General features: G+C 31.2%; 4 protein-coding genes across 4 annotated transcripts; 3 read left to right on the forward strand and 1 right to left on the reverse strand.

Moving 5' to 3' along the window:
* Window positions 1–12,740: 12,740 nt before the first annotated feature.
* LOC115719462 (vacuolar fusion protein MON1 homolog) lies at window positions 12,741–19,285 on the forward strand. Its single transcript, XM_030648523.2, has 14 exons — window positions 12,741–13,428; window positions 14,011–14,090; window positions 14,198–14,269; window positions 14,351–14,390; window positions 15,385–15,486; window positions 15,704–15,825; window positions 15,986–16,118; window positions 16,206–16,297; window positions 16,828–16,909; window positions 17,041–17,105; window positions 17,317–17,619; window positions 17,717–17,808; window positions 17,947–18,011; window positions 18,914–19,285. The coding sequence occupies exons 1-14, from the start codon at window positions 12,961–12,963 to the stop codon at window positions 19,007–19,009; spliced, it is 1,812 nt and encodes a 603-aa protein (XP_030504383.2). The 5' UTR covers window positions 12,741–12,960; the 3' UTR covers window positions 19,010–19,285.
* Window positions 19,286–32,778: 13,493 nt separating this feature from the next.
* Window positions 32,779–35,850, forward strand: LOC115719354 (double-stranded RNA-binding protein 2). The gene is made up of 3 exons (XM_030648354.2): window positions 32,779–33,405; window positions 34,249–34,468; window positions 34,569–35,850. Exons 1-3 carry the CDS (start codon window positions 33,160–33,162, stop codon window positions 35,354–35,356), a joined length of 1,254 nt encoding a protein of 417 aa, XP_030504214.2. The 5' UTR covers window positions 32,779–33,159; the 3' UTR covers window positions 35,357–35,850.
* A 10,212-nt stretch (window positions 35,851–46,062) lies between these two features.
* Window positions 46,063–50,422, forward strand: LOC133034581 (uncharacterized). The gene is made up of 6 exons (XM_061109693.1): window positions 46,063–46,366; window positions 47,669–48,535; window positions 48,626–49,119; window positions 49,182–49,542; window positions 49,657–50,180; window positions 50,284–50,422. Exons 1-6 carry the CDS (start codon window positions 46,355–46,357, stop codon window positions 50,420–50,422), a joined length of 2,397 nt encoding a protein of 798 aa, XP_060965676.1. The 5' UTR covers window positions 46,063–46,354.
* A 264-nt stretch (window positions 50,423–50,686) lies between these two features.
* Window positions 50,687–51,445, reverse strand: LOC133034582 (uncharacterized). Its single transcript, XM_061109694.1, has 2 exons — window positions 51,374–51,445; window positions 50,687–51,121 (listed from the first exon to the last, which is right to left on the reverse strand). Exons 1-2 carry the CDS (start codon window positions 51,443–51,445, stop codon window positions 50,687–50,689), a joined length of 507 nt encoding a protein of 168 aa, XP_060965677.1.
* Window positions 51,446–63,950: the final 12,505 nt, after the last annotated feature.

The raw sequence follows: 63,950 nt of genomic DNA on the forward strand, positions 1-63,950 counted from the left end.
AGCGGCTGTGTTATCGCAAAACAGAGTTGAAGGCATGGTGATGGTGATGTTGAAATCTTTGAGAATGGAATGTAACCATGTTAGCTCACAAGAGGTGTTGGCCATGGCTCGGTATTCAGCTTCAGCGGAGGATCTCGACACGGTTTGCTGCTTTTTGGACTTCCAAGATATGAGGGATTTGCCAAGGAATATGCAATAGCCAGTTATGGACCTTCGAGTATCGAGGCAGGCGCCCCAATCCGCATCCGTGAAGGCTTGTAATGTAAGATTGTTGTTGGAAGATGCATGGAAGTAGAGTCCTTGACCTGGGGTTCCTTTAATGTATTGAAGTATACGGATGGCAGCATTCATATGAGGTTGTCGAGGAGCTTGGAGATATTGACTAAGTTTGTTTACGGCGAAGCTGATGTCGGGCCTGGTGATGGTGAGATAAAGTAATTTGCCAATGAGGCTACGGTATTGTGTTGGATTGTCCAAGAGTGGACCATTGTCTTGGCTGAGTTTAGTGTTGGGTTCCATTGGAGTGGAAACGGGTTTTGTGCCAAGCGTTCCAGTTTCTTGTAAGAGTTGAACTGTGAATGGTCTTTGTGTAACTGAGATGCCATTGTTGTTTCGGGCAATCTCAAGGCCGAGAAAGAAATGGAGGCTGCCTAACTCTTTAAGTTTGAATTGAGCATCAAGTGTTGAAATGAAGTTGTTTAAGGCAGTCATGTTGTTTGTTGCAACTATTATGTCATCTACATAGATGAGTAGTGCAAGGAAGGTGCCAGATTGATGTTTGATGAACAATGAGTGATCATTTTGAGATTGTTTGAAGCCTTGATTAATAAGGGTATTGCTGAGTTTAGCATACCATTGACGAGATGCTTGTTTAAGGCCATACAAGCTCTTTTGTAATTTGCAAACAACATTTTTGGGAATCACTCCTTTGGGAGTGTATCCTTGAGGGAGTTTCATATAGACTTCCTCATGTAAATCTCCATGAAGGAAGGCATTGTTTATGTCCATGTGATGGAGATGCCAATTTTTGATGGCTGCTAAAGCAAAGAGCAATTTTAAGGTATTGAATTTAGCTACAGGAGCATAGGTGTCAAAGAAATCTATCCCTTGTTGCTGGTTGTAGCCTTTGGCTACTAACCGTGCTTTGAATCTTTCTGTTGTGTCGTCTGGGTTATATTTGATGCGATATACCCATTTGTTTCCGATTACATGTTGACCAGGTGGGAGAGGAACTACAATCCAAGTGTGATTTTTCTCTAATGCATCTATTTCCACATCCATAGCAGTGTTCCATATTTTGTGTTTTGATGCTTCAGCATAGGATGTAGGTTCTGTGCATTGAGCTGTGGCCAGTAATGCAGCAGTAAAAAGTTTGGAGAATTTTGTATATGAGAGATAGTTGGCAAGAGGGTATGTAGTGGAATTACAAGAGTAATCTTGTAGATATGTTGGCTTTTTAATTTTTCTCCCTGTTTTTGTTTTTGGTGGGGTTTTGGATTGTGGTTGGGGTGGAATATATGGGTTGTTTTCTGTAACAGGTCGTGGTACTGTAGTGATGTTTTCTACAGTTTGCTTTGGTTCTTGAGTAGGAAAAGTGGTTGTGTCAACAGAATGTGGTGAGGGATTAGGAAAAAAATTGCTGATGTTGTGATTATTTTGGTTGTTTTGTAAGGGAAAAATGCTTTCATAGAAGACAACATCCCTTGAATGAAAGATTTGTTTGCTTTGTAAGTCAAGCAAGGTGTATGCTTTCATATATTCAGGGTAACCTATGAAGATACTTACTCTGGCACGAGGAGCAAGTTTGTGAGAGATATTGATATGGGAAGCATAGGTTAGACATCCATAGTTTCGGAGGTGATCATACTTAGGTGGCTTATGATAAAGAAGTTCGAATGGTGTTTTATCTTTGAGAATGATTGATGGAATTCTATTTATTAGATAAACAGCCGTATGAACTAGTTGAGTCCAGTAAACTAAGGGGAGGTTAGACTGAAAAGCTAAAGCACGAGCCACATTAAGTATGTGTTGATGTTTTCGTTCAACCACTGAATTTTGTTGTGGTCTACCCACGCAAGCATTAAAATTGATTATTCCTTTGCTGGTATAGAATTGAGTGAGTTTCAATTCTTTAGCATTGTCAGTTCGGATTGATTTTATATTAGTTTTGAACTGAACATTGACATAATTGATGAAGTTGTGTATGATTTGTGGAGCATCAGATTTGGCTCGAAGAAAGTATGTCCAAGTATATCGTGAATGGTCATCTACGATTGTTAGGAAATATTTATATCCTTCAATTGATGTTGTGGGATAAGGTCCCCAAATGTCCATATGAATGAGATCAAATATGTCATTTGAAAAATTGTTATTGGACTGAAATGGCAATTTCTTTTGCTTAGCTAATTGACATACAGGACAATGAAAAGAATGAGTAATATCATTGTGAAAATTCAATTGTTTATTGAGTTTATTTGTAACAAGTACAGATGGATGACCAAGGCGTGTGTGCCATTGGTTTGTATTGATATTGATATTACAAGAAATTGATTTAAAAGGTGTTGCAGAAGGTGAATTTTGCTGCAAATAGTAGAGATTGCCATGTTGATTAGTTGTCCCAATCTTCAAAATCTGAGAATGCTCCTGGATGTAACAGTTGTTAGCATTGAATTTTATGACATAAGGACTGTTATTTAAGAGATAACTAACAGATAAAAGATTGTATCTAAATTGGGGAACAAAGAGAACATTTGTTAAAGTAATGTATTTATTGATTACAACAGTACCAGTATTCTCGATTTTTACTTGGGAGCCATTTGGTAATGTGACATATTTGGTATTAAAATGAGGTGTTATGGAAGAAAAACATTGTAAGTTGCAACAAACGTGGTGTGTAGCACCACTGTCAATAATCCAATTGAAAGGAGATCGGGTATTGAATTTACCAGAGAATTGGTTTGCAATTGGTGCATCTGAAGTGGAGGCATCTGGTGTGGGATTTAGTTGCTGAGTGAGCATGGAAATCAATTGTTGACATTGTGCGGAAGTGAGTTGATTCGTAGAGTAATCAGTAGTGGAGACTTGAGATGTTTGAGGTTGGTTTCGACTGGTAGAACCAGTTTCTTGTTTCCTGTTGTTGTTATCAGCAGGTTTTCTAGTGCCATAACCATGTGGGAAACCATGTAAGAAGTAGCACTTATCTTTGTAGTGCCCTGGTTTTTGGCAGTGAGTACAGTGTGGGCGAGGCCTTTTGTTTCTTGATGTTTGGTTTGCAGCAGGGGATGGATCAGGTACTAGGGCTGAACATCGGGTGGGTTTACCGGGTTTCGGGTTGGCGGGTTTCGGGTTTAAAAAAATGAACCCAAACCCGGACCCGAATGTGCACAATTTGGTGGGTTGGCGGGTTGGCGGGTTTCGGGTTGGCGGGTTTGGGTTGGTCGGGTTTACTGGGTTGGCGGGTTGACCCGGTCAACTCGGTCAACTCTTTAAAAAAATTAATTTTTTATTTATTTTTAATTTTTTTATTTATTAAATTAAGCATATATAAATATAACAATTTGTTTATATACTATTGAAGAAAAGATGCATTAATCAATCCAACCAACAAACAAACAACCTGTTCATCAAATCAAATCAAAGTTCATATTCATGTTCATGAATCATGATAAAAGTGAAAACTAAAATATTTTAAAATACATCCATATCCAATATCCATATCTAAAGTCCATAAAATCTATAAAGTCCATAAAATGAAAATCTAAAGTCCATAAAGTCCATAGTAATGTCTCAATACTAAAAAATGCTTATAAATCCAAAGTCCATATAATGACTTGAAAGTTGTTGGGTGACTTGGCTTCGACTCCTCTCTTTTTCCATCAGGACATCATCTGTATTTCAAAATGGAAACACACGACAAGATTTAGCTAGCTTGAACAATGAAATCAACTTAAATATGTAGAAGATATGGGCAAATGATCAATCAATACTTATTAGTTATTATTTACTACTACTTACTAAGATCTAAGTGAAGTTAGTTGACTGCATTGATGAAGTGGCAGTCGCTGAAGAAGTAGTGGCGGCGGTGTTAGTGGGAGTACTATCTGTAATTTTAATAACAAAACTATTAGTATAAAATTTAATGACTTAATTTAATTTAATAATTATAATCTATATAAAATATAAAGTTAAAAATACTAGATAGTAGATATGATAGAGTATAATCATACCAATGGCAAGGTCTTCCATTGTCGGTAGACTTTCTTCTTCCTCCTCATATTCACGAACAACTATAGGTTGATGTGATTGGCTCCACCAATTTTTCAGACATATCAAAGCTTCCACAGTTGTTGGATTCAATGAGCTCCTAAAAGGATCTAAAATACGCCCTCCAGTGGAGAAAGCCGCCTCAGAAGCAACAGTGGTAACTGGAACAGCTAAGACATCACGAGCAATTTTTGCCAAGGTTGGATATTTGGATGAATTTAGACACCACCATTTTAGTATATCAAAGCGGTCAGGTTGACCCACTTTTATAGGTTCAACGTCATCAGAGATGAAATACTTATCTAATTCATCTTTTGACACTTCACCATATTGCTCGATCCTCTCTTGCAGAAACTCAACATGCATGTCATCCGAAAGAAATGAATAAGAATCTGATGAGAATGTATTAGTATTATCAACACTAGTAATCTCTTCTTCACCTTGACTCGCTGGAACTGATGATGGTTGTTGTAATTGCTCATACCCACCATACGCCTCAAACAAAGTTCTCAAACTTGTTTCAATCTTGTTCACCATCAAATTTGACGTGATTGGGTCATGCAATTTACGGAAGCAATGGTGGAGATACTTCAACTTGTATCTTGGGTCAAGTACTAAGGCAATCAAGAGTGCCTCGTTACATTTATCAATGCTTCCCCAGTACTTATCATACTTCTCCTTCATGCTCTTAGCCATGCTCACTAATAATAGGTCTTCATTTTCTGCAAGTGACAACTTATACAACTGTTGTTGTATTCCACTAATCGTAATGAAGTACTTATTTGAAGTGACATATGTTGAGCCACTAAACTTCATAGTGATTTCGTGGAAAGCTCCCAAGAATCGCACAAAGACCTTTGCATTCTCCCAATCTGATTCAATAGGCGGCCCGTCCCTCTTGTTTCCATCTTTGTCAAACTCCTCAAAATAGGCCTTGTAGTTCAAATCTTTCAACCAACTATTGAAGGCATCCTTGAATTTCAAAGCAGTATTAAGCATGAGAAAAGTAGAATTCCACCTTGTTGGGACATCTAATTTCAAGAGACCTTTGCATTCAATTTTAGCCTTCTCAACATGCTCTTTAAATATTTTCAACCTGGCAGGAGAAGACCTCACATATCTCACGGCATTTCTTATAGCTGAAATTGAATGACTCTTTTCCTTTAGACCTTCCACAACAATCAAGTTGATGATGTGAGCACAACATCTCATGTGTAAAAATTTCCCATTTAATATGAGACCATCTGTCATTTGACCATACTTCTGTCGCAAGCTCCGAATAGCAACATCATTCGAAGAAGCATTGTCAACTGTGATTGCAAATAATTTAGTAATGCCCCATGCATCTAAAGACTCATGAATTTGTGCCGCGATTGTGTCTCCTCTGTGATCTTCAACTATACAAAATGTGATAATTCTTTTCTGATAGTTGAAATCATCATCAATCCAATGTGCCGTTATCACCATATAATTGAGATTTTGAATTGATGTCCATGTGTCAGTAGTGATGGACACCCTTTGACTCTTCAAAATATCCTTCAATTTCTCTTTTTCTTCACAAAAACACTTGAGAACATCCCTTGCAATGGTGATTCTAGAAGGGATTTCAAATCTTGGTTGCAAGGTCCGAACAAATTCTTTGAAACCTTCCCCTCGACATGTCGGTAGGGCAACTCATCAGTCACAATATACTTTGCCAAGGCAACTCTACATGCTTCTTTGTTGAAAGCAACCGCAACTAAACTTTTTTCTCCTTCTTTAAGCGGCTCGAAACTTAGCACCTTCTGCTTATCCTCATCATTTCTAAAAGGGCTTTGCTTACAAGTTTTTCGAAAGTGGTTGTTTAAGTGACTCGTCCCGTTGCTAGTAGCACAATTGAACTCATTACCACAATAAATGCACATACACTTAGGAGCTTCATTGGGATCCTTAGGATTAACTTTTGGCAACTTTTCAAAGTGCTTCCAAACATGTGACGATTTTCTATTACTTTTTCCACTTCCACTACCACTAGGTTTAGCCTTAGGAGGCAAAGGAGGCTTTTTTCTATTTGTTGTTGCTTTCTTTGTTGTTTTCCTTTTCCTTGATTGATTCTCCTCCTCATTGGCAGATGGTGATGATCCAGATTCATTAACATTATCTTCTACTATATCAACCATTTTTTCAAACCTGTTAAAATCAAACAAATAACAAAACGGTATATATTTAAAATATATAAATGGTAATCTAATTATCCAACCCATCAACGCAGTTAATCACAGAACCTACTTCTCTATGGATGAATATTTAAAATATTCAAACTCTTCTAACATGCATATTCTACAATCACCGCAGTATAATTAATCACAGAACCTACTTCTCTATGAATGAATATTTAAGATATTCAAACTCCTCTAACAATTTATGAACAATTTTAATTTTTTAATACACTAACCTTGAAATGCAAAGTTTGGCAGCAAAAGAAACTTAGTGAAAGTGAGCGTGAGCGTCGAGCCTTCGAGCAAACCGGACTAATTCACTGTCATGTCACACATATTATACATTATACATATTAAAAAGATTAAAATTAATAAAAAAAACAATAAATTAAAATAAAAGGACATTTTTTAGGCATTTTTTTACCCTCTAATTTTATAATTTATATCATTCACTTAAAATGTGAGTTAATTACAATAAATTATAACTCACATACAAAAATGAGTGTGAAATTTAGGTACAGAATAAAATTAACTAAAGATTTAGGTACACCACGTGTTTAATTTCACTCATCGATTATCAATTAGTTAATTTTAGTTAAGAAAATATTATATATTGCTATATAACTATGAAATTTAAAGCTGACAATTTCTTTTTTTCTTTTTCTAGAAGACAATTTCTTTTAGTAACATTGAATTTTTGGTTTTATGGTAGCAAATGAAATATGTGATAGATTTGCAAGCAGTGGGTTCCATGCGAACATGATCTCATATTTGACCCAAGAGTTAAATTTGCCATTAGTGAAGGCCTCAAACACCCTCACTAACTTTGGCGGCACCGCCAACTTCATGCCACTCATTATTATATATATATATATAATAATATAATTATATAACTAAACTGAAATGAATTTGGATTTCAAAAAAAAAAGAAAAAACTGAAATGAATAGTGAATATATATTTATATATAACCTGAGATGAGACTCTGAGAGAGATTACCAGAGTTACAGCCGCTGTGCCAGGCGACGACGGAGTGGTGCGGCGGTGGGCGACTCGAACGGACGGACTCGTGGAGGAGTCACCGATCGTCGTCGATCCCTCCCCTGCGTCTTCGACTCGTCGTCGGTGGGTGGCGTGGGTGGTGAAGATCGTCGCTGGCTGGTGGTGGAGTGGAGTGGGTGAAAGTGATGGCTGGCTGGTGGTGGCGTGTTGGTGAGTGGTGGTGTGGGAAAATGGTGGCTGTGATATTTTCTTTGTAGGGTTTGTCACTTTGTCTATGTATGTAATGATAATAATATATAATATATTAATATTTACTTTTTAGGATTTATTTATTTATTTAATTATTAATTTAATATATATATATATAAAAAGTTAAAAACAGTAATAAAAAAAATAAAAAAAAATATATAATATATTTATAAAGTGGGTTCACGGGTGGGTTCACGGGTTGAACCCGAAACCCGGTACCCCTAAAATCTCAACCCGCCAACCCACCCGAAGGGTACCGGGTTCAACCCAACCCACCCGAAATTTTAAAAAAAAAAATTTTTTGCGGGTTCACCGGTTCGGGTTCGGGCGGGTTGCTCGGGTTCGGGTCGAACCCGCTCAAAATGTTCAGCCCTATCAGGTACAGAATTGGGGGCAGAGTTCGATGTTGCAGCAGCAATGGTGGGAATAGTGCGAGTGCCCAAAGATCGTTGTCTTTCTTGATGAATTATCATAGAAAAAATTTTATTAAGAGAAGGACAAGGATCAATGAGAAGTACCTGATCACGAACTTCATGATACGATTCATTGAGTCCTTTGAGAAACTGAAGGACTTGATCATGATTTTGGTGGTGTTGTGCTTGTGCAGCAGCAGCACAGGTGCATGGTAATCTTGGCCTTAACTGGTTGATTTCATCCCAAATTGCAGTGAGTTTGGTGAAGTAAGTGCTGACAGAATCATCACCTTGATGAAGGTATGTGAGATTTTCATTCAGCTCAAAGATTCTTGGACCATTTCCTTGGTTGAACCGGTTATTTAGAACATTCCACATTTCAGCAGCGGTATCAAGATACATGATGCTGCTCTTGATTTCTGGGGAAACTGAATGGAGAATCCAGGACATAACCATTTGGTTACAACGAACCCAAGAACTGTGTAATGGATCTTGAGCAGGAGGTTGAGGAAGTGATCCATCAAGGAAGGGAGTTTTGTTCCTGGCACCGATTGAGAGTCGAAAATCGCGTTTCCATGGCTGAAAATTCTTGTCAGTGAGGATTGGAGTTGCAAGTGCAAGACCAGGGTGGTCTGCTGTGCTGAGAAAATATGGGGATCGAATATCTTCATATGCAGGCCGATTGTTGAGTTCTTGATTTGAACTTGGAGCTGGGATGTCAACTCGATTGGGATCAGTTGCAGGTTGTTGTTGTGGTGGCGGAGCTGTGGAGGCATCGATCACAGGATCAGGATCTTGATCTGTGGTAGTAGCCGAAGATGTTGCACGAGTTCGCACCATTGTTGATTGAATCTTCAGGTTGAAGCTTGAAGATGAGGGTTGTTATTCATCTGATACCATATTAGAATAGAAAGCAGAGAAAAGGAATTCTGTTTTATTGATTGTTGGAACTTAATGGTTACAAAATGAGAGAATGCCTTTTATATACAAGTTGATAAAACACAGCAGGACTAACTAACAAACCGACTGAAGTATACTAACAAACTAACTTAACCGACTTAAGGGTAATCTGGGAAAGTCTAATAGTCTTTGCTCTCATTAGGAGATTTTTCATCCCATTCTTGATGGAAAATAAGCGGGGATGAAGATTAAAATCTTTCACGGGAATGGAGACGGAAGAGCATGTCCTTCCAATTTTCTGCCTCGTGCGGCACTCCTAGTAATTGTAATAATTTTTATAATCTTGTAAACTTTAGTTACAAATTTGTAAATCTTAAAAAGAAAGATGGTGTTGTTATAAAATTGTGAGTTTGTATTTTTATTTTTATTTTCTTTGAAATTTTAGACTTTTTTTTTTTTTTTTTTTTAAATTCCTCATTTTTTGGCTATTAAAGTGCAAAATAGGTTTTAAAACATTTTTCTGTAATTCATTAGGAAAAATTTGTATTGTTTCAATTGAACACCTCTTTGTCAATAAGTTTGGTCAAAATTTGAAAAATATTACTGTCATTAGTATGTATAGTTTCTAATTTTGTTTGCCTTAAAAAATAAAAATAAAAGGTTTATTTGTCAATATCCATTATGCAAATGAAGCTTGAATCAAATCATTCTAAGAAAAGTTAATGATTTATACCAATTGATCCTTTTTATTTTACTTAAATAGTCATTTATATATTTGTATATTGGAAAATATTGTATTATACTCATTGTTTTATAGTCAACTCTTGTTTTATTTATCAATTATGTAGTACAATGCTAAAAAAATTTAAAATGACAACTTAAATTTTGTATTTTGTAAATTAGATCAACTTAATAGATTGAGCATGATTTTAGTCATAACATTTGTCCATTAACAAATACCCTCTAAAATATAAACAATTTAAAATTATTAAATAGTTTTTGAAATATAAAGTAAAATGCAATATTTTTAAATTATTTTTAATATTAAAAAACAATAAAATTACTTTCTCCATTTTCTCTTCATCTTTCTTTTCAATCCATTTTTATTTATCTTCATCCACGATGACAATATTATTATTACGCTGTTGGGTCAAGTTTAAAGGTATAACAAGACTTCAAATTAATAGAGAAAATTCAAAACTCCAACTTCAACACACATAAGATTGTCGTCGCTACAAAAGATTTACTCCATTCAAAGTAGATCTGGACACAAGTAAATTAGACTTGTGTCTCCGACCCTCAATTAAAAACGTCCTATTTTTTTAAAAATAGAATATCATTTATTCTACTACACAAAAAGGCATCTACTTTTGAAAAATATAATTTCTTTTATAACTTTTTCAATTGTATAAAGATGATAGAGTTTGAAGTTACAACATTCTTAATTAATACTAATAACTTACCCTAATTTCAACACCGAAAAATAATAAAAGGCACAAGTGATATTTAACACTATTCAATATGTTATATAATTATTAATGTAATTAAGTATCGAGTCACATAATTTAATATAATAATTTTTTATAAAATATCGTTAACCAATCATAAAACACTATTTATTTTAAATAATGCTGGACACTACTAATACGATATGGCAATGCCATTCAACATCCTATGTAACATATTCTCAAACATAATAACATGATAAAAGAAAAAGAAGAAGTATATGCCATAGGCTTCAATTCATTGAGTATTTATTGTCTAAAGCCATTCTTTTATTGTCATCACATGTTTGTTGCTTAGCTTAACCTAACCACCCTCTTACTCTAACTCTAACCCTAACCCTAACACTAAGACTCTAACCATGATTGATTAAATAACCCTTTTTAGCTCACGGGATTCATATAAAATATTGTTACATTTATTAAATCGAATAAGTTTTAAGTGCTATTGTTCAATGTCGACATCATAAATAAATAGAAAGTTGGATACTTTATTTTAATTTTTTTTTTTATTATTATTTCTTATTTTTTAAGATAAGAAAGTTGGATACTTGAAACATTATGAGTTGTACTAAATTAAATCTCTTACTATGTATCGTTTGTTTTATGTCATTTGTTCCAAAAAGTCATATGTTAAGAAATAAATGCTAATAATAATGTGATATTTGCAAATACCACTTAAGTAACTTGTTACTTATTTTTTCCTAAGTTTCAAATGGACACTTAAATTAAATAATGTATTATTGTAGATCCTAACCAGGGGCGGACCCACATTGTAGCGAGGGGGGGCAGTCGCCCCCCCTGAAAAAAAAATCGAGAAAAAAATGTATGTGTATTTTATTAAGTTACAACATATATTTGTATTAAAAGATGATAATTATAGACATAATAGTAACCTTGGTGTAATGGTTAAGGTAGTTGGTAAATAGGTTAGAGGGTAAAGGTTCAAATCCCACTAACTACACTTTATATATTTTTTTTAAATTTATTTATGCCCCCCCTCACTTTAAATTCTGGGTCCGCCACTGATCCTAACCATATATATTTATTGCCCAGTTCGATCTTACGTATAAAATATATTATATAATAAAATAATAATAATATTTTCGTATACTATATGTTATTGCAACATGAAATCAACTTTATTTTTTCATCAAACTATAAGTAAAATAATTGTAAATATAAAAAAGAAAATATGTTAATTTAAATTATACACATGGCAATGATGTGTCATTGTCACGTCAATGGCACATCATTTTTCCCATGTTTTTTATTTTATTTTATTTATTTTCCCCACAAAATAACATTTTTATACCTCAAAAACCATAAAATTTAAAATTCCAAAAAAAATCAGTTTGTTGAGAAAAAGTGATATTTTTGCAAACTTATACCTTAAAAACCATAAAATTAAAAAATCCAAAAAATGTAATTTGTTAATAAAATGTGGGTTTTCATTACATCACAATAAATGGATTTGAACCCAATTGATCTAATTCAATTATTTATTGGATATTGAATTTTATCTTCCGTTCAAATCTAATTAAATTGAGTCATCCGATCCTACCCGATCTAATAGATGTATTATATTGGATCGATTTAAACCATTGAGTGCATTGACTGGTTTTCTATTGGATTGAAATGGATCTATCCAATCTATTTAGCTACCATTTAAGTTAATTTCATCAAATATATATATATATATATATATATAAATATATAAAAAACCATAAGTTAAAACTTAACAATCTAACATACATAATAAACATTAGTTAGTTCAACCTAATTCTCATGATCTCATAATAAAACCACTAAGAAGTAAAATTTATTCAATACACATCTGAGAATTAATATTTTAGATCTAAGATTTTTTTTTCTTTAATCTCATGTATTAAATGTATATTAAATCAATTAATATATATTTTAAAATTAAATATATAAAATTATAAATGTATTTTAAAAACATATAAATATAATTAGAAAACCATTAGATGATAATTAGATCGGTTTGATCGGTCATCCATTCGATCGGATGTCCCATCCAACAACATCCGATTAGATTTTTAAAATTTACATCTCCGATTCTATTGGATCAGTTAGGATTGGATCGGTCGTTGGATTATATGACTTTTTACCCACTCCCTAAGAAAAAGTGATATTTTTGCAAATTTATACTTTAAAATCCGTAAAAATGAAAAATTCCCAACAAAAAATTGTTATTGTGTAAAGTCCATAACGAAACCCACAACAGTTTCGGAACCGGTATCGGAATCAACCCATTCTCACCTACTGGTCAGACCTCACCGACTCAGATCCACAGACTGGCAGAGCCACCACACCACAATATCCTTCTTCTTCTTCTTCTCGAATTTTCAAACCCTAATTACCTCTTCCAAGACTTCTCCGCCAAACGCTGTTTTTTTGTTTTTGTTTTTTCAATGTCATCAAATTCCGCTTCTTCAACCTCCGGCGATGATGACTTCGTCGACTCGAATTCAGTCGAGGATCGATTGGCGACCGTAGCATTGGCGGACACCGTTGAGGAATTTTCCTCGCCGCCTCCCAATCTGGAAAGTCAAGAAGGTATCGGTTTTGCTTCGGCGAGCGAGGGAGAAGATGAGGACGCTGAGAATGATGAGGATGAAGGAGGTGTGGCGGTTGGTGAGGGTTTTGTACGTGGTGGTGTTGTTTGGGGGAGAACTGTTTCGGAGATTGAGGTGGATGCGCCGGGAAGCCCTAGTAGTAGTGGGTATGCTGGTGAAAGAGGAAGTAGTGGTGCGAGTAGTGGTGAGGTTGAGATTGATGAAGTTGGAAATGATGAGATAAAGGATTTGAGGAATAATGATGCTGAGGGGGTTTTGGATTCGCAAGCCTCTTGGGTGCCTGGAAAACGCCATGTTGATGAGGTACTCACTTCCCATTTGGAATTTGTATTGCATGTTAGATTTTCTCAGTGATTATCAGAATGAGAGGACTTTAAGTTAGATAATTTCTTGAGTGATTTTCTCAGTGATTATCCAAGAGAAAATGTATCAACTGGTTTTTGAGTTTAGTGTGTTGAAACATGGAATTTTGAATGAACTTGAATTATTTCTACATTGAAATCTGTACAGAAAATTAGAGTAGTGACTCTAATCTTTCTTTGCTATTTTTTTTTTTCCTTTCCCTTTTTTGTTTATGTTATTCTTATACAAGGATTCATATAAACTAAAAAGCTTGCATCTTTAGCTAGTTTAAAGTTATGTCATAATCAGAATCAGAATCAGAGAAATTTCTTATTAGCTTTTGGTAAAATTGGCAAGAAGGGCATGTTTTATGGCATAAATTAAAATTACACTGTAAATAAAGGCATACAATACAAAATTACCATATAAAACCTAGCTGAGTTTTTTAGTTATATCATTTTGCTTTCATTACTTTGCCAACTGGCAGAATCTATGATGATATTTGCAGTGTTATTTGCTGTTTGATTCATAATTGAAGCGCAGGATGATGCTTCAGTATCATGGAGGAAAAGGAAGAAGCATTTCTTCATTCTTAGTAACTCTGGCAAACCAATATATTCAAGGTCTGCCTCTCTTACCTTTTTATTTTATATGCAGAATGAAGTGCAAGGAAATGTGATATTGTTTTTTGGTGTCTTGTCTCTTCTTTTGATTCTTTTATTAACTTCAGATACGGTGATGAACACAAGCTAGCAGGATTTTCAGCAACATTACAGGCTATTATTTCCTTTGTTGAGAATGGGTACAATTCCTGAATCCTTTTTTATGCATTATATTTTAATTCAAGTCATTGCAGCCCTTGACACTGATTTTCTTCATACAGAGGGGATCGTGTCAAATTAATAAGGGCTGGGAAACACCAGGTCTGCTTATTTTATGTTTAAAGCTTTCTTACTGAAGTGTTGATCATACAAATTAGTAAAACATAACTGCTAGTCATGCAAGCATTGGCATAATTTACACAATCAACTTTAGGTTTAATTTGCTGTTCTGAATGTAGAAAAATTGGAAGAATATTGAGAACTTCCTTTTTATACTTTGAACGAGTAGCTTTTATGTACTAATAGCTGTTACGTTGAGCAATCAACTCCATGATATGAGACTTAATTTTACTGGGCCACCTATGCGGTGGTGTATGATCAGTAATTTATGCTTCACAAAAAGTAACAAGGTTGGAGTGTGATACTAGGTTTGAACTCAAGTACAAGCTCCTTTAAGCGGGTTTAAGGATTCTGGGGGTAAAACATTCCGGTTGGAATGGCTGAATGGATTTCAAAATTGGCAGGCGAGGCGGTTCAAAACCAAATTTGAGGCTATGCCTCATACGCCTCTTATTGATGAGGCACACTTGAGGCTTAATTGTGTGTTAGGATGGTTTTATTGTGGGTTCACTTGGGCTTTTTTTAGCTGTTTGTCAGGGCTGCTTTAAGATTTTAAAAGACTAAGGGGCTTTAGTTTGGGCCTTTTTTAGAAGATTTTTTATAAATAAAATAAGCAAGATGAATGAAAACCTAAAACACTATTTCTCAAATTCAAGTCGGCTCCTAGGCTAGTTTGTTTCATGTTGCTGATTCTTTTAATTTTTATTGTATTTTTTGAGTTGCTTGGTTTAAGTTAGGACGAGTAGATGTGACTGAAATGATGACTTCTTGGAGATTTAATAAATTTAGTTTATGCTAGACTTATAACTAGTAATTTTATGATTTTGACATGGAAGGAAGGCTTACATCTCGTGGTACTAAGGGATTGGGTCCTATGAACGGAGAAACCTTTTAATTATACTGTTATTATTCATAAGAATTTACACCCTCATATACGTTGTCAGTTAAAATAACTGGCATGTAATTTCATGTTCAGGTGGTTTTTCTTGTCAAAGGACCAATTTATTTAGTATGCATAAGCTGCACAGAGGAGCCTTATGAATCTCTAAAAGGGCAGTTGGAATTCATGTATGGTCAGGTAGCAATGAAATTTTAATACCTCAACCTATTTTTTTCCATTTTTAACATATTATTGTCTTCTTGTTTTCTTGCCTTATTAATGAAACCAACTTGTGCTTCCAACTTTGAGTTTTATTTGGGAACAAAGTTCTTCACGAAATTCTTTTATCTTCTTTTGTAATCTTGTATGCAAAATCCATTTCTTTTCCTTTTATAACTGTAATATATGGATGCAGATGATACTTATTCTAACAAAGTCAGTAAATAAATGTTTTGAGAAGAATTCAAAGTTTGATATGACATCTTTGCTTGGAGGAACTGATGCTGTCTTCTCCTCCCTCATCCATTCTTTCAGCTGGTTTGTGTCTCATCTTTCTTGTAACATTCCTTAATTAGTTTTGTATGTAGATTTATTGTGTCCTTTGGTAAAAGCATACAAGGGATGTTATTGACTGTCTCTTTGCAATTTCTTCCCCTTCATCTTTTTACTTCCTGAATACGTATTTCTTTGCTTTCAGCAACCCAGCCACATTTCTTCATGCATACACATGTCTTCCCCTTGCTTATGCAACAAGGCAAGCCGCAGGTGCCATATTGCAAGATGTTGCTGATTCCGGTGTTTTATTTGCAATATTAATGTGCAAACACAAGGTTGTAATTCCCTTTCCTTTTCCTGTACTATATGCATTTGAATCATGTATTAGTAGAGCATTTAATAAAATAGGAGCTTGATTGCAGGTGGTGAGTCTGGTTGGTGCTCAGAAAGCTTCACTGCATCCAGATGATGTGCTACTACTTGCCAATTTCGTTATGTCATCAGAATCTTTTAGGCAAGTGTAGTTTTCTTTTAATGACAATTTCAACTTAAGGTTTTTGCAACCAAGGTGCTTAATCTGCTTTCTAACTATATTCTAGTTGCAATTCTTTTCAAGAAGAAATATTTTGCCCCTTCCTCGAAACCAGCTCTGCCTTAATTTGGGTCAATGTCTGGTTCGATTGTTTATTTTGTCACGGATTTTGCCATGTTCTCTTTGCTTACATTTCTAAGTTATCGGTTATCCTATGTTGTCTTAAGCAAGAGCATTTTCCCCGTACATTATCATACTACCACTGAGAGTGCTTCACCTTTTTGTCAGAATTTTCTTCTCATTTAATGGGCTTCACCTCATTCCATTAGAATTTTCTTCTCATGAAGTGCTTCACGGCATGTTTTTATTTTATTTTGTATTTTTTAAAATTGATTGCTTGATTAATTTATCCAATGCTCTTGTTTTCTTTTAATACAATCATTATCGAGATTTTGATTGATGGACTCCGATGTTTTGACTAGTCTTACGAACCACTGATTGTCTTTATGCAGGACATCTGAATCTTTTTCTCCAATTTGCTTGCCAAGATTTAATCCCATGGCGTTTTTGCATGCTTATGTCCATTATTTTGATGTGAGTGATTGCATCAGATGTGATATTCCTTTACATGCCAATCACTTCTTAATACGAAAAATAGCTTAATCTTAAGCATATCCTTTTAGTGTATGTTGCTTTGTCGCGATGATTACAATTTCTTTTTACAGGCGGATACTTATTTGGTGTTACTTTCTACTAGTTCGGGTGCCTTTTATCATCTCAAGGATTGCAGGTTAACTCTGGTTTATATAATTGAAATTTGTGTTGAGTGATGTTGTAAATTCATTATGGAATACGTTTACTACTTGGCCTAACGCGAGATATGAAAACACACTACGGATCTTCCCCCATGCTCCTCAAATGAGTTGTAATTAAAAAATATATGTTTGCAAGCTGGTGATCGTTTTTATGTATTTCCTTAATTTTGGTTGTTTGATTCGTAGGATGCGTATTGAGACAGTCCTTTTAAAGTCAAATGTTCTCAGTGAAATCCAGAGATCCTTGCTAGATGGTGGAATGCATGTTGAAGATTTGCCTGTTGATCCCTTACCTCGATCTAGTGCATTATCGTCGCATCTGAACCTACCCAAACCTGTAACTGATTCTCCTGAGAGGTTCAGGGACACATGCGACGGCATAGCTGGTCCTTCTGGACTTTGGCATTTTATATACCGCAGTATATTTTTAGATCAGTATGTTTCTTCTGAGTTCCCAGCATCAATTAGTAGTCCTAGGCAGCAGAAAAGGTAAGATCGTCAACTTTTGATGCATCTATGAAAGAAACTAAATATTTTATCAGCTCCTACAGTGACGCTAATGCATTTGGTGTATATCATTTTTCAGATTATATAGAGCATACCAGAAGCTTTATGCTTCAATGCACGAGAGAGGAATTGGACCTCACAAAACTCAGTTTAAAAGAGATGAAAACTATGGTATTTATCTGTTGTTCAATAGCACACACCCCCAGCCGAGCATATTATTGATACTTTTAAAGAATCAATTCATTCTCTTGTTTCTTCAACTCATAACTGATTGATGAGGTTTTGATCTGTTCTGTTCTGTTCTGGCAGTTCTGCTTTGTTGGGTCACTCAAGATTTTGAACTTTATGCAGCATTTGATCCACTTGCAGACAAGGTAACTTCTGGGTCAAGATATCTTAATTTGTTCAATATGAAAATATAGGTGATAAGAGAATTAAAATGCAACATAGTTTTGATAATCCATGAATACTATTAAATTAATTAAATGAATTTTTTTTTTCTGATTTATCGGTTATTATTTCTTTTGAGATTGTCATTCTATGTACTTACTCTAAATTCGGAGAGAAATCAATGCTGTGGACCACTATATTTTTGTGATTTGCGTAGGCTTCGAAAATCAAACAAGCTAGACGAAGCATATTTCACCTTGACCAAAGTTTAGCATTGGTGTTATCAATTTAGAACCTTCCTAGTTACTAATGTTTTGGCCAAACCAATTTTTTCTTTTGAGTGGGTTGTAAAAAGAAGGGATTGCATATGGGATAAAATAAAACATGAAGAAAACCTAAATAGTGTGTACATCTTATGCATAAGAATCTTTTGAACAAAGTACCCAAGAAGAGTAACTCAAAGGGTCAGGCATGTGGTTTGCTCCCACAAAGTCTAAGGCTCGAGTCCATTTCTAAGTACCCACATTGCAATTGCTATAGATTTTTGGTCCTTAAATATTGTAGGGTCAGGCGGGAATCCTAGTTTCGAAAAAAGAAACACAAAAATCTTTTTGAACAAAGTTCTGGCGTCTATGACTATTTGATTGGTTTCTAATAAATGTCAATGATATAATGATGAGAACTGAGTACTCCAAACTCAACAACACAATAAAACAGTAGCAAATTAGTAGGAAATTATAAGATGGGAGCCCTTAGGCGCCTTTGATGCAAAGAGATTTACTCAATACATTACATACCTTTTTATTTACTAAATGCTAGCACACCCTACTATTGTCTAACAAATAATGTTATGAATTTTGTATTGACATGGGTTTTCACTTTTCAGGCATTAGCTATAAAGACTTGCAACCGTGTTTGTCAATGGGTGAAAGATGTTGAGAATGAGATATTTTTGCTTGGAGCAAGCCCTTTCTCATGGTGATAAAACTATTAATCCCAAAATAACTCTGTAGCACACCATTGTACTATATTGTTTCTTTTTTTCTTTCTTTTATCATGCCCACACGCATTTGCACACATCAAATGAGTAGGGAACAAATCTTTAAGACTTTGTAAAGGAATATATATATATCTATATATATTTATATATGTTTTGTCTTAAATTTTGTAATTTTTGGTAGAGCTTATTGTTGAAGAGAGAAAGGAAGAAAGAAAACCTGGACCCAATAAATAAAGAGATGATTTGAGATTTGTTTTCCTTTGTCAGTCTTAGAGTCACATGAGTTTATCTTTCCATGGTTGCAGTTGCAGAATTAAAGGTGTGAATGTGATGTGATGAGTTGATTTTCTTACAATACAAAGCTCTAGTTACTACTAGAGCTCTAAATGAAATGACATGATATGACTTGACATGAGTTTAGCTAAGTATGAGCACCATATCATCCATGAGACTCAAAATACATGAGTTTGGGCTATGCTTCACGAGGTTTATGAAAAATTATTAAGGATTTACAAGAAGATTGCTCGTGCTGATGTTATATATGACACAATGTTTAATTTTATGAAGTTATATAGTTAAAACAAACATAACATGTGTTGTCCAAAATAAAAAACTAAGGTGATAGAAAATGGGTTGGGGGTCGAGGCCAGGGTATGGGGTGGGGGACAGTGTCGGGTTTGGGTCTAGAGCTGAGGCGGGGTCTGGGGCTAAGTTTGGATTTGGAGTTTGAGAGCAAGGGTTAGTGTTTAGGGTTAGGGGTCTGGGGCCGAGGTCTGAGTTTGGGTCTAGGTCAGGGTTTGGGTGCTGGGTTGGGGGTTAACCTCAGGACTCGATTTGAGGTTCGAGCTGGTGTTCTGGTTTGGGGTCTACGTTCGAGTCCAAGTCGAGGTTCGGGCACTGGGTTCCGGTTCAAGGTTGAGTTTGGGGACTGTGTCGGGGTCATGTTTAGGTTTGCATTGGGCCATGACAGGGGCTGATGTTTGAGGTCTGGGTCAGGATTGAAGGTCGAGGTTTAGGGTTAGTGTCAGGATCGGACTCTAAAGTATTAATAAAAGAAAATATAATTAGAACAACTTAATTGTATCAAGTGAAATCGACTTAATTATATTTTTATTTTAAAATAATTTTGATTCTCATTTTATAAATTAAAAAAAAATAGCTTAATTGTATTTTTATTTTAAAATAATTTCTTAAAAGTGTTTATTTAGAACATGTTTTTAGAAAATATTTTCATTTTTCAAACTAAAAAATTGTGAAACACATCCAAATATATAATTAAAATTGTTTTAAAATTTGAGTTACAAATTTTATTAGGTATTAGTGTATATATTTAATTTCTATTAATTAATAATTAGAAATAATTTTTATACATAAATGTGTGTAAGATGTTGCTAAAAAAATTATAAAACTAATTGAATTTGAGATTATTAGAGAGGAAGTGTGTATTTCTTTTCTATTTTGTATAAAAGCTTCATTTTTGTTTGCTTCAAATTTATTTGTAGAAAATAGTTATCTTAAGAAATCATTAATTACCTTTAAGAAATAATGTCAAGCTTAAGTAATAATATTGTGTCTTACCATTTAAGACCAGGTTTGGTTGTATTTTTATTTTTAATGGAAATCCATTGGTGCTGGTTTGGTCTTTGGTGGTTCTTTTCTTTGTAGATCTCTCATAATTGTGTTATTTTATCATAAGAGTCAAACTTCTATTTTTAAAATTCAAAGTATTTAAACTTTGTAGATCTAGCAAAGTGGTAGAGGCTGCCAAGCATTACTGCTTGGACTATTGGACAAGATCTTGTTTTTTTATCATTCATTTATATATATATAACATAATAAAGATTTTTTTTTTTTATATAATGTATACATAATAAATATTTATAATAACAAACATGCACTTAACAAAATTGATAAAAGAATTTATGATGTACTTATTTATTTAAAAATTAAATTTATAAAGTATTGATTAATAGTTTTTTTTTTAATTTTTTAAATAAAAGATTTAATTTTAATTTTTCGCTTAACACTTCTAAATTGTTTGAACTAAGGCCGGCAAAACAGGTCAGACACGATGACACGACTTGAAATCCGCACGAGAGTTAACGGGTTTGGTTTTGCCTTAAATGGGTTTAGGTCGTGTTCGGGTTGACTCGTCTAACACGTTTAATAAACGGGTCGTGTTCGGGTTAACACGGCTAACACGAAATTGACACGTTATTGACATATTTAAAGTTATTTTAGTACTTTAACGTGTCATAAATAGGTTAAAAACATGTTGAATACTTCATAAACATGTTATTGATTGATATGTTTAAACAAAATATACTTATAAACGGGTTACACGGGTTACACGGGTCGTGTCGTGTTAACCCGTTTATAAATGGGTCGTGTTGGAGTTTTATTTTTTTGACACGATTATTAAACGGATCGTGTTCGAGTCGAGCATGTACCTGTTATACATGGGTTTCGACACGACACGAACACGACCCACGAACACGAGTTGCCACCCCTAGTTTGAACCGGCCCTGTTTATACGCGCATTATTTATGTTAATGGACATTATATTATAATGATTATATCTATGGTTGTGTAATGTTATATCATAATGATTTAAGTAAAATATTATTTGATTATTGTTATTATCTTTTAGGAGAGAGTGAAAAAGATATTGGGGAAGGAAGGTGGTAAAGAAAGAATTAATTGAGTGGGAAACTTTTCAAACTTTCTCATTTACTACTTTGCCTTATCTAATTTCTCTTGTGGGTAAGAGTGAGACCCATACCTTAATTCCTCAAAACCACTATTTGATGGGCATTTTTGTAAATTCATCATTACCATATAGTATTAGTCAAACTTTATCAAAACTAAAGCTTTGTTCCCCACCAACCGTCCTCATTATATACCCTTTTCAAAAATTGTCAATTTCCATTTTCTCCTCACTTACCATTTTCTTTTTTATATAGACATCATATGCTAGACAAACACAAATTCATTAATATATATGTCATTTATATGGTGGAGTCTTGGTTTGTGGAGTAGGGCGCTCAAAAAATTTGAGTTGGGATGGTATGTAGCTGCAAAAACGTTGGCTACTAATAAAGAATTAGGGTTGGTTAAAGTGGATTTCGGAAAATAAAAAATTACTAAGACTGCTTGACTAACACAGCTTGATTAATTAAAGCGAATTAAAGGACAAAAGTCTAGATCCCTCTCAGATTTCAACCTACAATATTATTTTTGATTGATTTTAACTCTGTTTCTACTTACTTCTACTTTTAACTTCTTAATGAAACTCTTCTTAAAAAAAACTACTAAAACTGTTATATGTTAAAAAAAAAACTTGGAATTTAAAACTAAATAAAAAGTGCTTTTGGAGCTAATAGCTCAAAAATCACTTTCGAAATCCTAATCAACAAGGACCAATGTAACTCTTTTTTTTTATTATTTTTTTATTTTTTTTTTATGTAACTTGTGATTAGAGTGATTAGAATTCCACTAAAATCGATTCATCCTATTTTCTAAACTATGATAGAGATAACTAGAAAGTTTGAAACATGAATGTCCAAAAGACATATGAGGGGGATAGATTAGATGATAGCTAGCTTTGAGAATAATCTCCTTACCACCTTTGGAAAAGAATTTTTCATTCCAACCATTGAGATAGTAGTAGTACCAAACTTTGTTTACAAAGTAGTTATATGTATAATTAAGACTATAATATATATACACACATATGATAAGGACAATAAATGAGAGTATATATGTGGGTGTTGGCACCACAAGTTTCACAACCTTTTGTTAAAAATAATTTTAGCTCTTCTCATGTAACGTCCCCGCTTCAAGCCTCTATTGGGCCCTTACACCCACGGAATGAATGGCTCTTATACACGAGTACGTCACTCTGGCTGCTTCCTGGATCGATGACTGACCCTACAGACCAACACGAGTGTTTCCAGCGTGCTTTGTCCTCACTCGCACGCTTCCTGGGAAAACTTCCCAGGAGGTCACCCATCCTGAAATTGCTCCTGTGTCAAGCACGCTTAATCGTGGAGTTCTTTCGTGATGGGCTACCGAAAACAAGATGCACCTTGTTGACATAGGTAGTACCAATCAATCCATTTAAGCTTTCTTCATTTGTGTAGTCCCATACCTACACAAGCCTCGAATCATCCCATTGACCTTCCCGGCGGTGTGGGATTGCACAGCTTACCCGGTGTTTCCCCTTACGGATCACGGGACTACTGACTGTCACAATCACCCCCCCTTACGGGGTCCGACGTCCTCGTCGACCACACTTCCGGCTGGGTCAAGGCTCTGATACCATTTGTAACGTCCCCGCTTCAAGCCTCCATTGGGCCCTTACACCCACGGAATGAATGGCTCTTATACACGAGTACGTCACTCTGGCTGCTTCCTGGATCGATGACTGACCCTACAGACCAACACGAGTGTTTCCAGCGTGCTTTGTCCTCACTCGCACGCTTCCCGGGGAAAACTTCCCAGGAGGTCACCCATCCTGAAATTGCTCCCAGGTCAAGCACGCTTAACTGTGGAGTTCTTTCGTGATGGGCTACCGAAAAACAAGATGCACCTTGTTGACATAGGTAGTACCAATCAATCCATTTAAGCTCTCTTCAACTGTGTAGTCCCATACCTACACAGTCTCAGAATCATCCCAGTTGACCTTCCCCAGGCGGTGTGGGATTGCACAGCTTACCCGGTGTTTCCCCTTACGGATCACGGGACTACTGACTGTCACATCTCATATCTCTTCCTAACAATATCAACTACTTGTATGTTTAGGAAGATAATACTGCTTACATCGCTCAACTAAAAGGATGGTACATTAGATAGAATTAGAACACATTTCACCAAAATTTTCTTTATACGTTTCAAGAAAATATATATTGGTGTTCAACAAATTCAATCAAGTGTCAATCTTGCAAATTTATTCACAAAGTTATTACCAACATCAACATTTGAGAAGACGACAGACAAGATCGAAATTTTTCGATTAGAATACAGATGCCTAAATAAGGGAGAGTTAGTTTACACTACTCTTTTTCTTTTGATCAAGTTTTTCAGCAAGATTTTTAATGAGACAATTATTATGGACATCCAAGGGAGAGTGTTATAAATATTAATAATTATGTGGATGCCCAAATCTTTTATGTATTACCATTAATTGTAATCAACATTCCATTTTTCTTAATTTCTTAATATTTACTTCTTGTATTTGTATAAATAGGGCTTCACCCTATTGAAATAAACAACTGAGAAATTTTTATTCACTTTCTGTTTCTCTTTTCATCTTCTTCTTTCTTCTCATCTATTTTATATTATTTTATAATAAATTATTCTATTTTTAACTACTTTAAACTCATCCAAAATTCCTATTGTTTGTGAAAATTTTCATAATAGGCAAATTAACAAAATTTATTACATGAAAATATAGGTCATAAAGCATAATCAACAATATTTTTATTTTTGTTTTAAATTTTAATTTAATGCTAATAATAATCTTTTCAAATAATTAAAGTTTTCATGTAATTCATAGATCAGAATCAACATTATATTTATTTTTGTTTTAAATTCTAATTTAATGCTAATTTTCAAGTAATCTTTTCAAATGATTAAAGTCCATTCCATAAAAATATAATTCATAGAACAGAATTAACAATACAATTATTTTTGTTTTAAAGTCTAATTTAATGCTAATATTAGGTCATATTTTCAAATGATTTCTTAAATATTTTATTTATTTTGAGAATTTTTTCAAACATTAATGTTATTTTAGTATGTTTTTCAATCCTAACTTAATGATTATTTCGGTTAATTTATTCCAATTATTTTTCGAGTTTTTGTAAAATCAATTTTGTAGTTAATTAATTTAAATGCTCTTTAATTTTATATGTATTAGTGTCAAAAAGTTTTTAAAGTATTTTTCTCGAATCAATTTGTATTCAATTAATTTAAAATCAATCCCCCAAAACGATTATATCACCTAATTACATTAATTTCGTACTAAAATAAAATTGGCCTAATTTTAAGGATGGTTTTATTACTATATTTATTGTTTGGTAATTTTCTAGTTCCTATTGTTAGTAATTTTAATGCTCTTCAAACTTTTATTGGGTTTCTCTCACGGAATCATGACTCTTATACACACACGTATGCTACTGTGAATGCTTTCTCACTTGTACGCATTTTAAAAAAATTTCCCAAGAAATCACCCATTCCCAAATTATTCAAAGTCAAGTACGCTTTAACTTTTAAGTTCTCAATTAATGGGCCACTAAAAAAAAGATGCACCTTGTTAATATAGATAATAGTCATTTAATCCATTTAATTCATTTTCAACTGTGTAGTCCCATACCTACACAATTTCAGAATCATCACACTTGACATTTTCAAGGCGATGTGAGAACGCACAACTTATTCAGTATTTCTCCTTACGAATCACGAGACTACTGACTGTAACAATAATTGTAACGCCCTAGTTGAAGGAACGCCACATATCGTGATTACACTGTGCTAATCACGTCAATCAAGGTCTACTAAGCCAAGTGAATTTAAATAAAATAATTGATAAATTAAACCAACTTGTAATAACTTATACTTTAAACTAACATTATATTACATATATGAGATCTCGTAAAATCTTTTCAAAATATTACAAATTATTTATATAAAAGCCAATCTAAGCGACAAAATAAGATTTCTAAGGTAATCTTCTTGTAGTACCTAACCCTTGTGGTCTAACGTGGCGAAAACAAGTATAATCCATCGTCAAAGCCCTCGAATTCATGATTGTTTTGACATTGTCTTACTCTTGCCTGCATAATAGAGCACATGTGAGCCAATGCCCAACAAAAAGTATAATCAAACCCAAATATAAACACATAACATAATTATCACATTTAATATGCCATTGTGCCACTGCACTAATATAACACACCCCAACTTTTATGATGATGTCACAACATCTTAAGTCTATTTTGTATAAACACCACGTATTACACCCACACTTCTATTTATATTATCAAACCTCATTTGGGTGTATATCAATCTTGATTGTCGAGTTTCACCTAATTATTCTTTGAATGCATAACCCTTATCATTTATCCACACATCTCATTTAACATATTTGCATAACTTTAATACATATTTCTAATTAGCTAACTACACATCATATAAAGGTGCCACATCACTAAACTCTAAGTGCAGGGTTTGCTTTCTTACATGGATCCCAAAGTGAGTGGAGAATCCAAACTGAAAGGCGATCTCAATCAAATGGCGATAATTCTAGTCACAAACTTGAGTACGAGTATAATAAGATTAATCTCCAATCACATAACACATTTATAAATAATTAGATTCATAGACTGAGCCAAATGATAGAGCTCTTCACAATCTTTATAACGCTATAAAATATGTTTAAAATGGAGTTCATAAATAAAAATTATAACCTAAACAAGTTTTATAAAAATTCAGATTAGAGTCACCAAAGAGTTTAGTACCCCAAATCACCAAAACACAAACACCATTCAAGAAATCCTTTCAAAATTCAAACCCAAACCCTAACAAAATCTAAATTCAAAAAATAAAGAAAGGGATAAAAAATTCTTACCTAAATGTTCTCCAACAAACTCTATTCCTTGATTCCAACATGAACACACATTACCACACCAAAGTTTTGATAAAAAAGATGAAGAATTTAGTAAAAAATTTCAAAGTGGTCGAGAGAGAATAAAAGGGTGGTTGGAATATGATTTTGGTTTGGTGTTGTAAGGCTAATATGGTTGATCATTGTTTTGTATGACCACTATGATCAATTTTGTTTTGATAGGATGAATATGATTTTTGTATGACCAATATGGTCAATTTGATTTTTGTTTGTAAAACAAAGAAGTTCAATACTTTTTTTTTTTTTTGAGATGAGTTCAATACTTTATTTGAAACAACCATTTTGGTTAAAGATGTCAACACTTCCAAATACTCAGTTCTTTACATTGTGCCCTTCACCAGTTTCATACTAATCTTTTTCTTTTGTTATTTGTATGAAATGAAATGAGTTTCCTTTTTTAATATTAATATTTTATTGTTTAGCTTTTTGGGAGCAATTCTTTCTCATGTCAATCGCAATTTTAATATTACAATCTATGTATTCGTTAAACATATTTTTAGGATAAATGATAAATTTTTTGAATAGAAAAAATCCCTCAACCATCACATAATATTGTTAAATTTTATCTATTAATATTCCTAAAGATAAAATAAAATAAATATATGAAATGAGGGTAGAATCAATAAAGTTCTATGGGAGCAAATAATATTGTACTATTTCTTGAATTTTGTTTCAAAAGGCAAATCACATAACAAAAAATTATAAAATATAACCAATAATTAACATTTTACCAAAAAGATCTCTATCATTCAACATTCCCTACCATATTTAGAATTCGAAGTAGTCCCAAATAAACCTATAATAATAATAATAATAATAATAATAATAATAATAATAATAATAATAATAATAAGGTTTATAACTTAAAATAATAGGATTCTTTAAAAGAAGAAAACCACTAAAAATGATTTACCATAAAGTTTCAATATATGTATGACTTTAGTAAAATCTTTGTGACTAAGGTTATAATTAGTGAATTACAAATGTCAAGTATTTATATGTGCATTTATTAGTGCATGGTCCAAATCTAAATACTTTGATCTAGCTAGGCATCCATTGTATTGGTCCATGTGCATAAATAAAAATAATAATAATTATTATTATTATAATAACAAACACATTTTATTTAACCTAAAAGACCAAGCTTGGTCTACAAACACCCCCTTGGAAAATATTAATATTAATAATAATAATAAATAAAAAAGTTTGGTCCACAACTTCATTAATTAAAAAGTTGAGATCCACAATTTTTAATGACTCATTAATAGTCATGTTAATGCTAGTATTAGTGCATTGCAACTACCCAATAATAATAATGGGGTGTTTTTGGGGATTCAACTATCTTTTTCTTTTTTTTCTAAAAAAATACAAAGAAGAACTAATGTACATATTATTCACCCCTATAGATGTGGTGTTTTTTTTTCATAAGTTATAGTATCATGTCATTTTAAAAATAGTAATAGAAGAAAATAAACAAGTGAAGTAATAATTAAGTAGTAATTTTGTGTAAATTAATGAAGAAATGGAGTTGGGGGTGGTCCATAATAGAGGCAGGTAGTAGCTGTGTTGTTATCAAACACTTGCCATTAAAACGACATGGTTTAATGAGCTTTGCTTGCATTTAATTAACCAAAATGCATACTTTCTTTCTTTCTTTATTATTCTACATTTAATACATTTTAACACACTTAAACATTTCTTAATTTCCTATTTCCAATATATATGAACATAACTATATTAGTACCTAGCACCACTATAAGAGGTTGTGCCGAGAAATGTTAAAGAATATTTATGGTGCTTAACACTCTTATACAGTAGAATATCGTTATTGGTGCAATTTAATATCGGGTTCTACTTATTTTAATTTAATAAACATTATAACTAACATATAACCAATTATAAGACGCCATATTATAGAGGTATTATATTAAGTATCTTCGTACCTTATAACAATGTCTTAAGAATAATTATCGATATTCTATAAAAATTATTATATTAAATTATGTATGATTTGATACTTGATTGTATCAATACCAATATGATATTTTAAGTGACTCATATTTTTTGGTATTTTTTTTATAAATAAATTTTTTTAGGTATTAATTGTTACGACTATAAATTTTAATACAACGTATATCGTATTATTTTATACATAACAAATGATATGTATTTTATTCATATGTCTTATAATATTTATAAGAGTCTCGGGTTGGACACCCAGACCGTGGCCCCGGACCCGAATTCTAACCCAATCTTGTACCCAAACCTGACCCCAAACTTGGATCCAATCCACAGACCCAAACTCGGCCAGGACCTTGGACCTTAGACCCTATACCCTGGACCTAGATCCCTGGACACGGCCCCGAACCCAGACCCAGACTCTAGTTCTAGCCATGGACCCGACCTCACCCAAACTCGGACCCCAGATCAGCCCGAAGTCGAACCTAGACCTAAAACCCAGACTGAACTTGGATTGGCCCTGGACCCGGAAAGCCCAAACCTCAGACTCGGACTCAAACTCGGACTTGGACTTAGCCCAACTTTGACCCAAACTTGGACTCCAAACCCCAAATCAGACCCAGTCCTAACCCTAGCCCCGAACCCCATCCCCAATCCACAAACTCGAATCCGAACCCAAACCTGAACCCTAACCTAGACCAGGTTCATAATCCGGATCCAGACCCGGACCCCCGATCCAGACTCGACCAACATTTTTGGCCCTGGGTTGATGATGGCATCTGGATCTAGAGTCGTGGTCGAGGTTGGGATTGCGTTAATGGTAAATATATTATAATTTTGAAGAGTCTATTAATACAAGTCAACATCAAATATAGTATTGTACTAAATAATACTAATACTAACACAATACAATAATACAATGTATTAAACGAGTTCTTAGAGAAGTGAAATGGCAATAGCACCCTAATGTGGTTAATACCTTATTTTGTTAGTGATGTAAATGAAAATTGCATCATGCATATTTATATTCAAATTAATATGAGAATATGTTATGTCTTCTAATTAAGGTATGGGGTACCATAGTGTCTTATAAGTAGGGATTTTCACCTCTAAAATGGGGCCATGTATAGGTAACCGCCTTGATTGAGACTAGGATTAGATAGAGACAAAGATAATTTTCATGTTAATGGGATTCTCTTTAATTTTTATTTGTTTTGTGGTAGTATTTATTTTTTTAGCTATTATAGCATATTGGTAACTTTTTTTATATTTATTTATTCTGAAATTTTTTTGGCTGTTTAAAGTATTAGCATAGTATATTATCATTATTTGTATGTAATTTTTTTTTTAGTATTTTTTTAGATAAATAAATGAGATTATTCGTCCCAATAGAGATTTGCCACCTTACCCCCCAGTCGATGGAGAATATGCGAGGATAGGGCCAAGGACGAAGATTAAAAAACGCTCTATTTCCATCCATACTTATAATAATACTATTTAAACATTACTAAATAACGCCAGTCAAATAATGTTATTAATGTACTTTAATATCAAATTTTATATATTTTAATTTAATAATTATTTTATTTATTAAATACGGTCTCATAGTGGTATTGAAAACAATTGATGCCTTATAACAATATTTATGATAAATGTTATAAGACACCAGTAGTCCTTATCCTCAATAAAAAGTATAATATCGCTATTAATGATAATTATTCGTCAAGTGCCACTTTGTGCTAGTACTAGTCAGTATTAGTACCTAATAACAATGTTCAATATTTATTTACCGATATATTTAGTTGAATTAGACAAATTTAAAAAGATTAATTTTAATAAGAATTGTTAAAAAGTATTATTGGTACCTAGTATCTTTATATGTGTTATATGATTGTTAATGCAATTAAGTATCGAGTCTTATATAATTTAATATAATAATATTTAGAGAATATTATTAACTAATCATAAAGTAATATAGTACTTTTAAAAATTGTTGGGCACCACTGATAAATAATAACAATGTTCAATTTTAATATATAATTATTTGTGTGACTTAGTATTTGTATTGAGGTATTGACTATTGTTATGGTATAGAAGAGAAGAGCATTAATGTCACCTCTCTCTCTCTCTCTCACTAAAAAAGCTTAATAAGAACGTTTTTTTAAGTGGAGTAGCAAGAGCTTTTTGACTACGTCTCTCATTGGTACCATTTCTTTAATATCTATTTATGAATTATTAAAAACAAAAGCTTAATAATATTTATTTTAATTCTTTACATACTTATAGCACTTTTATTAGTTTCTCTATTCTATCTTTAAAATTTGAGGAAATTATAAATTTTGTAAGCTTTTATATTTTTGCAAAAATATATGTTTTTTTCTTTCAAAAAAGTTATTTTTATGGAAAAATTGAAAAAAATAATTAAAAAATATGAAAATATTAAGTAAAAGTAACTAAGTACTCTTATGGTAACTAGAGGAGTAACCAATTACCATAATGAGATAACCATATACTTTATGCTATTTTTTTTATACATTTTTTTAACTTTTTTTCTAAAATATTTCCATGAAATAACTTTTTTGAGAAAAATTAATATTTTTGCAAATTTATACTTTAAAAACTATAAAAATAAAAAATTCCCCTTAAAATAAATTATCAAAATTTTACTTTCTTTATTGTAAATTACATTTTTATATTACATCAATATGACAATTTTTTTTTTTTAAATACATTACTAAAACTTTTTTTTTATTTTAATATATTTTATTCATTTTAAATTTATAATATTGATATATACACATATTCTACATAAAACAATTATTCAAATTCAAAATAATTAATAAAATATGTTTAGAGCAGTGAATAATATTTATAAATATAGAATATGAATAGTACATTTTAAATAAATTTTAAAATAAATAAGAAATTAGAGCATTTGATGTAGTTTGTTTTTTTTTTTTTTTAAAAAAAATGAAATATCAACTTCATTGAAATTTAGCATTCATCATACAATAGAGCATGAAGCTCATTAGGAATATCATTCCTATAAATGCTACGATCAGAGAAAAACCGGGAGCGCCTAGCAACAAAGTAAGCGACGCGGTTTGCTGATCGTCTAATAAAACTTCTTTATTTTAGAGCATATAATGTGAGTGCTTTCATTAAAAAATTTCTCCTTATTAACTATGATTACTATGCTTTTGTTCTTAAAATAAAATAAATTTAATAAATAGATTTTTCTTTTGTTTAAGCTATTTAATTAATTATTTACTTACATAGTTAGTATTTCTCTTGACATTTAGCTCCTAATTAATTATAATTATTATGCTTTTGTTCTTTTAAAAAATAAAATCAATAAATAAGATTTCATTTATTTTATCATTTTAGTGATTGTTACAACTTCATGTTACAACTTTTTAGTAAACCTTCATGCCCAAAATCACATGCGAGAATATTTTTTTCATAGCAATATTCATTATAGTTACAATATTATCCTTATAAATTTCTAAAAAATTCCAAATACTTTGTAGCAACTGAAAACTAAGTTCCTTATATTCAAGTTTACCACGTGTGTTCAAAAAACTTCAAATTTATTTTTGACAATGTAAACTATTTAAATTTTTTTAAAAATTTACAAAAATAATGTTGTAACTATAACGAACATTGCAATAAAAAATAAATATTTCGATATATATTTCTAAGTACAAAAATTAATCAAGAAATTATAATAAAAAATTAACTTAAGAATTTCTTTTAAAATTATAATTATCTAAACATCGAAAAGAAATAATTTAATTATCTTTTTAACTTATTAATAATTATATAAAAAATAAAATAGCATGAAGAAAAGTGGGGGCGGGAAAGAGAGAGTTGGCGTTGGTAAACAGAAATTAATAATAATAATAAATTAAATTAAATTTAAAAATAAAAATAAAAAAAAAAACAAAAATTTAGAAAATCTAGGAAAAGATCACATCCATGCAGTGTGGCCTATAACGTTAAGTTGACTCTCAGCAACAAAAAATTAATTAATATAATAAATACTTTTATTTTCCATTTTTATTTTTAAATTAATTATTTCTTTATTATTATTTTTTTTCTTCTCCCAAAAAAATAATCATAAAAATAAATAATTTCTCCCATTACTAATTATTTTTATTTATTATTATTATTATTTTTTTACTTCTTCTCTTTCATTTTCATTTCACAACTTCATCTTCTTCTCTCTACCAAAAAAACTTTTTTTTTTGTTTCTGAAACAAACCCTAGAAAAAACCAAAACCCTTGATCTTGGTGGTCGGAGTGGTAGTGATACTCCTCTTCACCGCCATTATTTCCGGCTGGAGTTTGACTTGAGTAGACCCATATGATCCGATCTGGGGTTTCCCTGAAACCCATTTTCTTGAAGAAGAGGAAGGTGAGTGTGTTGTGTAGTGAAACTTGAATTAGGGTTTTGAGAGGGAGAAGAATCGGAGTATATACGAAAATGTATAAAAACCAGCTTCAAGAGCTAGCTCAAAGGAGCTGCTTTAACCTACCTTCTTATACATGTATTAGAGAAGGTCCAGACCATGCGCCGAGATTCAAAGCTACCGTTAACTTTAACGGTGAGACCTTTGAAAGCCCTCACTATTGTTCAACTCTCCGTCAGGCTGAACACTCCGCCGCCGAAGTTGCTCTTAACTCTCTATCTAGCCGTGGCCCTTCTCACTCTCTCGCCGCTAGGATTCTGGTCAGTTCTCTCTCTCTTGTTATTTTTCTTCCTAAAACTTCCGTTAGGGTTTCGTTAGGGTTTTGGATTTGATCTTTATTAGATTTCTTTAATGATCAAATCAATGGCTTCATTTCATTCCATTACATGAAAAGTAAAGAAATTTGAAATTAATTAACAATAATTATTATTATTATTATTATTATTTTTCCATTGAATTAAATTATTATTATTATTAAGCTTTACTGATCGCCGGTAGATTTAGATCTCCGGCAACGACAACTTTATCTATGGAATGACCAAAATGCCCTTGTTCTCAGATAGTTGAAAAAAAAGAAGGTAATTTAGTAATGAAATGATTCAAGTGAGAAACCAGTTTGGGTTTTTTCATTGTTTTTCTCTTTCAAATCTTTCTATGAGCTGTCCTTACAACTCTGAATATGTTTATTATGGTAATAAATTGATTGAGAGTAAAGGGTACTTTTGAGTCATAAGAAATTTGGTCAAGCTTTACTGGGAAGTTGCCTTATTTTTTTCTGGTTGACCATTTCACAGAGTAATGTATTGATAATAATCTTTGGTGATTTGAAATGTTATTATTTACCTTAAATATTACGCGTTTGTGATATAATTCTGGTTTTTCATTTCCTTTATTATCTTTAATTAAACCCAATTGTTCAATGGTGAGTTAATGATCTAGTAAATTTCATAAATAACCATAAATGTTTTTCATTCAATTACAAGTTGCTATTTCAGGAAATGTAGTAACTGTGTGAATGTCTTTGCCAAACCCCCTTTGAGTGGCATTTGTTCTGGTTTATATTCATATCTTTTTGATTACTGATTATGGATTTGTTCTATTAGGATGAGACTGGGGTTTACAAAAACCTGTTACAGGAAATAGCTCAAAGAGTTGGAGCTCCATTGCCCCAATATACGACATACCGTTCGGGTCTCGGGCACCTGCCAGTTTTTACAGGGACAGTTGAATTAGCAGGGATCATTTTTACAGGAGAACCAGCTAAGAATAAAAAACAAGCAGAGAAGAATGCGGCAATGGCAGCCTGGTCATCTTTAAAACAATGTGAGTATCATTAAGATTTAAAGGCTTTCAAGTATCAAATGCGTTAACTTAAATTTAATTGTGTGGTTAAATTTGATTGAAATCTTTTCTGTTTGGGCAGTGGCGAAAGAAACAGCAAGTTCTTCATCTGAACCAGAAAGCAGCGATGAGTTGGAGCAGATCACAATAGCTCGAGCATTGTCGAATTATCGGTTGAAGGAAAAAATGGCGAATCCTAATGCACCAATACCATTTCCAAAGAAGTTTCCAATTCAGCACACAAGGCCAACAAGTCCACAACCTCCCCCAGCAACCACATCGAAAATACTCCCCTTAATTTGTCAAAAGGCAGCTTCTCGGCACAGACCCTATCCTAGTTTACTTAACGACAGTCATATGTTACAACCACAGGCTCTTCCACCTGAAAACCGTGGGTGCCGTCCTCTGAAGTTCCCTGCTGTAGGAGCAGCACCTTATGTCCCCATCCGCCAAATGAGGACTTCTTGCCATGGCATAGCACCACCCGTAACAATAAGAACCGCCGTACCTGTGTTCTCTGCTCCCCCACTTCCTCCACCTACTGCAATATCACACCAGGTTATGCGAGCACCTCCTGTACGAATCGTTCCTCCTGTAAATATCAGACAAGCTGTGCCAGTATTTGCCACCCCACCTGTTCGAAATTTCGTTCCTCTAGTTAGAAAAAACGATCCTCTACCAATTCCAAAAGAAGATCAACCTGCAGTTTTGAAAAAAGACCATCCAGCCTCATCCCCTGCCCCGAATCCTACACTGCATAATCAATCACCTACTCAAACAGACGAAGCGAGGAGCAAACCTGTAGTAATGAATGATTTAGTAGAATCGAAGACGGTCACAGCACAGTTCCTGGAACAACTTAAGATCTGAGAGGTTTGATACTAAAGAATCAAGGGAAATACTGTTGTGGTTTTTGTGCCAATCTTAAGTTTGTTTTTTGCTATTGTTCTCATTTTACTTTACCTGTTTTTTTTTCCCTTTTAATCTTCTGCCCTTTTTTGTTCTGTTAAAAAAAAAAGAAAGCTACAGTTGGGAGGTTAAATTAGTATCAGCATTCTCATATCTACTACTACTACTCCATTCAAGAGTAGGTGTTTTCAGCCCCATTTGGTATCTTTCTTTCTGTGTCTTGTTTTTCAACTGTGCATATTATAATTTGCTCATTCTGGCTCATTAGTCATCACCATTATAGGTTGCAACATTTCACTCTTGTTTGTTGTTTTTCTTAGTTGAGAATAATCTTGCATGGGGGGCCTATTTTAGACCATACTGATTAAAGGAGACCCCTCCTTATTTAATTCAATTCTTGTTTTGGCCAAGCATGAAATTAATGGCTTTACATATATAAACCCATTTCAATTTGTCAGATGATGATGATGATGAGTTTATGTTTTGAGCTCTGAGTTTAGTTACCAATTCACAATATGAATTTTAGTTCTATTGAATCATGAATTTAAATTCACAAGGTTTTTATGACAAATTAACCACTAGAAAATTGAAAAATTGTGTAATTATTTCTATTTTAGGTATTTTAGCTAAAAAATTCTATGGTTTTTTTATAAGGAGGCAAAATTTTTAATTTTTTTATTCAAGTAATATGAATTAACTCAAGATATTTTTATGAAGACATCCACAATTAGTGCAGAAACCTCTTCAAATTAGATTAGATTAGATTGTAAGAGTATGTTTAGCCAATTTATGGGCCGTAACATTAATATTGCGGGATATATGAGCCCAATCAAATCCAATTGAAAATTATGGGAATTTTACAAAAATACTGCTTTTTGACCAAAACTTTACATTTTTACTGGGACACGGCAAAAACAACTTTTGTACTGCCCAAGCCCAATTTCATTACTTTTGTACTGCCAAGCCCAACATCATTACTTTTGTACTGCCCAAGCCCAACATCATTTCATTTCATTTATACTGATATATTATATATAGTTTTATTTTATTTTTGTGGTCTAACTTCTTATTAAAAGATAGGAACACATCACTGAAAGCAACAACATGCACTTCATTATATATATACACTAACATATATATTACTTGAATTTTTACAAAATAATGATTTATTAATTTCCCAGATTTTTTTTTTCATTGCATATTACATATTTATACTGTCCTCCCCTTTTTTTTTTTCTTTTATACTGTCAACAACAAAACAAAAGTATGAGGCCTCCATCTTTGACAATCACAGACATAACCACCACAACAACACCAGGACACCGGAAAATAACCATTAATTCCGACAAGAATAAACAAAAGCAGTAAAATCGACGTCAATAAATAATCATGGCAAAACAACAGTAAAACAACACTAAAACAATCAAACAAAACAAAAGAAAAAAATGATTAAAAAAAAACAAACAATCTCGCACAACCTCCACAATTCGTATGCAAAATCAACTATATTTGCAAGTCTATACCTAGAAAATTATAAAAAAAAAACTACTAAAACAACACTGAAACAACACAAAAACAAATGAAGCAAAATATAACTACTTAGAAAAAGATAAAAGAAACACACACCTCAAAACTCTCTTGTGAGTGAGCTCGTCAAATAAATTGATCATGAAAAACAACAGTAAAACAATACTAAAACAATACTAAAACAATACTAAAACAACACAAAAACAAATGAAGCAAAAATAACTACTTAGAAAAATATAAAAGAAACACACACCTCCATCTTCCACACTCACGACATAACCATCACAACAACACGAGAACACCCAGTAAAATACCTATTAATTCAAATAAATAAATCATGAAAAACAACAGTAAAACAATACTAAAACAATACTAAAACAAAAAAAACAATAAAAAAAAATGATCAAAAATTAACTATGTTGTGCACATCCTCAATACTAAATGCACTATATTTGCAAGAAAAGTTCTAGAAAATTAGAACAAAAAAAAACCACACTAAATCTTATATTTTAAAAAAAAACATAACTAAGAACTTCAAAAATTAAAAAAAAAAGAAGAAGAAAAGAAAAGAAGATGAAGAAGAAGAACTAAGAACTATCACCTTCATGGTCTTCCTTCCCCTCATCATCTCAGCCATAAAAACATAGCTTTTATTTGGGTAATATTATAGATTTGGGAAAAAAAAAAAAGAAAAAAAGAAGAAGAAGAAGGTGAATAGTAGATAGATTAGTAAACACATAAGAAGAGAGAATAACCACAAAAAATTTGACCCAAAGACAATAACTGGATGTGTTTTTTTTTTAAAAAAAAAAAGAAGAAGAAGAAGAAGAAGAACATAAGAAGAAGAAGATGAATAATTAAATGGGATAGTAGGTATAAAAACGTGGTGTGAAAGAGAGTAATTGTATTGATATAATGATTAAATTGAATTAAAAGAAAAGAAAAAAAAAAAAAAAGGCTGCCACAAATGTGACAATTCCCATCACATCATTTTTTTTATTGATATAATGATTAAATTGAATTAAAAGAAAAGAAAAAAAAAAAAGCTGCCACAAATGTGACAATTCCCATCACATCATTTTTTTTATCACTTAAAATAAAAAAAAAAAAAAAAAAAAGCTAAAGTTTTAAAGGCGTAAACTGCCAAAAAAAAAAAAAAAAAACAAGATAAATGTTGAAATTGCCGTGCAACAGTAAAAAAGTTATAAATTGGGAAAAAACAGTATAGGGTGTAAATTTCCCAAAATTATTTATAAAAACAAAAATAACAGAGCAACCTAACTTTATTAGAATTCTTAATTTGAGAATTATTAAAACTTCTAAAAGTGTCATAAGCCTAGGTAACAAATATTTGCCAAATTATCGAAATTTTATCATAAGATTAAATTGGTATCTGATAGCTAAGTGTAATATAAATATTACAAATTATTTACACTTAAAAAAATGTGTGATAAAATACATGTCTTTTTTCATATTTAGATAACTAGATTAGTATGGCATATATGCACATACTATCATAATAAATTAATCATGCTAATTAGATATTACTATACCATAACTGAGAATTGGTAAACATCTATTAATGCCTGGTTTGCTATTGAGCCTTCTTTTCTAATAAAATTAAAATAATAATAATAATAATAATTTATATAAAGTAAAGCATTAAAGAATATGAGGTGGCATTCTACAATATTTTTATCTATTTTGTTATTTATTATTATTTTTTTTAATAATTTAGTTCATTTTATATATTTATAGATATTAAGAAATATGACTTTTTAGTAAAAAAAATTTACAACCAATCTTCTATTAGTCTTCATTCCTAAAAAAATCAAATAAATTATAATATCCCATCATAAATGAGAACCTCATATCATTGATTAGACCATACTATATTACTTAATATAATGATAGAAATATTGAAAAAAAAATAGAAATTAATATATGCCAATTCTTATATATTCAAGCATATTCAATTATATAATTAACAAGTTTAAAAATTAACACATCCCCAATTAAATTTTTATATAGGTAAATTAACTAATGATGTCAAACATTAGTAGGTATAATACTCATCTGTAAGTGATTTGTAAAATTTATATTAGGCTCATATCTACTACTCAATCTTAAATTCATGATAAAATTTTCATAATTACATAAATGTTATGGATATGATTGAACTTTATATAAAAAAAAAAATTATTACTAATTAACTTTTCTTAGAGAAAAAAGAAAAATTTAAATATTTCGTAAAAACATAAACTTTTTATTGATTTTGGTATTTTCTGAAATAATCCAAAAAAAACAACTTGGGCTATGTCTAACCCAGAAGCCCATCCTCGAAGCCCAATAAATTTATTGCCCCAATTTTGAGTTTGACTTCATCACCTTACAATTTCTTAATTCAATTTCCAGACCCAATGTTGATGGTTTAATACAATTTTATTGTTTAGTGTGCCAATCATTTCTATTGTTTAGATTTGAACTTAAAATCTTAGTTGTTAGTTGTTAAGCTAATAAAACTATCAGTAGGCTGTAGCACATATTTAATATTAAGAGTATTATTATTTATTTTATTATTAATTATATTTTATTTTTATTTTTAATTTGAAATAGGGGCCTGAGCGGTGGGGCCTAAAGCGGCCGCCTCCTTCGTCTCACCTCAGGGCCGGCCCTAAGACCGAGTGATATTTTTAGGCAGTCTTAAATTCTTTTGTCTAAAATTTTAAAATAACTTAATCTTATACAAGTTGTTTTATTTTATAGCGATTTATATGGTTAATTTGTATAATTTTAGTTAAGCAATTGACTTGTTAATTGAAAGTCTCTCAACGTGACATTTTGTCCTATTGTAATTCACATTAGTCTATATAAAAAAAGATAATAATAAAAAAAACTTCACCACAATATTCCTTAGTGGTAATTTTGGTGCACCACTCAATACTATTACTCATCATGCTAAGAAAAAGGGGATAAACTTTTAAATTTCTCTCATCTTTTTCTTAGACCCCACTTGAAATTTGACAAACAAAACAAATTAATTGTTATAATAAACTTTTCTTAATCTTCATATATAAATTTTCATTATTTTGTTCTTAAGTAATTAGCTGGTTTCCATATTAAGTATAGCAAAATATATAGGGCTTGTCAAAAGGACTAGTAACATTTTATTTATTTTTCTTATTTAAGTACATGAGAATTTATCATAACAATTCCAAAGATTGAAATTTAACTTATATATATCCTTATATAATAATAAAAATAAATAAAAGAGGAGGAAACTCACATAAAGTCCAAACATATACATAAATATACATATATAAATATTTATTTATTTTACTTAAAAATGTTCTTTGTGTAAAGAAATGGGCATAGTAAGAAAAAATGTTAAAAGCAATTAAAGATACATGTACTTATTTCTTCAAATGTTGGAACAAAACTATTAAGTTGTTTATTCATGATTGAAAATTGAGAAAGCTTAAAATGTTTATTTGTAATTGTCATATTCATTTATTGCTAGCAAAAATCATATTGTGTGTTCTATTGGGTACAATAGTATTATTAATGTTCATTGGGTACAAATACAATAATATCAATTAATTAATTGGACTTTTACTAATTATAACAAAAATATTAGGGCAAATATTTATGTAAACTCTTTTTCTTTTATACTAATAAAAGTTAGAAATATACAAATCTGCCAACCTGATTAAACAGTAGTGCTTTAGCAAAATGAATTTGGATCTAAAGTTTGGTGGTGGGTCTGCATATATAATATATAATATATGATTATATGTATATACACACATATAGAGGAAGCTCAAAGAAACATAAATTTATAGTAAAAAAAAAGGCTTGGTTGGAAAGTCAAAACCACCATAAAGAATAAAGAAGAAGCTTATTGAGCATGTTTGTCCCCAAGGAAATATTTTGGGTTGATTCAGTGTGGTCCAAAATAATCAATCTATATGTATATATAGTTTTTGTGTGTCCAAATCTTATACAAATTAATTGATTTATTCAAATTTTCATTCAAATTCAAGATTGGGTTTTTAGGGGGTCCTCCAATCTCCATAATTAAGAGGCATATTTACTTAAATGCCATATATATTACATCATGTTTATTTATATGTTATATTATTGTTTTGACATGTGTATTATATAGGTTAATTAATATTTTTAATTTATTTCTTCAATATTAGAATTGAATTATATTTTTAAAATTTTTCAAGTTGTTAAAAAAAAATTTGAATGGTTGAGATTATTAGATTTATTTAACGGAAATATAATGTGAATAAAAATTTAAAAGACACGATTTGATACATGTCAGGGTGTACGATTTGATACAAAATAGTTATTATGTTAGAAAATTTGAACGAAATTTGATAGAATTTTTCAAATCAGATAATTTTAATAGTTTTTTCTTTTTTTTTTTTTTTGTGAGAAATAATTTTAATAGTTCGATATGAAAATTTTATACAATCTAAAAAATTTGAGGACATAATTTAATACATATCAAAATTTAGACAAAAAAAAAATAATTAACCTATTATATATAGGGGCATGTGAACTTATTGTACATATATTTTTGAGAAAAAAATAATATAAATATTTATATGTGTGAAAAATGGATTAGTTAGATATTCTACAGCTGAAAATTCTGACTAATGAGCACCACAATGGATTTAACGTGGTTGACTAAAAGAAGAGACAAAATTTACCACTAACATATAGTTGTTAAAAATATATATATATATATAAAAAAAAATATTATAAACCCTAATTCCCCAAAAAACCACATTATGCATATCTTTATAGTTAGATTAGGAGTTCACATCAAACTGTTACAGAATGAACAAGTTTGAACTAAAGAGAGTGTGAGAATTGGAAAAAGGACTAATCAAATACAGTCTTAATTAGTGTGGTCATCTTCATTAATATATATATTAATATAGATTAGGGCAACTATTCCATATCTATTAATTAATTATATGGTAATGAATTTTGTATGGTTATGTATTGCAGATTTTGTTTTAATAATTAAAAATCAGTTCAAGCAACTCAACTACTAATCTAAAAATTGTTGTAAGGATGAATGGTTTGTATACAAAATTCAGTCTATGTATTAATATTATGGTAAATATTATTTTGAAGCTTGTGTTTTACAAAGTTATTAATTTGATATTCTATTTTGTTAGATAATAATTTGAATTTTATATTTTTTAAAATAGTACAAAATATTATCCTGAGTTTAGTTTTTATCAAAATAAAATTTGATAATAATCGGACTTGTATGTGTTATGATTAGACTAGTTATATATTTTTTTTACATCTGTTTCGTACTAGAAACTGGCTTCAGGCTAATTATATTTAAATAATAACAAAAATTAAACTTAGGGTATTATTTTGTAATATTTTGAAAAATAGAAGGTCACATTTTTCATTTAACCGACCAAATAGGTGTTCAATCGATAACTTTTGCAAAATACAAAATACAAAATAGTATTCCCATTTTATAAAACATTTGAAAAGCCACGAGAAAATTAAAATTAGGTGTAATTGAATGTAATTATATAGTGTTACGTATTTATCTGACAACGTAATTACACTGTAACTACGTAATTTAAGGTAATTAATATGTCTCAATTACACTTTCTAATTATCATGTTACCATAAAAATTGAGTGTAATTATATTGTGTAATTACTCAAAACTACTTTTTATTTTAAATATTAAGTACTAAAAATCATTATTTTCGTAATTATTACTAACTATTTTTCTAAACAAGATATTATAAATTCATAAATAATTACTATTTTATATCTAAAAAATATTTTATATTTTAAAATATAATATAATTATTACTCTAATAATTATACAATTACTTCAAACGAATTTCTAATAAAATAATGGTTAGAGCAACTCAACCATTAATCTAACAATTATTGTAAGAATGAACAAAACACACACACAAATAATTTTGGAGACACACACACAAAATCTAGTCCATGTATTATATAACTTATCACCACACATAAACCTTCTCCAACAAACATGCATAACACTAGTGTTTTCTTTTGCTTTTGCTTGAGCAACACAACAACAACCTTGGGCAAATAAGGAAGAAAGTAGTAGCATAGTAGTAGGAGTGTGGTGTATGTTTATTCATTTATGGCTTAAAAAAAGCTTTATGGTGAAAACAACAGAAGCATAGCATGGGATGTCAAGAAAGTGAAATGATGTTGTAAACAACAAGCTACATACTTACTAACTCTTACCACCATTATCAGTGTCATACTGTTATTGGTATAATTAAATATCAAGTCTCGTATAATTTAAAAGAATAATTTTTAAAAAATATCGCTAACCAATCATAAAATATATTCGGTAAAAGATATTAGTTACCACTGATACCTGATAACAATACTCATCCTATTATTATTACTATAACTACAACACTTGCTACTTCTACAACATTTTTTTCAAGTGTGCCAAACAAGCAAAGAGTAGAAATTAAAGAGAGAGAGAGAGAGAGAGAGAGAGAGAGAGTCACAAGTCACAAGACAAGACTACAAAAAAGAGTGACAAAGTGGCTGACTTAGGTGGGGTCAAGTCTCCACTTCAACAACACCAACTCTTCTCAAAGCAATGCCACGTCAGCATTCTAGTGATTTACGCAACATCCCATAATATATATTTTTTTTTCTAAGTGAGAAAGAGAGAGAGAGAGTTTGTGTTTTTGATGGGTCTAGGCCCACAGACAAGGATGGGCCCACATGATTGGACCTTAAATGGGCCCCCAAAAAAGAGGGGTGGGGTGAAGGGGAGTTTATATAGGGGAAGCACTGGCAAATATTATTCCTTTCCTATGAGAAAAGCAATGGCTCAAGGCAAAAGCAGAGATGGAAACCCTTCAACCCATTAGCAACAAAATAAGGCCAAATAATAAAATTAATATATATTTATTCAAAAGTAAAAGAAAAGAAAAATTAAATGAATAAATAATATTAAGGTTAAGATTGGGGGACAAAGTGGAAGAATGTTAATCCCATCACCTTAAAAGGGCTAAAGTTAAGAAAAAAGAAAAGAAAAATTATATACCCCATTTGACTTTCTTATATATCTCATCATACTCCATTGATTGTACAATTTATACATATTATGTTTTGTTTTGTGAAAACAGGTCACACATATATATCATATATATATATACAATTTAATTTTTGTATATATATATACAATTTAATTTTTGTTTAATTTTTATGTATGGCTCCTTTGCTTAAGACCTTACTCGATAGGTCGTTCTTATTTTACTTACGATAGGGTACGTTTAAGTTTAATGATCTCAAAATTTAAGACAAATTGGCAAGACTGACCCTTAAAAGATTCTATTGAACATGTCACACATATATTTATATATATATAAATTTGTATCATATAAATATATGATCAATTTGATTTTTGTGTATAGCTCTTTTGCTTAAGACTTTACTCGATAGACCGCTCTCACTTCACTTACGATAGGGTGCACTTGGGTCCAACAATTTCGAGATTTAGGGCAAATTAGCAAGGCTTAACACTCAAAGATTTCATTAGTTGTACAATTTATACATATTGTGTTCTGTGAAAATGGGTCACATATGTATGTGATCATGCATTCATAGCAATTTGGTTTTTGTATACAACTCCTTTGTCTAAGATCTTACTCGATAGGTCGCTCTTACTTTACTTACAATAGGGTGCATTTTTGGGTCCAATAATTCTAAAATTTAAGGCAAATTAGCAAAAGTAACACTCAGAAAATTCATATTTAAAACTTTATAGTTGGTTGGTATAGTGATTTATTTTGTATGTATTTTATTATTTTTATTTTTTTTTTGGCCACATTCATATTACCACAAAATCTTCTCTACATATATATTTATGTTTATATTTATATGATCAAAGAGAGAGAGAAAGTTCTATACAAAATACATAATCATGCCCGACAGCACCATATATGAGCATGAAAGCCTTTTTTTGATGTTGAAAGTCAATTCCTTCACTTTTTTATTAAATTAAAATAAAATAAAAAATCTCTGTTTTTGTATTAATATCTATATTTTCTACATGTTTTTTATTTCCAACTAAATAAATAAATAATATTATATCGGCATGCTCTAAAGAAAATAGTATAATGCTGCAAAGTCATAATATGTGGATTGTAAAAATCTTTTCACTTTGAATTTTTAGGATATTTATTTAGCCACTAATTCTATTTCGTCATTATATACAAATCCCTCTTTTTTAATAGGATTTAGGGCAAATTTGTGAAAATAATATTTATTTGAGAAATAAAATAAAATTTAAATAAATTTACAAGAGATAATTTCAAAAAATATATATAAATTATAAAATTACAGTTATACGAATTTTCAATATTTTTACAGTTTTCTAATTTTTTTTTTATCAATAAAAAAAGTATTTTATTAATCAACCAAGCTAAATAATCAACAAAGCAAACAAAGACTGTGCCAAATTAACACTTATTTGTGATTGTACTCAAAATTTTAAAGTCACTATGAAATAACTTCCTATGATTTACAAAAGAATCAGAAAACCCAGCCAACTAAAAATATGTTGAACTATACTTTTTGATAAAGGACAATCAAAGAAAAGATGTTGGTGATTTTCATCATGCTTGCCACACACCGTACAAACCTCGGAGTCAAATTTTAAATTGCATTTTGTTGTAAATCAACAACACATCAATCAACATGAACAACACAAGTTAAGATCAACAAACAACATAAGAACATGAAAATTTAATGCAGAGAATTAAGAGCAGATTTTTATTCAGGTTTGGCCAAAGTAATGCCTACTTCCTGCTACCCCCTTTGGTATTCATTTCATTCATTTAGCTTCAAAGTTACAATCATAACATGTATGTTACACAGCCTCAAAGTTGTACAAGAGAAAACCCCGATTCTCTCACTCAAGCACTCCAAGAAACTCGACTTGGACAGTGCTTCACCTCAGCCTTCCTTCTGTTTCTTCACACTCCAATCAGACCATTCACTCTCTGATTTTCTCTCTATCAATCTAAATGAGCTCACATAATTTGAAAATATATACTTAAAATACTTTAAAATTTTTTCCCTAAATCCATAATACCCTATATTCCCCATATATGACTACAATACCATAATCCCCGTAATACCCCTGTCATTTGAAATTCCAAACCCAAACCGTGCCTCTCTCTTCCTCTCGCCCAAACCCACGGTGAACCCATCCCAAACCGTGCCTCTCTCTTCCTCTCGCCCAAACCCACGGTGAACCCATCCCAAACCGTGCCTCTCTCTTCCTCTCGACGCAATTGTGACCACCACGGAGATCCACGAAGGAACTCCATCTCGACCGAACCACCGTGAGCACGAGGAAAACCACCACAACAATGTCGGGCAAGGTATTTTTCATTTTTCATGGTATTTTTCATTTGTTTAATTGTTGATTTAGGGTGAAAATGCTTTTTCTTGATAGATTTAGGTTCTGTGATTTTGTGTGTGATTTTAGGGTGTGATTTAGTGTAATTTCATCAAAGAAGATGAAGGCCCGATGTTGGGCCCGATGGGGCCCGATAGGTGGGCCCGATGGGGCCCGATGGGGCCCGATAGGGTGGGCCCGATGGTAGAGGCCAAAATACTGAAAATCCTATATGGCCCGATGGGCCCGATAGTTGGGCCCGATGCCTTTAAAATTGGGCAAATTTTTGTTCTTGGGTCCGATGGGCCCGATGGCCCCGACAGTCGGGTCGATGGTGTGGCCCGATGGTAGGGCCTGGGCAATTTTTTATTCTTCGGTCCGATGGGCCGATTATATGGCCCGATTGTAGGGCCCGATGTCCTTAAATTGAGCAATTTTGTTCGTGCGGGCCCGATAGTCTTTTTTATTATTATTTTGATTTTTTTTTAATTATTAATTATGGTTTACTTTTAATTTTTTATTAAATGTTAATTATGGTTTTAGTATTAATTATTAATTATTGTATTATTAATTATTGGTTTACTTTTAATTTTTTATTAATTATTAATTATGGTTTTATTATTAATTATTAATTATTGTATTATTAATTATTGGTTTAATTTTAATTTTTTATTAATTATTAATTATGGTTTTATTATTAATTATTAATTATTGATTTACTTTTAATTTTTTATTAATTATTAATTATGATTTTATTATTAATGATTAATTATTGTATTATTTTTTATTGTTTTATTATTTATTAATTTTTTACTAATTATGAGTTATTAATTATTAATTAATGTTTATTATTAATTATTATTTTTTTACTAATTATTAATTATTAATTTGTATTATTTATTAATTATTGTTTTATTATTAATTATTATTTTTTGTATTAATTTTTATTGTCTTATTAATTTTTTATTATTTATTGATTATGATTTTATTATTAATGATTAATTATTGTATTATTTTTTATTGTTTTATTATTTATTAATTTTTTACTAATTATGAGTTATTAATTATTAATTAATGTTTATTATTAATTATTATTTTTTTACTAATTATTAATTATTAATTTGTATTATTTATTAATTATTGTTTTATTATTAATTATTATTTTTTCTATTAATTTTTATTGTCTTATTAATTTTTTATTATTTATTGATTATTGTTTTATTATTAATGATTAATTGTTGTTTATTTATAGGTTTAGGGTGTAATATAATTTTTTTTTTTTCAGTCTTCCAAAGTTCCACGACTTTTACTGCCAGTGTCTGAACATTACACTGGTCGTGTTACTTGGCGGGGCGGTAGTTACTATTACCCCAAAGTAAAAGCCAAGTTTGTACAAATGCAGTTGTTGGAAAGGGTGAAGGAGGAATCCCCTTTCAACAATTTTTTTGAGAGAGAGCCATTAGCGTTTTCAGGTGCTCTTATCCATCAGCTCTTCATGCATAAGATAAAATCAGATAAAGATGATGAGGTGCATTTTTATATTGCAAAGAAGAGATGCCGATTCGGCCGAACTGAGTTTGCCTTGGTGACTGGGCTTAATTTGTTACGTGGACCGACTGAGGCTGAGGTTTCGGAGAGGGCGACGTCAGACCGTTTGATAGTAGAATATTTTAATGGGGATCCATCTATCAGCATTGGTCGTCTGCGCAGCGTCTTTGAGAGTTGCACTGAGAAGGATGATTGTTACAAGTTGGGTTTGGTGCTGTTCGTGATGGGTGTTCTGACTGGGAAAGAAGAGAAGAACCTGGTTCCCCCATTTATCATTAGAATGGTTGAGGACCTCCCTTTTTTCTACAATTACCCGTGGGGGAAAATTTCTTTCAACTTGTTGAAAGATACTTGGAGTAAGGACTTCGTACAAAAGAAAAAGCATATGGATGAGAAGATTGTGAAGGGAACGACTCAGAAGGAGTCAAAGTATTCGGCCTATGGATATGCTGTAGCATTGCAGTATTGGGCTTATGAGTCCATCCTCGAGCTTGCTGAGAAATTCGCAATCAGAAGATCGCATCGCTTTCCCCGAATGGTGAACTGGGAGAGTAAGGATGCCCCACTCGGGAAAGAGGAAGTCATCAGATTATTTGCAAAAAAAGTGAGTTTGTTAATTCATTGCATTTGCTTACGTTTATTTATTTATTTTATTTTAATTTAAGTCTAATAATCAATTTGTTATAATTTGCAGTTGACAGTGTACTCCGTTTTATGTCCGCGGAGTAATGAGGCCGAGTTTTTGAGCCACGTCACTGGAGGTGAGGCGCCTCTATTTGTGGATATGGAAGAATTGGTTATTGGCGATGATGGCCAGCCTACTCAGGATAGTTTGCGCAGCCAAGCTTCAAAGCTTGCACTCACGCTAGAACAGCGAGCGGAGGAAGCTGGAATCTTCAGAGATGATACACCACCACATTCTCCACCATCAGGGGCCCGTTCTGTTCCACCGTCTGCCTCAATGCCCGATTCTGCATCTATGCCGCAGTCAGCATCTATTCCCAGCACCTCACAGCCTCAGGTGCCAATATCTTCTGCCATATTGGCAAGATTGGAGCGTGTTGAAAAGGAACAGCTTGCTTTGAAGCAAGGCCAGACTGATATTTTGAAAGGGCAGAATGAGATAATGGGTTACTTGAAGACCACAGCCAAGCTCTTATGGGAGATCAGAGAAGGCCCAGCGCAGAGGCAGAGCCACAGCCAGACGCCGTGTCTCCAGGAGATGAGTTCATTCTTCCGAATGATTACAGACCTAATGATGAGGAAGATGTACTCCGGACACCTCAGAACATGTCGGTCACGTCCATTGGAGATACCCAAGATTCAGAGGTTCAGGTTTTAGAGACCGTTCCAACACCGGTGGAGAAGAGAACGAAGAAAAGGCCAAGGTGGTTTGACGAGTACACCGAAATGAAGAAGAAGATGAAGCCATCAACAACCAATGTGAATGTTGACCCACTTCGGCCCGTTGATGAGAAGCTACTACATAGTTTTCGAAATTGGTTAGTGGGAACCATCGGAAACAAGTATCCGAGGGACGTCTTCACCGGTCTGTGTGGCGTGGCTTGGTTCTCGACCCTAAATACAGACAAACTATGGCTTTCTGATGACGTAAGTTTATTAACTAAGTATTATATGTTGTTATTTACTGCTTTTTACCGTTGTTATTTGTTTTTTTTTTTAATGTTGTTATTTACTGCTGACTTATTTATATGTGCTGTGCAGCATTTGGATGCTGCTTTCCATATGATGAGGAGGAGGCAACACTTCTTCCCGGAGTTGTACCCACGTAAGTGTACTGTGATGCCATCTTGGTTTACCTCATCGTTGAGGGGTCGGTGGGATGCTTGGAAGAGCAATACTGACCATGATGGTTTTGTTTGGGATGAGTCCATCTTGGAACTCCTTCGTGGGGATCCAAACCAATTTTTGCCTTCTTGGAAGGGTATGGAGTGCATATACATGTCCATGTTCTTGAACAGACCGGAACATTGGATCGCTATGGAGGTCAATCTTGAGTTGTGGAAGATATTCCTCTTCGATTCGAGTCTTGGATCTCTAACGAAAGACGAACTGAATTCGCTTATGGATGTGTGGTGCCCTTTACTAGCCAAATTGGTGGACCAGTGTGGTGTATGTGACACTCATTACATGGTGATGGTCCCTCAAATGACAGCCTCCGAAAGTCAGGTCAGACCCTTCGACTGGGAAATGATGGACAATAAAGTTGTACCTCAGACAAAATCGAGGTAATTTAAATGCATTTTTTTTATAGTATGTTTATTAATTAACAAAAAAATTTTATAATATTCTCTATGGTTTATTAAATTTGGCGTTTACCTACTATTGCAGCGGCGATTGTGGAATGTACGTCATAGAGCATATTGAGCATAAGTTATTGGATCTACCATTCGATGGAGTACATGATCAGCATATGTCGCTCTTTCGCCAGAGATGGGCAGTAGATTTATTCTACCAGAACTTGGCATGAACTTTAGATGTTTAATTTTTTATATTTGTTGAACAATGTTTACTTTTACACTTTTCAATTTGAACAAACTACTTTCACTAAAATTATTTTATTTTATCAGTAGAACTTGTTTTTGGCTCAGATTTTTAACAAAGTTTAGAAATAATGCAATACGAAATACGTAACAGTACAACACATGTTCATGCCACAAATTAAAAATATTTTACACCATAAATATAAATAACATAATAGTCCAGCGCATCACAATACTAATAAACTAAAAATTTATGTTAAACCTCGGTAGGTGCAAGTGCTTCTGTTGTGTCCCGTGGCACCGCACTTGCTACATTTTCGTGATTTTATAATCCTTTCACCATTACAAGCAGTTCGGTTGTTCTTAATTCTTCCAACCTTTTGCTTCTTGGGTCGCCCTACTGGTTGCTTCTCAACAGGCACTCCAACTGTCATGTTCTTTATGTCATCAGGTAATTCCCAATCATCCTCGTCACCAACTGGCATAATTGTTCCTTCGTATGTTCTCCTCCAATATTCGGTTGTGTAATATGGCGAGCATAGTGTGTACACGCTAATACTTCGCTCCTGAGATGCAGCACATGCATGAGGACAAGGAAACTTCATGCACTGGAACAAGCCGCAAGTGCAACTCTTTTCCTGCAAGTCCACTACGCCACCGGTGAGAACTGTTCTTCCAGGGTGAACCTGCAACGTGTAAGGCCCGCATGAGTCAACGTTCAAAAACTGACCTTTTTCAAAATGCAATGCCAAGTCCTCCTCCATTTCTGGTGCTAGGGGTTTCGTCCACTTGTCAGCTTTTTCTTTTCGTGAAGCAAACCACTTCTGGACTTTGGACCTCAGGAATGCTACAGCAGCAGTGATCGGGAAGCCTCTTGCATCCTTAGTTGTGTTGTTGAAGCTCTCAGCCCAGTTGCTCGTCATTACATTGTAACGTACCCCTGGAAAGTACGACCGAACCCATTTTTCAAATCCGATTTCCTCAAGATATTTTGCAACCGCTGGATTCATGGCCCGAATGTTCTCAAATTCTCTGTGAAACTCTGATCTTGAATACGTGTACGCACACGTGTAAATGTGATTCGTGAAGACGTCAGTCTTGAACTTGTGGTTCACGTTCATAATAATGTGGTGGTAGCATGCACCGTGGTGTGCATCAGGGAACACGATATCCAAAGCACGAACAATACTTTGATGCCTATCCGAAACAAAAGCTAAGTTCTCAACATCACCAATCGTTTCTTTCAATTTTCTCATAAAATAGGTCCAGGAATTGTGGTTTTCACTGTCAACTATAGCAAAAGCTATCGGAAAGATATGACTCCCTGCATCCAAAGCCACTGCACACAACATTTGCCCACCATACCTAGTCTTCAAGAAAGACCCATCAACGCATATAACAGGTCGACAAAACTTAAACCCCCGAATAGAAGGACCCAGAGAGAAGAAACAATACTTGAAGCGACCATCTTCTACCACAAAATCCGTGATGGTACCTGGATTCTGCAACTGTAGCATGTGCAAGTAACTAGGTAATAAAGAGTACGAATCTTCAGGTGTACCCCGAGTCAGGTGTATTGCCTTCTCTCTGCACCTCCATGCCTTTTCGTAACTCATTTGGATCCCGTAATCCTTGTGCATACTTTTTCTTATATCAGAGGGCAACTGATCCGAGCCGTCAGTTGTGAACTTATCCTTAATTAGATGGGCAACTATTACAGGTGATGCTTGACGGTTATCTTTTCCTCGAAGATCAAGGGAACATGTATGTACATTATGAAATGTACTCACCTCAAACATGTTAGAAAGTACGTTCTTCTTCGCTCTTAATCTCCACCCACAATCTGTATCCTTACATGTGACGTACCAAATATCAGTACCGGACTTCCTAACGTAGTAGTCAAACCCTTTCTCTTCATTGCATACAAGCCAACAACCATCTTTAAATGCTCTTTGTCTCTAAAAAACTTTCCCACATGTAACTCCCTTTTGGTGTGCCACCCGTAGATATATAATGACTATGATCCTCGATGTCTTCTCTTGTATACATTTTCTCCTTGAATTTACCGTAACTTGTCGAAGAAGAAAATGGATCGCTCCATCCAGTCACATTGGTACCTCGAGCATCAGTAGGACCACTAACATCATTGGTCTCTCTACCATTATTAGGACCTGTACTGTCAGTAGTTCCTCTAGCATGACTGGTTTCGCCTGGACGACTACTACTAGTACCAGGTGTTTGGCAATTTTCTCTACGGGGCATTCTTTTATGTGTCGGTGGCCTCGGTGGCCTCGGTGGTATTTGGTACGATAGTGGAGTCAAGTTCAAAGGTACAGCAACAGGGGCCTCTGTACCTTCGTCGTCTCTTACGCCATCATTGCCCTCAACATAATATTCAGGGTCTGGACCATCACAAAAACCATCAATGAAGGGCATTTGTGCTACAATATCAGCACTCGGCATCATAGTGTTTAATTCAGGTAATACATCCGCAACCAACACCTCTGGATTTGTTTCTGGAACAAAACTCCCAACCTCGCTACGATTATCCTTAACAGAACTTGGTGTGGGACTAGGATCAACCCAAACATTCTTCTTTAACAAAGTCACAAACAAAGGAATAAATTCATCAGGCTTCTTCGCAAGTGTAGATAAAAAGTACCTTGCACGCTTATCATTTCGAATAACTTCAGCAGGATACTCATAGCCTTTCCTGTACTTGTAATTTACTTCCAATTTCAAGTCATACTCCGCTTTGTCAACATCCAGTTCTTCGTACAAAACATCAACCAAACCTGAGTAGCTTAGGCTCGGATCAATGTCAATTGTCAAAGCGGCACTCCCTTTATAAATCCAATCTCTACCATCAAGCTCCCAAACACCATTATACATAACACACGCATTAACAGTTGAATCTGTCACAAACATTTAAAAAACACAGTTATAATTTACAACAAAAATCTCACCGAAAAAAATCTTAATTAATCATTAATAACAAAACAATAATAATTAATTGATAATAAAATAATAATTAATAATTAATAAATAATAATAAAATAATTATTAATAAAAAAATGCAAAATAAAACTATAATTAATAATTCATAATAAAACAATAATTAATAATAAAAAATTAAAAAATAATAATAATAAAATATAATTAATAATTATTACTAAAACCATAAAAAATATAACAATAATTAATAAAACAATAATTAATAATAATTCATAATATAAAACAATTATTATTTAAAATAATAATTAATAATAAAAAATAATTATTAATTGATAATAAAATAATAATTATTAATAAAAGAAAAATTAATAACACAAATATTAATAAATCACTACAAAATAAATTAAGCATACAATAATAAACAATAAATAATCATAATTAATTAAATAAATAAAAAAAAAAACTTGCAGTAGGGTCCGATTGGTCCGACCATCGGACCATGGAGGTGCATCGGACCATCCTTTAAAAAAATAAAAAAAATTCAAAAAAAATCCAAAAACCACTCGGGTCCGATGTCGGACCCATATGGAGAGCATCGGCCCCAGGGTCAAAAAAAAATTAAAAAATCAAATTTCCCATAAAAAAAATAATAAAAAAAAACCAAAAGGGTCGGACCATCGGACCCACATGGTCCGACCATCGGACCCATCGGACCCACATAGCAAGCATCGGACTCAGGTCCAAAAAATAAAAAAAAAAAAAAACCAATAGGGTCGGACCATCGGACCCACATGGTCCGACCATCGGACCCATCGGGCCCACAAAAAGAGCATCGGACCCAGGTCCAAAAAAAATAAAAAAAATAAAAAAAAATACCAAAAGGGTCGGACCATCGGACCCACATGGTCCGACCATCGGACCCATCGGGCCCACATAAAGAGCATCGGACCCAGGTCCAAAAAAATAAAAAAAAATTAAAAAAATACAGAACGGGTCAGACCATCGGACCCACATGGTCCGACCATCGGACCCATCGGGCCGTCTTCCCTGCCATCAAATTTTTCAGCCCATCGGACCCCCATCGGGCCAGCATCGGGCCCGACGAAAAAAATGCAGAAAACCAGAACAAATCCAGATTTCACAGGCAGCAAACTTTATCAGAAAAAACAGCCAAATAACAGCAACAATCTACAGATCAAGCATCAAAATAACATTCTAAACTAAATATAACAACAACAAACAAGATTGTTCAAACAAAAAAAAAATTACCCATAAGTTAGTGTATGCTCGTCCAAAAATAAGAGAAATTATGTGGTGAGCTTGTGGTGAGCCTTCTGCAGTGTGGTGCTAGTGTAGTGAGGATGAGAATAGAGGAGCAAAAATTGACTCCCTTTGTGTAGCTTCGGGCAGGTTAGAGAAAAGAAGAGAGAGGGAAAGAGAGAAGAAGTGATAGGGGGTGAAGGAAAAAAGAGAGGGTATTTTGGGTATAATAGAAAAAATGGTCATATATTTAAAATATGGGGTATTATGAGTTTTGAGGACAAATTTTAATTAAATGCAAGCATACAAATTCAAATTTCCCCTTTATATATAGGCTTACAAGAGAACAAAAAACGAAGAATAACTAACTTAACTACCTGAACTTTGAGGAGTGAAAACATAACCGAAATAACTAACTTTTCCAACAAACTTGGAACTTGATAAAAGCAACTTGTTTATTTGTTTGGATTACAAAAAACCTACACATTTGATAAGATTGTCTGTAGTAAGAAGATAAGAATGAGTTACTTACCACAAGATAAATCTATATCTGGGCAATCTAAGACGACACCAAACAGCCTTGGTAATGGCCACTTTTTCATGTTGAATTGTACTGTCAGTTTTTTAGATTTTATTTATATAAAATACGGTTTTTTTATGTATTTTTATGTTATCATCTTTGTTATTATTTTGTTGTTGATTTTTTGTTACTTGTATATTATTTTTTTTTTATGTTATTTTGATATTTTCTGATGTAGTTTTTTTGTTACCTTTATATGGTTTTTTTGTTGTTTTCTTGTGTTTTTATATAATACTCTAAAATGAATATATATATAAAAAATTTATATGTAAAAATGTAAAAAATTTATAAAAATTAATATTTTATGTAATTATCCTATTTTATAAACCGTTTTAGAAGGAAAAAAAATAAAGCAAAATTTATAGGCTAATGTTAAAAAAGATTTTTTTAAAAAAATAAAATAAAGTAAAGACCTCTTGGGTTGAGGGGTATTGGGCAAAGCCCTACCGCCCTATCCTAAAAACATCCCAACATGTAATTAAGCAAAAGTTATGGATGATTAAGTTAACAATTATATTATTAATTTTTCTATATCTATAGTATATACATACTTTTTTTAAGAAAAAAAAAACCAAAAAGATTTAAGGATCATTACGATACTAAATAATTAAAGTAAATTGGACGGAAGACTGCGCGACCAAACTCGAGAAGAGAATCATCTAACAAAAAAAAGAGACAACTTAGTTAAAAAAAAGGGTAAAAACATTATTAATTCATTTACAATCAAAAAAAATAAAAATATGAGAGAATATAGACACTCTTCATTAAATGTATATTTACTACTATTAAATACAAAAATCTATATACTTGAACTTTATATATAAATGTAGTATAAGTGAAGTTCTTATTTAAATAGAGGCTAAAGAGCTAGATACTAATAGTTAGGAGAGGATTTTTTTTTCTATATATAGATAAACATGATTAATTAAAAATAAATAAAATGATTACAATACCCATCATAGATAGGTATATAATAATTGCCAAATTAACAAAAAATTAAAATAATAATAATTTGATACATCTAAATTCCAATCTTTTTCTTGCTCTTGCAAAAAGTATAGTAGAGATATGGTGGCTCTTTATAACAAGTCATTTTCATGGCCTATAATTATAGTATATTATATGTCTTTATAGATCATATTTATACATATATATATTTATATTATATACGAAAGAATGTGGCAGAATCACCAAGAGGATCTGATGAAGTGACCCCCTCTTCCACCCTATATATATATATTTTATCAATTTAAACATGAGAGAAAATATATAAAATAAATATAATTGAATATTGATTACATCCAATTCAATTTGTTTTTTTGATATTTGGGATAGACAGAACATATAGCATGGAGTAGTACAACATTCTCCTTCGAGTTGTGCCAAAGGGAAAGAAAACATAAAAATACACACCTAGGGCCATCAACCAAACAATTGACACCTCACATAATAATAATAATGGGACACGATTTTGTCCTGTGATGTACTTTCACGGAATGTATTCCGTGGTACATTAGATAGATTTCAGGGTACATTAGATAGGTCTCAGAATACGTTACCATTTTTTAACCCTAATTACCCCTAGATCAACCTCAACCCTCAGATCAAATAACTCCCTCTATCTAACGGTTGTCGTACATCACGGTATACATTCCGTGAAAATACATCACGGGACAAAATCTTATCCCTAATAATAATAATAATAATAATGAAAAATGTTAAAATAAATTAGTATCCAATCATTATTAGTAATTAAATATAAATTTTAAATATTTTAATTTAATAACTAGTATTATAAAATATTGTTAACTATTTACAATAATTATCATTTAATATAACAGAGATATGCTAAAATACACTCATAGTTTTTAACACTTTTCTTAGTATCATATCGCTATTGATACAATTATGTATTAGGTTTCATATAATTTAATTTAGTAACTTAACCAATCGTTAAGAAACACGTCTTAAAAGTGTTAGGTATCACTGGTTCCCAATATCAATGCTCAATCTAATAATAGTGAGAAATGCTAAAAGGAACTAAAGGTGTTATATCGTCATTGATGTAATTAAATATCGAGTCTCATATAATTTAATTTAATGACTATTATAGAATATCATATAAGGCACTACCTGTAAATAATGTTAGGTACAATTGATGCCTAATAATAATGCTTGATAATAATAGGTAAGTATACAGCATACCTCCTAAAATGAGTGTTTTAGTATACTTTCTATTGAATTCAACATTTAGAGAAAAACTTCTTAGTGGATTTTTTTATGATCATGTAATTTGTAATAATTTAGGATAACTTGTAAAATTTTTGAAAATTCTAAATAACTAGTTACTATGCATATATATAACAAAAAAATAATAACGAGTGTAACAAAATATTTGAATCTTATTTTTGACACTATAAATTATTTAAAATTTTTAAAAAATTAACATGTAGTGTTAAAACACTATAATATACAAAATTATAAAAGGAAAAAAAATATACTAAAAAAATCTCATTAATGATGAAAGAGATAGATGTGTACCAAAAGGTCTAAAACACATATGTCAGAGGTATACTATTTGGGAGACTTGTAATAATTGTTTATGGAATAGCTAAGTTTATTGTTCATAAAATTTAAAGAGAAATTTATTTGAGATTTTCTCATTTTTTATAAAGGAAAAATTAGTATAGAGAATAGTATTTGGTCAGATAATTTGAGTATCACTAGTTACTTGTACTTGGTTGTAAGTTGTGATTGGTATTTTAGTGAGCAATAAAATTCTTACTTACTTACTCCCAAAAAAATTGTAAGCACCAAATTGACATTCCAAAAAATTATAATATATATACACTTTTATATTATTGGTATAAAAAAAATTAAATTAATTTATAAAGTTTACTCTTAATAGTTTAATTTTCATTTTTTTCTTTATTTAGTGTTTATTTATAATTTATTTTGATTTTGTTTTCAATTTCTCTTAACAATGTATTATTATTATTATTATTATTATTATTATTATTATGATAAGATGTTTGTGTATTATTCATTTCAATTAGTTGGCTTAATATTTAAAATATACTAATTTTTATTTTAATTATGTATTTTTTTAGAAGTTAAGAAGGAATTTTTTTTAAAATGATTATAAATTTAAAACTATGTTTATGACAAGATAAAAATAAAATACCAAATATCTTTATAAAATTTTGGGATGCAAATAATATTTTTGGAGTAATTTTAGACCAATTTAAAAGGTTGAAAGTACACCACAACTTTGCATTCATAGAATGTAACCTCTCTTTATCCGAATTTTGAAAGGCCATATCCATAGGATTGGAATTTTCAAAGCTCTCTCCCAAAAGTTAAAGCAAATTTTTGTGAAAATTGAAAGAAACATTTAGATTTGATAATGTGTGTGGATTGTTTGTTATGGGTGTGTAATATAACGGTTTAAATTTAAGGTTCACACTATTCTTGGTTGAAAATTTTGAAGGAAAAAACAAAACCAATGCTAAGATGTTGGATTTTTTTTTAATAAATTGTGATTTCAAGGTCGGACTTAATTCAAATTTGGTTTGGACCTTAGACTTAATTTTAGTCTTAGGTATTTAAGACTTTACTCGGACTTAATTTAGACCTAATTTGGACATTTTGTATTTCAACACTTTTTTGTTTTAAAATCATGCTTTTCATCCTCACTAAGAGTAGTTCCACGTGACTCGATAGATTATTTTGGTTAGGATGAAAAATATTTTTCTTTCTTAGAAAAGATACTTTGACCGTTTAGCAAATTTGAAAAAAGAAGAAATATACACAATAATGATAATTTGTTTTTTTATATCTTAATTATTGAAAGCGTTATTTTCTAATTTTTTTCTAATACGGTTACATTTTTATCTTTCGAGAAGATAAACACGAGACTCTTTTATAGTATTTTAGGGTAAATATTATTAAATAAATAAACAAACCTCTAATTACCTAAATAAAGCCAATAGTTATTAAATAATAATAACATCTACCGTTCCATTAATTTTTTTATTTTATTCTTTAAAATATATTATCGAAACTCAATTATTTATCTATATATTTTTTTGAAAAAGTGATGAATTTTCTATATTTAATATTATATTAAACTCTTACTTACATTGGTTTTTCTACTTTATCTTTTGTATATATCATTTTTTTTAATCATCTCAAATATGAAATATTGAGAAGAGATAAGAAAATATATATATTAAAAAAAAAAAGAAGAAGAAGAACAACATCATTATAAAATGTTGCAATAATAATCTCTAAGTGAGGAGTACAATAAAGTAAAAAAACAAATTGTTTATATTCTATTTTGGCTTCTTTTGTTTTATTTTTATACCTTTTGGATCCTTTTCTGTAAAAAAAAAATAATATATTTGTAGTAATAATTTTTTAATCACAATATAAAAATTTTGTTATTAAATGTGATTTTTAGTTACAATAAATTGTAAATTTTGTGACTAATATTTTAGTCACGGACTTTTTAGTCACAACTAATTTATAATTACTTTACACTTTAAAGTAGTATTTTTTTTTTTTTGCATTTTTACAAAAATCAAAATAATAACTCATATAGCAACCAATAAAGCAAAGTAAAATTTACATAACAACTCACATAAAAACTACTGGAGGAACTACCAGAACAACCTAAATTATAAATTTGAAAAGAAAAAATTAAAAAAATAATATATAGAATAATTTTCCAAATAAAAATGAGAGAAAAAATCTTACTTCACTATTGTGACATTTTTTTTTTCTTTTTAGAGTTTGATGTACACTTATTTTATTTTCTTTTATTGGTTTACGTTTATAAAAACTATTTGCAATTATATAATCAAATTAAATAAAAATGGAAAATTGATTTTAGTTTCCTAATAAAAAAAAATAGTTTAATCAATAAGATGTGAAAATAAAAATTGACACAAGAGATTATTTATAAATAGGATTGTAATTTTTTGTTTTTTTTTTAAAAAAAAAAGTTAAAAATATGACTCCAATCCAAACTTCATTTTCCTTAACTATATGATATATTTATTTATTTTCATATTAAATATGTTTACTTAATTATATAACTCGAATTATTCTAATGGAATGTAATTGTTATAAATATAAAATAATGAAATAAGGCATATATATAGAAAATAGACCGAATCATATTAGCTGGGAAGTATATCTATACATATAGTTTATTTTAGTTATTAATTATTAATTAAATAATAAAATAAAGATTAATGATTGTATCAAAAAGATTAATTTCAACCTGTTGCGTGTAAATATTTAATTATTTAGTGTATTATATACCCTCTTGATTTTGCTTCTGATGCAATACATTACACCCTCTTTTTTTATTTATTTATTTTATTATATTCCACTAAAATAATAATAATTAGACTATTAAATAAAATTAAAAAGGACATTTGTGTTAATGTGTAAGGAAAAAAAAAGCATATCCAATACTAAATTTAAGGATTCAAAACCAATAATTTAAGGATAATTTATATCCTTCCTTGACCATATTATAAAATATAAGTACTCTATATGTATAAATTATGTTATATATTAATTTATATATAAAATTATGTTATATATTAATTTATATAAAAAATTATGTTATAATATATTTTTTGTTGATATAATATTTGTGTGGGATGGTGGGGAGCACGTGATGTTACTTTTCACGCATGCAAAAAAAGCTAAGTGAAATTTATTTTTTAGTTTTATTTTTGCAATTGTACCCATTTGCCTAGGTTTTATTATAAATATATATAATAATAAAAAATGAGAGCATTATAAGTTGTGTTATTTTTGTTCTGGTTATTATGTTATTATTATTATTTTTAGTATGTAAAAGATTATTATATGGAATTATTTTAAAAATACATACAAAATAATAAAAAAATTACAAAAATATAGTCGTACGAAAGTTTATATATATATTTTTTTACAATTTTTAAGATTTTATTTATAGAAAATATGATTTTTTGACGTATTTTTATGTTACAATCTTGTTATTTTATTGTTGATTTTTTATTATTTGTATATTATTTTTTATGTTATTTTTTTGTTATTTTTATATAATTTTTTTTTTGTTATTTTCGTGTTATTTTTATAGAATACCATAAAAATATAAAAAAGAAAAATCAATGAAGGTAAATGTGTAATTTTTTTACTAAAATAATACTCTATATAAATTAATGTTTCATATTTTTTTTTATATACATAATTTACAATATTTAAAAACAGAATTTAAATTTTAATTATACACATTTATGAAAAATTATATACATATTTGCAACTAAACATTTGAACACAATTTTTTTTTGAGAAAGTTTATTTGAACACAAATTAAAATAAGGAGAATTATCTTATATACTGTTTTTTTAATTTTTTTTTTTCAAATTTATTGTTTGGATTTCTAAAGTGGTTGTAGCGCTAATTGCAATAAGAGTTTCTATACGATTTTTTGTTACAATTTAAGTTGCAGCAATAGTTGCAATATGAGTTTTTATGTAGAATTCTGTAAAAATACAAAAAAAAAAAAACTGTTATGAAGTGTAAAAATAAAAAAGTCCCTTAAAATAAATTATTAGAAAATTTTAATAATTATGAAATAAAAATTGTTATAAAAATAAGTAAATTATTAAAAAAAACACACAAAATATTGTCCTTAATATATTCTCTTATAAATAATGTTGAAGTGTGAAATTTTTATGGCAAAGTAAATAAATATAAATAATTGTTATTTTGTTATTTTTATGGAAATTCCATTAAAAAAAAAAAACCGACCAAAGGCCAAATGGCGGCCACGAGCGCCGAAGCCATTTAATTAAATTAATTAAACAAAGCCATAATTCATAAATATTATCATTTTTAATTTTAATATTTATTTATTTATTATTTATTTAATAATTTAAAATTTTAATGTAAAATGTTGGTGGTGTGGTCTGGAATTAAGAAACCTACCTTTGTAAAACTCATATTTCAAAAAAGCTGCTGGTCCCTTCCAATCCTTTATTAATTAATTTTATTATTTATATGTGTGAATTGTTCTTAAATTTATGAAGATTCTCCATACTACCCTTTTGTTTTTTCTTTTTCTTTTTCAATTTAATTTTTCTTCTTTTCATCTTTAATAAAATATTCTTATCTTTTGATTTTTATAAAACTTGGGGAGGAAGAGTTTGATTAATTGTATGGCCTAGGCTACCAAGCAAAAAAATATATATAATTGTTTCGGTAGATTTTTATCTATTTCGATATTTAAAAGAGTTTTTTAATTTATTTTTATAATTGTATACGTTTCAATTATATAGAATTACTTGTAAATTTTAAAAAAATTTAGTAATTAACAATGGTAAAAATTAAATTTAAATACTTTATTGTATGTGTGGGTTTTTTATACGCGTGGTAATTAATTATTTGAATTTTATTTTCGACACTATAAAATATTTAAAAAATTTAAAATTTATAGATAATCCTAAATAGCTACAACATATACGATTATGAAAAAAAAATTGGTGTAGGAAAATTACTACTGAATGTGTAGAATCAAATCAATGAAACTCAAAACAATCAAACAATTAGCAATGACAAGATTATCAAATCAAGAACAACAATCAAAAGGAAAAACAGGGGCAAACAGAATATTAAAAACCAGAAAACAGTAAATGCAAAAAATAAAGAAATCAACATCAAGATATATACTGGTTTAAGTCCGATAGATCGATGTGATTTATGGCTCTACTCTAGTTCTAAAACACCACCGTAATTCTTCTTTATTGATTAAGAATGTGTACAATACAGTTGAGATGAGATTCTCTATTGAGTCCTCACAAAGTATTTCAACTCTCACACTTTATAAAGAAGATTCTTCTTACAAAACCCAAACTCAATCTCTCTCTTTTCTTTGCACCTCTCTCTCTACCTCTCAATCTTTCTCTCTCAAACTCTCAATCTCATCTCAATTTTGCACGTGATCTAGTCCTCTTGAAATGACAAAGTCATGGTGATATTTATAGGCTTAAGATTAAGATTCTAATATCGGTGGCTGCAAAAAATGGGTTGTTAAATTAGTTAGAAATAACTAATTTAACCAACTCCTCTATGAGCGAAATCCTCACGTCAGCTTAAGTGCCATGGCCTCTGGGAATATAAACGAGCTTCTGGACTCGAGGACCACGGAGTCTCGCTGAAGATGGTTCCAGATAGGATAAAGTCTGATGAAGTCAACTATCTAGATCTGTCATTCCAATAGGGATAACTAGCCAGTTGGAACTCATTTTTAGGGGAGAGCTAGCTATCTTGAAAATAGGACTGAAGTGAACATAATAGTCGTCCGGAAACTTCCTCTAGGATGGATAATAGCGAGTGAACAACTTTTCAGAAATGACGATTGCAAAGACTTTTTTATTTAAAGAAACTATACCATAATTGAATTAAAAATTTCTTTAGACTACCGAAACAGATAAGAATTTTAACCAAAAAAAAAACTCTTTAAAGGGTGTACTAGATATATTTCTTATATTATTCAATTTTCTTTTTTTAATAAAAAATCTGATAAGTTGTATGTTTTGACTTTTGACTATATTAACATTGTATTGGTAATAATTTCAATGATTTAGTACACTAAGACTAAATATTACTACCCTTCTTTGAGTATTTGGAGTGGTGATACTAATTGATATTCTTAATCT

Source organism: Cannabis sativa, chromosome 2 (assembly GCF_029168945.1).
Source record: "Cannabis sativa cultivar Pink pepper isolate KNU-18-1 chromosome 2, ASM2916894v1, whole genome shotgun sequence".
NCBI lineage: Eukaryota > Viridiplantae > Streptophyta > Magnoliopsida > Rosales > Cannabaceae > Cannabis > Cannabis sativa.

Coding starts and splice junctions, on each gene's coding strand:
- LOC115719354 (XM_030648354.2), top strand. CDS start 33,160: ATGTATAAAAACCAGCTTCAAGAGCTAGCTCAAAGGAGCTGCTTTAAC. Junction 33,406..34,248: donor CTCTCGCCGCTAGGATTCTG/GTCAGTTCTCTC, acceptor TTGTTCTATTAG/GATGAGACTGGGGTTTACAA. Junction 34,469..34,568: donor CTGGTCATCTTTAAAACAAT/GTGAGTATCATT, acceptor CTGTTTGGGCAG/TGGCGAAAGAAACAGCAAGT.
- LOC133034581 (XM_061109693.1), top strand. Junction 48,536..48,625: donor TCAGATTATTTGCAAAAAAA/GTGAGTTTGTTA, acceptor TATAATTTGCAG/TTGACAGTGTACTCCGTTTT. Junction 49,543..49,656: donor AACTATGGCTTTCTGATGAC/GTAAGTTTATTA, acceptor TGTGCTGTGCAG/CATTTGGATGCTGCTTTCCA.
- LOC133034582 (XM_061109694.1), bottom strand. CDS start 51,445: ATGAATCCAGCGGTTGCAAAATATCTTGAGGAAATCGGATTTGAAAAA. Junction 51,122..51,373: donor TTCGGTCGTACTTTCCAGGG/GTACGTTACAAT, acceptor TACACGTTGCAG/GTTCACCCTGGAAGAACAGT.
- LOC115719462 (XM_030648523.2), top strand. CDS start 12,961: ATGTCATCAAATTCCGCTTCTTCAACCTCCGGCGATGATGACTTCGTC. Junction 14,091..14,197: donor GGCAAACCAATATATTCAAG/GTCTGCCTCTCT, acceptor TATTAACTTCAG/ATACGGTGATGAACACAAGC. Junction 15,487..15,703: donor TGGAATTCATGTATGGTCAG/GTAGCAATGAAA, acceptor ATATGGATGCAG/ATGATACTTATTCTAACAAA.